Source organism: Dermacentor albipictus, chromosome 7 (genome assembly GCF_038994185.2).
Source record: "Dermacentor albipictus isolate Rhodes 1998 colony chromosome 7, USDA_Dalb.pri_finalv2, whole genome shotgun sequence".
In the NCBI taxonomy this organism is placed as follows: domain Eukaryota; kingdom Metazoa; phylum Arthropoda; class Arachnida; order Ixodida; family Ixodidae; genus Dermacentor; species Dermacentor albipictus.
The window spans coordinates 79,177,069-79,239,666 of NC_091827.1; the positions used below are offsets into that span (position 1 = coordinate 79,177,069).

At 45.4% G+C, this 62,598-nt stretch overlaps 1 protein-coding gene across 2 annotated transcripts; it reads right to left on the bottom strand.

The window, feature by feature from the left end:
- Positions 1-372: 372 nt before the first annotated feature.
- On the bottom strand, positions 373-36,864 carry LOC135898996 (uncharacterized). Of its 2 annotated transcripts, XR_010563483.2 has the most exons (5): positions 36,344-36,864; positions 32,168-32,216; positions 28,794-28,936; positions 1,995-2,075; positions 373-637 (listed from the first exon to the last, which is right to left on the bottom strand). XR_010563483.2 is itself a non-coding variant. In XM_070521328.1 (4 exons), the coding sequence occupies exons 1-4, from the start codon at positions 36,383-36,385 to the stop codon at positions 492-494; spliced, it is 318 nt and encodes a 105-aa protein (XP_070377429.1). In that variant the 5' UTR covers positions 36,386-36,864; the 3' UTR covers positions 373-491. The 2 variants fall into 2 exon arrangements, 1 of the variants encoding a protein (XP_070377429.1); XM_070521328.1 differs by lacking the exon at positions 28,794-28,936.
- Between the last annotated feature and the right edge of the window lie 25,734 nt (positions 36,865-62,598).

Genomic DNA, 62,598 nt, shown 5'->3' on the forward strand with positions numbered 1-62,598 from the left:
AACCATGGGGATGTGACGTCAGGGAAGCCTGCTCGCCTAATACCCACGAAGCCTGGGTTCGAATGACTTCTCGGCCACAGTCAATCGAATTCCATTTTCAAATACATCGATTAACTTTGTTTATGAAAACCTTCCTGATAGATTTGAGCATTCTTAACGTCTCGTTACTCTTAAGGCCTTCGGCCTGTTTTGGTATCATCTATCGATATCGACGTCGCCAGACTTTGCCTAATCGGACATGTGACAATTTCTCAATAAAATGAAACCATTATAGGTAATGTTCGCATGGTAATACGTAGTTTTGGTTGGCGAAATTGTTTCTTTATTGCGTATATCATTGATGCAGAACAAAAATCTGATAAAGGTGGAAATATAGCAAGGTATATCTACATACTGCATTTCAGAAGCATCCGAGCGAGAGTTAGTCAGTGCGGTTTCTGCTAACCATACAGAAACTCTGTGACTTTTCTTTAGTTGCAAGAACTACTACTTTAATCCAAGAATATGTGTGGGCATAGCCCATTGTAATACATCGTGATGATTTCTCCCTGCGGTATGTAGTAAGCGTATCTTTGAAGACATTCTTTATAGGCGCTCACAGCAGAAGCGTTCCAGAGACGGAGTTCATGGAAGTGCGCTAAAAGGGAAAAGAAGATGAAACATTAATGCTATCTCGTTTAAGAGACATTTGCATATAGCACATAAGCTGCAAGCTTATTTCTTGAAACAGCGATACAAGGTCACCATTTGTTCTGCATGAAAATTCCAAACCGATACTGCAATCCAAATGAAATCGATATACGCAAGAGGCTGGTGAGTGAGGAAACCTGAAGAATCTAGAGTTCCACTGAGCTTCAAGGTTCATTCGGGGTTAAAATCAATTACGTCATAAACCCTCATAAGACATGTTTTTTTCGCGCAAAACGCGAAATAGCCAGCTTAAGAATTTTTGTATCTCCCGAGGCCAAATCACCTACTAGAAGGCAAAAATGTTGAGAATCGCAACTTTTACACTTCTGGGCGCATCGGCTTTGATATTTTATGGTGGATTAGATATTTTCTGCCAAATATTTATTCCGTTAGTATAAATATTCTATATATCTTGTCCCATAGCTACGTCACCGGGCCCCATACATTTGTAACCGTAATGCACTTCTGCCTACATGGGGTAAAATATTTACCTAAGCAGCGCAATGAGACTGCTCTCGAGGTGTGTACGTTTTAAGATGTTCTGAAACGATAACACCTTGACTTTTTTGTCAATGTAAACAGCACAGTTGTTAACAGTCTCTAGGAAAAGAAACGAATCATGGCTCTGTTTAGTGCGTAATGGCAGGGTATTACCTAAAATCTACCAGAAATAAACATGCAACGAATTCACTGGCACGTTTTGGGGTGACAACTGAAACATTCATTGTGAGAGTCTTCCAGAGAGCAATGTTCAAAACCATAAAAAATATTCCTTTTTATTTGACATCTATCAATGAGTTTTCAATTTCAGGAATTTTCTGAAATCTTTAGCATGCCAGGATGATAACATATATATCATCTTCCTCACAATATAATTAAGCCGCCTACTAATCTTTATGTACAGTCGTGAATCTCCGTAAGTTACGAAGGTGTAACAGCTTTCCTGCGAAATTAATCAGCAAACGGACGCTAAGAAATTGCTGCGAAATGAAACTGCTGTATTTGGCAATAAGACACTCATCGCTGAAGAAATTACCAAGGGTTGAAAACCACAGAGCTGAAATGCTTATGTTTGGTTTAGTAGTACCTCACGGTGACTAGTTGTTTGTTCAAAGGTCATTAAGTGCGATAGGAGGTGGCCTGCAGAACACAAACCCAATGTCATGCAGAATTATGGTACTCTTAAAAATGTCTGGATCTTACCGAATAAATTATCGATAACTCATTCGACCACGTTCTTCGTTTATTTCCCTTCCCCTATCGTACTTGCAAAAATACTAATTCGTTGTTATCGTCATACTTACTATATCCACTTTTCACATAGAACACACCACAGTTAGAATCAGGACTCTGGTACAGCAGGTACTCATAGAACGTAGTTTCGCCTTTAAGGAAAAGATAAAAAAACGCACTGAAAGAGTTTTGCTGCAGTGTATGAACTAGGGAGACTCGTTCCCGTTTGAAACGAGGCTGGGAAGGAATACATTTTATACGGAGCTCTAATTTACGCAATAAAATACATGATTTGTTAAAGCGCTCAAATTTGAAGGTAAGACCAAGCTATGGCATTATTAGACGTGCTGTCTGAAAAAGATTTTCTTACTAAATACTTGTACCACTTCCATTTTATAATACCTGAAATATTTCCAATATGAATGTCATTGATGTCTTGTGCTTACTGCAGGCACTGCACAATTGACGTGAATGGAATACAATAAATTATTAATGCTGTTCCTGATCAGCTGTCGATAAAATATTCTCAAAGTTTGTTACTGCACTCAGTCAAGTTTTTGCAGGGTTACAGAACATTCGCAAGAAAGTTGAACGTGTTTATACTCTCAGCAAAGCTACCCGCGTTGAATAGACATTGGCATAAACACTATCAATATACATTTAGCATATAAAGACGTGTTTGCGTAAGCACATGGAGTAGAACCTTGATACATTTTTAAACAAAAAGAAACAAGGAAGTAACATATGACCCGATGTTAATAGAAAATTTGACAGGCTCAGCTGTTCTCATCAGCTTTATGGATAGTGTTTCGCGAATCGTTGCAGCACGAAAGGAAGGCACACATTGAACTGGAGAGTTTCGTGTGGCCTTGGGCGTAAGGTGTAGTTGTTCGTGGCTTCGCCAAGCTAGGTTTGGGCTCTTCGACATCGGTCTAGATCATCGGCTTCTTCGCGTAAGACATTTTGGCTGGAAGTTGTGATGTGCTCGGTCAGCGAGTATTGTAGCACTAGACGCTGATGAGCGTCACGATGTCAGGGCCGGTGTGGTTCTAGAAAGGATTGGTTGTTTTCCTATTACTTAGTAATTTAGGACGAGAAATGGAAACAAACAAGATCGAGCTGCTGCGTGACGCCAGAATAGGACGCTGCCACAGTAGCCTCATATAGTAAGTAAGCGTCGTTTTTCGTGAGGGCGAATCAAAGCGCTTAGTTCGCGTTGCCTCCATAAGGGTATGGCGGTTCGTTTCGGTTATCACCAAATAAAACGCAATTTGCGCTCCCCATGGCACTGCGCCGCGTATTCTGTGAAACAGATAGCTGGATTCGCCAAATAACAAACTTTACTAAAGTGGGCATCCTTATCGCAATACTGTGGGTGATGACACCTGTGAACGGCACGTGCGACATCGTGCGCGGTGATTTGCATGTGCTGTGAGAGAAAATTGAGTGTGTGCCAGGATTTTCACATGACAACGGCGGATTATTATAGCAGAGAAGCTGCCCTGGCTGACTCCTGCTGCCTTTGATCACTCGTGTCTCGCGCCCTTTATTGCTCTAACTAGACCAAGCGGCCGGAAAACGCATCATACGATGGGAGTTTGGCGCTGTAATGAACATAAATACCACGAAAATAATGTTTTCTTAGGAAGAAATAGGTAAAAAGAAGCGCAACCCTCCTCGTTCAATTTCCTGTTCTGAATCGCTAACCTTAGGTCTGGGAAATCGCATGAAACAGGATCATACCAAAAAGTTTCAGTCACTTGGATCTTTTCTTTTTCGGCATGATAGTGCATATACCAAGCCATCAAAAACCATCACACTTTGCAGCGCGCAGGTCTGCCGATGATTACATGAACACGGCAGGTAGACAAGTAATATTGGCGGCATCACTAATAAAGGCTACTTTGCTCTCTTATCTGAGCATTGCTTCGATTTTTTCACACATTTTCACCTAATATTTCACGAAATCTTGGTCTCAGGAACAGCCAATCAGGACAATGAGCCGGATTTTTGCGCTAAAACAGAGCACTGGAGGCATGGTCGCAGGTGGTATTCGCTTGAGAAAGCGGCCTGGAAATAAAACTAATGATTGGAAGATGCCACTTTTAAACTTATCTTCATGAAAAGTAGTAGTACAAAAGAGACACAAAAACATTTATCACAAGTAAACAAGTAAGGGTTGAATACTGTAAAGCGCAGATATCAGTCATCGTGCAAACCTCAAAAAAGCAGATAAAATCTCGGAGATGTGAACAATTAGGGGCAAACATAGGTTGGTGAGATTGCACCGATAATGTTCACATGAAGGGTGCATGGATGATCTGAGGAGAGAACTTCAGAAACATTTGGCTTTGCGTGACCGTGCAGCTTTACTTATTGGTTGGCAGTGCATGAGTGCGACCAGCTGTGAACGTGTCAGGGTGGGTAGTGGCTGGTCATGGGCGGTGTAACCTGCGCATAGACTGGTGCACGGCACAATGGTGTGATTGATGACAATACGACGTGGTCATTCCGATGAAGCGTGCACCTACGAAGAGGTTACTGTTTAGCATGTTGGATATTGACAGTGGACTGAAGGTAGGGGCCGCAAGTTCCTCGAGCTGAGCGTTTCCACGAGTTGAATGATGAAAGAGTTGTTGTATTCTTGATTCTGCACTGATGTAAAATGAGGTTACAACTCTACCCGATTTCGATGCAAATCCGGTAGGCATAACCATATTTGCAATGTTGGAAGCAGAATGGAAGTCAATGACGGCGGAAAGGAGTAGCGAGTTCGAGAAATAGCTGCGCTTGACACTGTCAGTCGACAACACGTCTTGGCGTTCGTTGACGAATACCGAGAGAAAGAGGTTGATTGGCAGAGAACAGGAAGGAGTGCTGATGGTACCATAATTGTGGAGTTTGGGGCTTACGCCTCAGCATGGGTCAGCATTGTAGGTAATTAGCGGAAGGGACGGACAGATCACAGGGGTGACGAGTAAAGTAATTCTACGAGCTGGTAGCTGTTCTGCTGTGCGAGCTCTAAACGCGCTTTGCAATAACGTGAAAAGCAACAAATTCGGCTGTACCCGTGACATTGCAGGTGTGAATCGCGCTACCACACTTGACGGAGGCCATAACGCTGTTTTATTTTTTCTCGACTGCAGGACCATGAAGGGGCTGCCATCCAGGAGCATAACAGTTAGTCTGATGCTATCATGACTGATGAAGTCTTTGTTCCCTGTAGCAAGGTCTTAGCTCACAATAACATCACCCAATGAATGTACCTTTGTAGAAGCTGCACGCAGACGGGCAACATGAGGCGAGGTTGCTGGACACAGCTGGCAGTATGTACCTGACGAAACCAGTCTGAGCGAAAAATTTGCCCGGCCGCCATAGCACTGTGCCATGGACGAGCTCTAGAGTTGTACAGGCAAGGTTCTCCTTCAAGAAGCCGCACACGCCTAACCGTACAAGAGCAAGGTCGCAAGTACAAGATGAGTGAGCATGGCAGAATACCAGGGTGGCTTTCAGTTCCTGACGAATTCGTTCACTGATTCCATTAATGCAAGAGTGCGAAGATACTGTAAAGCCATGATGAACATGAAGCAGGGACGTCAGTTCGGGGAAAAGCTCACATTCGATGTGGTAGCAGCAAGCCTTTGTGGCCACGCTTGGGCATCCGAATGATAATGTCGACTCGCCTAAGAAAGCAAAAAGGCCCTGTAGATGCCGCTATGTTGATTAACAGCAGCGGCTTATGAACATAAGGGAGAGAACGGGGCGCATGCCGGCGATAGCGCCATTGTGTCATGCCTGCGTCTATTTCTATGTACGTTGCCTACGACGAATGCTGGAGTGTATCCGCGCGTGCATACGCACGTTTTTTGCCTGTGTGCGTACGCGCATTTTTGTATGGGAGACCACTCGAGAAACCGTAGCAATATGTTTCCATATACGTGTGCGTGCTTGTAAGCGCGTGCTTTTATCACATGAGCACTTGCGCGCAGTTGCTTTAGGGTTTCTTAGGTCACTCAGTACGCCGGTAGGAAAACTGCGCGATACTCAATGATTGCAAATAATTGTAACGCGAGGTAGAAGGGTAGAAATTGGTAAATTAGGATGAAAAACAAATATTACTTCTGCTTCTAGCTAATAGCGGTTTGCTGAGTTTGGTGCAAACACTCATCAATGGAATGCTGCGTGGCTATGCACACATTAGAGACAATAAGCACAATCCCTCGACACACTCACATCAGTGAGGTGGTAGAGTTCCATAAAAGTACTGTTTGTGTGAACTACGCCATACCACGTGTTCGAGCACCTCTTCGAACTTTGCCTGTCGATGCTTGTAGGAAGGATAAGGAATGGGTGACGATTGAAACTGGTGATCAGTCCTTCCTGTTCAACAAGCAAATCTCTTTTAAAAGGTTGAGAGGCCGCCACTATGTAATATGACACACTCTTTAGAAGGTGCCCTTTCTGTGTATCCTTTTTACGGCGAAAACTTTAACTCTTTAGCCCTTGCAATGACTTATACCGGAAGAAAGTGGTGCCTATCCTAGGGATGCAAAAAAATATTGTAACCAGCAATGGCTGATAATCCGTGAGCTAGCAAAGATGCAATGGCTGAATTTTAATAAAGAAACGAAGAATAAATAAGAAAGGCCGAAAGAAACTAAGAACAAATGAAAAGCAAAGAAAGAAACAACGAAAAACAAAGACGGAAAGAAAGAGAGAACGAAAGGAAAAACGGAATAACCTTTAGGTAGTGCATTAGGTGCTCGCGTGTGTCGTTTGGATGTAGACATACAGTACAATACGTTTACTTCACAATGCAGCCCATTATCTCTTAGGAGAAATTTGACCCTAGCGAGCGTACAACTTAATGCCTTACCACATGTGAAAAGGCTTTCGCTTTCACGTATTGCAGGAGTTTTACATCCTGCATATTCATTTTAATTTAGGTTATTTTGACTAATGTGGAGAAATAAACAATTGTGGGTGTGCATGGCCAGTCTCGATCTTTAAACTCAGAACGCGAGAAAACACTGAGTAGCACCCCTACAAGCCAACAAAACAAAGCTGCTACGTGTGTCTTCAGCCTTGGCCGAGCGTCGTCCACTGCTCGTGAGACGCGCAATGCGGTAGTTTACTTCGCTGAGGCGCTCCAGAATAACGTAAGGGCCGACGTAGTGGGCGAGAAACTTCTGGCACAAGCCACGCTTCCGCAACGGCGTCCAGAGCCACACAAGGTCACCAGGATCGAAGCAAACGTGGCGGTGACGCCCGTCATAGCGTATCTTGGATCGGTCCTGCGATGCTATGGTGCGTAGCCTAGCGAGGCGTCGCGCTTCTTCTGCTCGATATAGGAGCTCATCAATTGATTCGTGGTCATGAGCGAAGTAGGGAAATATTGTGTCGAGGGTGTAGCGCGGCGGACGAGCATACAGAAGGAAAAATGGTGAGTAACCAGTGGTCTCGTGTCCCGCGGTATTGAAGGCATAGGTAATGAAAGGCAAGATACTGTCCCAATTCTTGTGTGCTGAATCGACGTACATGGACAGCATGTTGGCAAGCGTTCTGTTTGTGTGCTCGACCAGACCATTAGTTTGTGGATGGTAGGGCGTAGAATGGCGGAAGCTACATGAACATAGACGAAGGGTTTCTTCAACCACGTCCGCGGTAAACTGTCGCCCACGATCGCTGATTACTATGCGAGGAGGTCCATGTCGGAGTATAATGTTAGCCAGCAAGAAGATAGAAACTTCTGTAGCTGTGGCCGATGGCAATGCGGCGGTCTCACAGTAGCGGGTAAGGTGGTCTACGCAAACGATAACCCAACGATTACCATTGGAGGATCGCGGGAAAGGGCCCAGAAGATCTATACCAACTTGCTCAAAGGGGACGCTAGAAGGGGGAACTGGTTGAAGCAGGCCATGTGGCGCTTGTGACGGACGCTTGTAGCGCTGGCATTGAGAGCAGCTGGCGACGTACCGTTCGATATCTTTCCGCATCTTAGGCCAGTAAAAACGTTCTTGAGCCCGGTAGAGGGTCCGTGTGAAACCAAGATGACCGGAAGTTGGGTCATCGTGCATGGCGTGTAATACTTGGTGGCGAAGGTTCTTGGGGACAACTAAAAGGTAGCGTGCACCGGTGGTCGAGTAGCTCTTCTTATACAGCGCGCCACCATCCCGTAGGCGAAAGCGACTGCCCGCAGGTGACTCCTGTGCTGCCGCGAAGAGCGGTTGTAAGCTCTCGTCCTTGTGCTGCTCGGATACGATGGTACCCATATCCGGAAATTCTGGGGACACAAAAGCGATGTACTCATCAAAATTGTCCGCATCACAATCAGTTGTTTCAAGTGGCATCCGAGAGAGACAATCAGCGTCAGCATGCCGCCGGCCACTTTTGTAGCAAATAACGAAATCGTATTCCTGTAGACGGAGGGCCCAGCGCGCTAGTCGTCCTGAGGGATCCCGCAGATTCACAAGCCAGCATAACGAATGATGATCTGTTATGACAGTGAAGGGGTGCCCATAGAGATACGAACGAAACCGTTGCACGGCGAAGATGACCGCCGGACACTCTTGTTCGGTGACTGTGTAGTTGCGCTCGGAGCGGCTCAAGGACCGGCTAGCGTAAGAGATCACGTGTTGTCTGTCGCCAACACGCTGAACTAGCACAGCACCGATGCCTACGCCGCTGGCATCGGTGTGAATCTCAGTTGGTGATGAAGGATAAAAGTGGCGAAGAATTGGTTGGGATGTCAACAGGATCTTGAGCTGCCGAAACGATGAGTCGCAATCTGCAGTCCACTCAAAGGGAACGCGTTTTCGGAGAAGGCGTGTAAGGGGATGAGCCATGTCAGCAAACCGGGGAATGAATCGGCGAAAATAGGAGCACAAGCCCAAGAAACTTCTTAACTGCTCGACAGAGTTGGGTACTCTAAATGCTTCTACGGCCGCAGTCTTTTGCGGATCTGGTCGGATGCCTCCTTTAGCGACCAGATGGCCTAGCACAAGAGTTTGCCGTTCCCCAAAACGGCATTTTCTTGAATTGAGCACAAGACCCGCTTTCTCCAAGCAGTTCAAGACCAAATCCAAACGTTTGTTGTGCTCACTAAACGTTCGTCCGAAGATCACAACATTGTCTAAGTAGCACATGCAAACTTCCATTTTAAGCCGCGTAATATCGTGTCCATGAACCTTTCGAACGTTGCGGGCGCGTTACACAACCCGAAAGGCATCACGTTAAACTCGAATAGTCCGTCGGGTGTTACAAATGCTGTCTTTTCTCTGTCGTCCTTGTGTATAGGAATTTGCCAGTAACCTGACCGTAAATCGATTGAGGAAAAGTAAGATGCCGCAAAGAGACAGTTGATGGCGTCGTCAATTCGTGGGAGCGGATATACATCTTTCTTAGTAACGGCGTTTAGGCGACGGTAATCAACACAGAACCGCCACGTACCGTCTTTCTTCTTCACCAATATTACGGGGGCTGCCCAAGGACTAGATTATTCTCGAATGACGCCTTTGCATAGCATTTCTTGGACCTTATCGCTGATGATCTTGCGTTCTGATGGGGATACACGATAGGGTTTTTGTCGGATTGGCTGGGCGGCTCCTGTGTTGATTCGGTGACGAGCTCTGGACGCAGGAATTGATGGCGGTCCATCGTCCTGCGCAAAGTCGAATACCGAGGTATGTTTCGTAAGCAGGGCCATCAAAACTTGACGTTCATTATCGCTGAGTGACTTATCAATCATGGAAAGTATCTTCGAGCTCCCGGAGCTCGAGACACTGGTTGCTCCTCCATCGGGGAGTTCTGCAAGCACTGCCACCGATACGGGATAGTCTTTCGGAAACGTGGCAATCTTTAGGCCTTGAGGTAGCACTGCCGCTTCAGTGGAACAGTTTAGCGCCCACAGCCCCGCGCATCCATTGGTCACTGAGACTACGCAGTGCGGAACTAATACGTTTTTCTTGAGGCAGTTCCGATGTACAGGTTCCACTGCAGCGTCGAACGAGATAGGAGTCGGAGATGAACAGGCGACGGCAACACGCTTCGCGGATAAGGCGGGCACAACTGTACCCTCAGACACGCACAACACACTCTCCGGGCAAGCTTCACCTTCAAAGAGCACAGGTGAAACACTGGTGTCGACACTGAGTTCTCCCGTCCGACAGTCAACATTCGCACCACACAACTCCAAAAAGTCAATCCCCAGAATCACGTCATGCGAGGAGCGAGGAAGAACAGTAAACTCTGCATTAAAAACTTTCCCACCCAAAGACACATCCACGTTACACACACCAACCGGGTATAATGCTTCACCACTGACTCCACGGAAACTTGTGCACTGGTCCCAACGAAACATAACCTTGCGTCCCAGATGGCCTTTAAACCCCACACTCATGACCGAGACAGTTGCTCCCGTGTCAACTAAAGCCATTGTGGAGACCCCATCAATCAGTACCTGAACCTTATTCTTTAAAATGAAAATAGTTGGAGGCAGTTGAGTCGGCAGCACACATTTTCCAGTGACCTCACCTCCATCGGCCGCGCTGGCTAGTTTCCCGGCGGGGGCGACACGAAATGGCGCCGAGGCGAAGGTGACGTGAATCGCGGCCGAGGGGATGGTGATCGGGAGGCTCGGAAGGCTGGTGGTGGCGTCAGAGTACGGTCGGAGGCAGGGGAGCGATAGCGGTTCCGGGTTCTTTCTGCTCCAAAGTAGGTCTCGTGGGCGGTGCATCGGTCCTCTCGAAAGTGGCTTCCTGAAGTGGAGTCTCCTGGCCACTGAGTGCGCAGTGAAAGACCGCTAGACCGCATAGTCGGCGCTGACGATCCGTAGTTTGAAGCTCGGCGTCGGCTACAGTACCTAGCTATATGGCCAGGCGTGCCGCAGCAGTAACACACTGGTGAAGGGCGAACTTCAGAATGCGGATTGAAGTAATCTGCCGAAGACATTGGTTGAGGGTAACGAGGCTCTTCCCCTTGAAAGTCGTAGGTAGTGGCGAGTCTTCGTGGACGAAAGTTGCGTGGGCGTGGATCAAAACGTTGAGGGGGCGAATCATTGCGTGGCGGTTCGGTCGTAATGTAATGCGGTTCGTCGGTAAGTAAGCCGGTAAGATCCGCGACGTTCACCGAGTGGTTCCAAGTAGCCGAAGGGGGTTCCCAAAGAGTGTCTCGGAAAACCGAGGAGCTGCAACGTGGCGCCGCATAACGTGCCTGTTCGTCATGTCGCTGGGGTTCCTCGCGGACTATCTGGCGGATGGCGGACGAAAGGTCTGGGAGCGGAGGACTCGTGTCAACACTTGCTACAGTCGTTACATTGGCCAGCCGTTCATACTTTGGTGTAATTCGGCGAGTCTTCAGCGCTTCGAACGTACGGCAGTGCCGTATCAGTTCTGATACAGTGTCCAAGTTCTCTTTACCAATGAGGAAGTTGTACACGGCTTCCGCTATTCCTTTTACCACGTACCGCACTTTATCTTCCTCTGTCATTTGAGGGTTGACGGTGCGGCACAGCTTCAAAATTTCTTCGATGTAGGTAGTGCAAGTCTCGCCGGGTACCTGAGCTCTCTGGGCTAATGTGAGTTCCGCACGTTTCCTCTTTGCGTCCGAGTCACCGAAACACTTTTTGATTTCCTCAACGAAGCGTGTCCAAGTAGTTAGCATGTCCGCGTGGTTGTCGTACCATACCAACGCCGTGCCGGCCAAGAAGAAAACAACGTTCCTAAGCTGACTGGCAGTGTTCCAGTTATTGTATTGGCTTACCCTTTCGTAATGGGTTAGCCACTCATCCACAGCTTCCTCTGCCTTCGCCGAGAACGTGCGTGGCTCTCGGTAGTGCTGGATAGGGACTGGGCTCGCCGAGGCACTGCTGGTGAGGGTATTTTGCTCTGTGGCCATGACTGAGTGCGACGGCGAAAGTCCGGCGAGGCGACGGCTTCGGCGTAGCTCTTGTGCTGGTGGCTCCGTTGTAGGTCGTGGGAGTTACCCCGCACAGCTGCACCAAATGTTACACACGAGGTGTTTTAATGCAGAACCAGATGAATCTGGTTGATAGGCGCGGTTGTTGAAGAGCGGTCTCGCGGCAGCTTAGCTCACGTCGTTCTCTTCCTTCTTTCATCTGGTTAGCGCGGCAGGCGTGGTTCATGACAGCTTGTGACAATATGCATTTGGAAGGGCGAATGAACCAATAAAGTCGAAGAGAACACACTAAGCCATGAAGACCTTGAAAGAAGAATACGCAAGGTCGAGTTCGGCTCGCGCAAGCGGGTGGATGACGAGAGTAGTAACCTACGCATCAAGGCGTACAGGCGCATAAACAATACGGGTAAAGTCAGGGATGCCGACAACTGCGATGGAGGTCGCGTGAAGGTCAGCAATGGCTAACACCAGACGCAGCGTGCCCGAACATCCTGAGATCTGACAGAGGCGTTGTCGCTCTTTCAACAAGAAAGCAAGTTCACTCCAGCACTTCATCCAAAGTCACCCTTACCCTCCCGACGTCATCTGCCTTCAAAAATTCGGAAACCAGCCGATCAAGCTGCGGGGTTACTATGTAATTAAATACGCGGGATCACCGAAGGTCGCGGTTTTAGTTCGCAAAACGGTGACAGCCGTGGGAAAACATTATCAACATCACGACATAATTCGCGTGCAAGTGGAAGTCCTCTCGCTGAAGGGGGGTAGACGTAGCACTATCATCCTGAATTTGTGTAGTCCGCCGAGCGCACAGAAGGACAACTTCCGCACACTCATTTACGACAGCTCGAGAGCGGCTGGCTGCAACCAACTGGTACTAGTGGGAGACATGAACGCTAGACACATTACTTTGGGCTGCCATCAACACACGCAAAAGGGGAGGTCGTTCCACGATGCGGTTGACCAAACGGGCCTCTAATTGATAACCAACCTCCTCCAACTAACCCGAGTAGGCAACAGTATAAGTCGAGACACGTTTTCGGACCTGTCATTTGTCGAAAACGTAAGGGAATACTCATGTAGGCACCTGGGCGAAACGCTGGGCAGTGATCACTATATCTTCAGCATATCGGTATCCGCCGGGAAATTTAAGAGAACAATTGGTTAAGTTAGGTTCACAGACTGGGATGTGTACAGGCAGTATCCCCCGCCCGAAAAAGGCATAACCGACATAACGGAATGGATGGAGCACCTCCGGGACGCCCACATCCAAAGCACCAAAGCTATCCAGTGCACCGTCAAGATGCCCGAAACCGACCGCCGGCTCTTACACCTGTGGGAAGTTCCTGAGGGTCTCCTCAAACGGTGGAAGTGAGAGAAGTTAAACCGGAACTTACATCTACGAATCGAGCATATAACAGAAGTCAAAAATTACGCGAATGAGCTGACGCAGCGAAATTGGGTACACATTTGCTCCTCACTCAAGGGTACCCTGAGTAAGGCGCAGACGTAGTTCGTCCTACGTTGCCTGATCGAGCCCGACAAGGCGAATTCGACAACCAGTCGGACGCTTCTAGAAATCACTCTCAAGTTCCCTGGGAACGACCAGGATCTGATTGACACCCTAAAAACTAGATACCTGGGTAGCGACCCCATATGGCCCTGCCTCCTAAAATACGAAGGATAACCAAGACCAGAACTGGACGCTCTGATCACGGAGGAAGAGGGTTATGCCGCGGCACAAGAATCACAGCGCAACACTGCTCCCGGGTTTGAGAAAATCACCAATGCCTTGATTAGAAACCTGAGCCCGATACACATCCAGGACTTGACCGAATACCTACACTAGGAACTCTGTAGCAAGGGCCACTTTCTGAACGAGTGAAAACACACGGAAATCGTGGCCATTCCCAAACCCGGCAAGAAGCCCGCGACCAACGGCCAGCGTCCCATCTCGCTGACTTTCTGCCTCGGCAAGCTGTGCTAGAGGGTCAAACCCGCCTCCACAAGTACATAGAGGACCGCGACCTCTCTGCGCACACCATGCGTGGCGTCAGGCCGGGACTTTCTCTGCAAGAAGCTTTCCTAATCCTAAGGAAAAGGGTTCTCAAGGGCATTCCCAAGAGAGGAGAAGATCTCCTGCTCACACTCGACCTGATAAGGGCCTTCGATAACATATCTCACGAGGCCATTCTCATGGGACTGAACGACATCAGCTATGGGAAGTGCATCTTTAATTACGTCAACTCGTTACCGACGGGCCACGCCGCAACCATCGCAATAGGCCAGACTCAATCCAATATGATCGACGTGCCGAACAAAGGAATGCCGCAAGGGGCGATAGTTTCCCCGATTCACTTCAACTTCATGATGCTAGCGTTCACCAAAGAGCTGCGGAATATCCCGCACTTAGTTTACGCCTAGTACGCAGACGACATCACGCTCTGAGCCACCAAGGGATCCCTCGCGCGAAAAGAGGCGACCCTTCAGGAGGCCGCGACGGTCGTGGAGAGATTTGCGGCAGCGAGCGGGATTTGTTGCGTGCCCGAGAAGTCCGAGGTGATCCGGGTGGATAGAGGAGGAATCTACAAGTCCACCGGCCTTATCGAACTCTGTCTAGAGGGCCAGAAGATCACGAAAAGCAATAAGACTAGGATTCTATTTTTTTTTTACTCCGAGCAACCTGAACGCCTCCCACACCATGCAAACCCTAAGGTCTGCCACCATCCAGATCTCGCAGATTATCAAACGAGAAGCAAGAAGCCGCAATGGCATGGGCGAAGAAGACACGCTTCGCCTCGTCCAGGCTCTGATGATCAGCAGAGCAACTTATAGCATGCCACATCACTACCACACGCTGAACAATTGGGACCAAGAACAAGTAGATACCACCATCAAAGGAGCGTACAAAACGGCCCTGGGTCACCCTATCACCACCTCAATCGAGAATTTAGCGGCCCTCGGGATCCACAACACCTTCGCTGAGCTGTCGGAAGGGGTTATGGTTTCGCAAAAAGCGATACTGCAGAACACGGCGACGGGCAGAGCCATCATCCACCGGACCGCAACGGAAACGGAGCTCCATGCCCTCGATGGGCAAAGATCACTCCCGCCTGAGGTCAGAGGCAAGATGAAGGCGAACCCCATACCGAAGCACTTTACTCATAAACTCCATGAAGGACGATGCAAGGCTGGCGTTGACAGACAGTGCCGACAATTCCAGGGTGACCCGCACGTAACGTACGTGGACCTGGCGGCGTACCCGGTAGGGGGCTTCCTCGCGTTAGCCGACGTGAACGCAAGAGACAACTCCTTGACCCTCGCGGCCTCCATCAGTGCAGAGACTGCAGCTGCGGCTGAGACCATAACCACGGCGCTAGTAATAAAGCAACAAGACAGGGTAGGCAGGGAATTTCATGTCATTACTTACTCTCAACAGGCCTGTCGTAACTTTACGAGCGAACGAACACCGCCGCTGGGGGCTCAGGTTCTAGGCCCGAGGCTGCAAGAATCCCATCAAATCATGTGGACGCCGGGCCATGCGAGACTGCAGGGGAGCGAATAGACGAATGCCTAAGCTCGAACGCTGATCAACCGAGCGGGGTAAAACCAATCGTCTCATCAATATCCGCCCTTTACCTTCGTGCCACTGCCATCCAATTACTGCGACCGACTGGAGATCCAGCGACCCAACCGCTGGATTTATTCACCCCCTCACAGAAAGCTCAGCCCTGAAGAGGCAGTAGCTCTCACGCTCATTCAGGCCAACACATTGCCAAGCCTACACAGATTCAGCAAAATCTGGCCACATATATGTCGCGGCATTTGCCCCTGGTGCGGTGAGACATGCCCTGCACTCTTTCACATCTCATGGTGGTGCGGGGGCAAACCTCAACACTTAAACACTACTAGAACGTCAATTGAGCGATGGGAGTTAAGCGGACCTGCGATACCCTGACGCTCTCGTACAGCAAGTATGCCGTGCAGCCATGGCCAGTGGAGTCCTGGAATGAAAACACCACCCAGTCGACCTGAAGAACAACGACCTCGATGGTGTAAATGTTTTCTCCCGGTCTCTCTCAAGGCATGTGTTCGTATGGGAAGATATACAAGAGGGAGATAAGGTTCGTAGGAACGAACAATAAAGAAATCTGAGATACATGTTTAATTCTGTACTGAAATATTAAAAAAATTATCCTCAGCTCTGGCTCCGCTTAACATTGTAACATTATGAAGTCCACGGCACACTTTATTAGTAGGTGTGCAGCGCGGTGATTCCCTGTGCGTCTACTCACAGAATACAGATAACTCGGAGTTCTGTAGATAATTATGCTGCAAGTTAGATACATTACATTATGACGTAATGCTGGATATTTTATTTACCAATACTTGCCATTATTATTCTCCTGTTTCTTCTTCCCAATGGTATGCCTTTCAAAGCTTTGCCTTTCATAGGGTGCCATAAACTTTACTGATGATGATATACGTTTCAAACAGGTACGCAAGCAGTGAATTTTTAAATATTCCGGTAAGAAAAATAGGAATTGAAATGCTACCCTAGAAAAAAAAACTCTTTACACCCCTTAGGGTACTGTTCTCCCAGAACACTCCATACTTTCTTATCAGGAATGCTATGTCGTGCTGATAACCCATGTGCCATTTGTGACCAGGAAGTATCGGGCGCGTAGCCTATTATTATTTCAAAATGTCTTTATTGGTAAAAATTCAGAAAATCACATATGTGTAGTATACATAAGGAAGTCAAAAGCAAGTTCCATAAGCAAGTAAAAGTGTGTATCGGGACCTCTTTTACAATAGAAAGGCTCCCAAAGATACCAGACCATTATGTTTTGGGATAAAGATACGCTGCAAGCGTTGTGAACACTTGTTAAAGCACAAGAACAAAGATATGACCTGTTCTCGCGACCATGGAAGTGCAAATACGGGCTTTCTATTTTGCTCAGTTCCCGCTTCAGTTAATCTTTACTTAAAAAGTTGTCTACCCGACAACATAAGGGAAACTATAAAAGGGAGTCTTGCTACGCTCATTTACCAATAAACTATTTTCGAGTGCTTTATTATGTGTGACATATATCTGGTAATAAAACATAATAACGGTGTGCTAAATCTCAATTAGCGTACTATAGAAGTTGTTACCCGTAACGTAGGCTTCGTCATCCCTACTTGATCAGTGTCCTGAAGCTGCCCAAAGAAAAGAATATTTATGGTAGTAAAATCATAAAAAATCTCGTCAGAAATGAAATATTTATTTTAGTTAGAAAAACATAAACCACTCGGATTAAATGAATTAACATATAGTGGAGTCAGAACACTTGTAGATGTCTTAAAAAACATATTCATTTTAGCTTTAACAGCCAAAAGACTCTTGTAGGAAATGAAGTATAATGCAATTCAATCTAAAATCCCTAAAGGCTCTTGTGTGAAACGGGAATGACAAAGTTCAGTTTAGATGGAATATAGCATACTATCATTCAGGAATGTGCTAGGCGAGGAGGAGTTTGCTCCTATCAGGGCCTATTTGTTTAGTGCCGAGGTAGATTGCAAACTTGTAGTTTTGTAATTGCCTACATTGATAACGCAGCGTTGGGCGTCTGCGTCGGCGTCCCTCGGCGTAAGCGAGCGTATGAGCACAGCGAAGTGTGAAAGACAACTCGGAGAGCAACGATGGATGAAAGACGGCGATAGCCAGCATATCTCAAACAGAAAAGCAGAAGAGGAGGATGCACTGGGAGCATCAGAAGGAAAGCGGCAGAGTAAAGTATGACAAAACAGTGAGGAGGGGGTGAGGAGGCATGCGACGACCATGTTTAGCCATACCATATATGGAAACAAAGTGATGGAGGGAGCCTTGTTAACTTTTTAAGCGGCAAGATAGGAAACGCTTGGCCAGGAACTTATTTATTCATTTATTTCATCATTATCTGTCCCAAATACAAGCAGGATGAAATATTTAGGAGTTTGTCTAAAAACTAAGCGAGATACGGTAAGACAAAAATATTGTTGACTAGCTGGTTGAAGGCCCATATATGGACAAAAAGTGGTTTTTGACATATGCTTTCGCAGGGTCAATGGGTCTTCTTCAGATGCACCTCTACAGGGATAAAAAAATTACATAGTGCTTAAACAAAATAATAAAGTCGCATTGGTGACAATATGACTACAATGTACGCTAGTATTTGCGCAAGTGCGCAAATGCCATGTGCGCAAGTCCTCCGGTATTTTCATCAAAACATCTGGCGCTGCTCACGATTGAAACTCTTGTGAATTCCACTGTTGAGCAGGAGCATAAGCAGATGTAAATCGAGAGACACATACTAATATTTAGATTTGTGTCGATTTGACAGATCTTCTTGTTAGGACAACAATATTGTTGAGCTACCAGTTAAACTGTTAATGCTTTCTTTCTGGACATTGCGCGACCCAACTGATATAAATGTTTGGGCTGCCACTGCTGCTAAACTAGCTGCTCGGGCAGAGGCTCAGCGCCGCCGCTGAGAGGACCCTGTTGTACAGAATAAAATTATTTGCCACAATACTTGCTTAATTCAGCACACTTAAACAACTGCGCTTAAAATTCGCATTAGGTTGTGTCGTAATTGTCGGCGAATTTTTACCATCGCAACAAGAAGACTCCAGGAAGCGTTCTCAAATTTTGCGTTGTGCGCGCTGACGATAAAATAAAGATACAGAAAACAGAACCATGAAATAATATCAAGATGGAAGAATGATCTAGCCACCAGAAAGAAAGTGGACATCACTAGAGATCGGAGTCCAGAAATTCGTAATGATGCGAACGGGAACAGAAGTTCTACGACTCCTGTTGGTAGACACCGCATCGAAACCGATATTTCCGCTATAATACGACGACGCCCCTACCGTGTATCGCCGTCCGAACGAAAGGTCACTGAACAGATTGCTGACATGCTTGCGCGGAAGATAATACGATCGTCCTGGTAAAAAAAAATTGGCTCCGTTCGCTTTTGCATCGGTTATCGAGCGCTCAATAAGATGACACGCAAGCACGTTTATCCAATACCTCGAATTGACGACGCTTTGGACACACTACAAGGTGCGGAGTATTTCTCCAGCCTTGATCTTCGATCAGGATATTGGCAAATTCCGATGAACGAGACTGACAAAGAAAAGAGCGCATTTGCTACGCCAGACAGAGTTTATGAATTTACCGTGATGCCTTTTGGCCTTTGTAGCGCTCCTGCCACATTTGAGCGCATGATAGACAACGCACTTCGTGGCATAAAATGGAAGACCTGCCTCTGTCATCTGGACGATATTGTCACCTTTTCGTCTGACTTCAGCCAACATCTTCATCGATTAGACGAAGTTCTCAATTGCCTTGCAAATGCTGGTCTCGAGATTAATACAAAAAATGCAAATTTACAAGCAAGACAATTAAAGTACTGGCCACGTCGTCTTAAAAGATGGCATCCAGCCAGACCCCGAACGGATTAGTGCTGTTCTTCAATTTCCTCGCCCCCAGCAATAGAAAGATCTGCGTAGTTTCCTCGGCTTGGCATCATATTTTCGTCGATTTATACGCAACTTGGCTGCAATAGTAGCTCCTCTACACATGCTACTGGTTACCTGCGCCTTTTTCACATGGACTAGGGACTGCAAGTCGGCTTTTCAAGCTCTTAACCGACATCTTACTTCCGTACCAGTGCGTCGCCATTTCGATAATCGAGCCCCCACCATATTCCATACTGACGCAAGCGCACAAGGTATTGGCGCAGTACTTCTGCAACGTAATGCAGCCTCTAAATAGCAAGTCATAGCATATGCCAGGCAAACACTATCTCCAGCTGAGCGGACTACACCATTACAGAGCAAGAGTACCTGGCTATTGTTTGGTCGATTCATAGGCTTCGCCCATAGCTTTACGGCCACCACTTCACCATAGTCCCCGAACATCATGCTCTGTGTTGGCTGTCATCAATGAAAAACATGTCAGGACGCATAGGACGCTGGATACTCCGCTTGCAGTAATATGGCATTACTATAAAGTACAAGTCTGGAAAAAGCTTTCATGATGCACACGCATTGTCTCGCTGCTTACTCTCGTTCTCTCCCGTTAACAAGCTGTCGTCTTCCCCACCACGTCGTTCCGATGCTACGCCTGCCTCACACCAGCTCCCGATAACGCCCCTGGGCCAAGTTATGCTTTCAACCCGCCCTGCATTCGTTTCGCTTCAGCAGCCAGCCCCTACTGTCGAGCTCTCATAGATCGCCTTAGTGGTTTCGCCGAACCACCCAACAGCCGCTTGCGGCGCCAACTTCGACAATTCCGCCTTGAAGGTGGCCTGCAACACCGCTACGTTTACCACCCAACAGAACACTGGTGGGTCCCAGTTCTACATCGCTGCCTTCGCGTGCGAGTATTAGAGGCACTTCAAGACGACGTATCGGCTGGCCCCTTAGGCTTCCACAAGATTTACGACCGCGTAACAACCCGCTGCTTCTGGTCTGACCTATCCACAACGGTGGCCAAATACATTGCCTCTTGTGCGTCATGTCAGCACCGCAAACGCTCGACATTCCCTCCTGCCTGTTTACTAAAACCTCTCCCTTGCCCAAACGCACCTTTTGAATTTGTTGGTATTGATTTATATGGTCCCTTGCCGTTGACATCTTCTGGTCACCGTTGGATTGTCACTTCGGTCGACCATTTAACAAGATATGCCGAGTCTGCCCCTCTGCGATCCGGTACCGATTCCGAGGTCACCGACTTTTTCTTGTGCTCCATTGTCTTGCGCCACGGGGCTCCTCGCGTTCTTCTCAGTGACTGTGGCATGGCGTTTATTTCACAAGTTCTCGAGGAAGTTCTTCGGGCCGCTGATACCGTCCACAAATCTACTACCTATCTTCCGCAAACCAATGTCCTTACGGAGCAATTCTTCCGTACGCTGCCTGACATGATTTCCATGTACATCGGTCTTGGCCACATTGACTGCGGTAAAATTCTTCCTTTTGTGACATTCGCATATAATACTGCTATTCAACGGACTACCGGCTACAGCCCTTTCTCCCTTGTGTATGGACGATCCATTTCCACCATATTCGACACAGAATTCATTTTAGCACCTTCTTCGCCTAACGCATCACTTCCAGAAGATTTTGCTGCCCGAGTTGCACATTGCTGTCAAATCGCCCGGCAAAGCACAGAAGCTACCCAAGCTGAGCGCAAACGTCACAGCGACAACAAACGTCGTGACCTACGTTTACGCCCTGGAGACCAAGTCCTGCTTTGGAATCCAGTACGCACTGCAGGCCTCTGTGGCAAGTGCCTTCAACGCTGCGTTGGCCCATACACCGTTGTGCAGCAAACATCTGCAGTGAACTATCTAGTCCGCCTAGTACACTCTGTCACGGACCGGCGCCGCTGGAATGCTGAAATTGTTCACGTCTCACGGATGAAGCCCTTCACTCCCCGTTAAGATAATCTGTAATCTGCGGCCAGGCTGGCCACTTTCATGACGGGGGGAAGGTAATGTAAGCACTCTTAACGTACTTCGCTGTTTTCATTTGTACATAGCTGTCATCATCTTCCCTGTTCTTGTACTTCTTCGCGCATGAGCTGAGGCAATTGCCTTTTTTTGGTATAAACAGCGCTGGACGACTTGGTCGGTCTCGGTATTATAAGATGTATGTTTATCTTTACACTTCAATTACTTTTTCCTATGCGCGGCACAATCCCTGGCATTATTGCTTGCGCATAAAACACGGTGGCATAAGCTATTAGCTCTGCCGGTAACCAGATCCGCTGGGTAATTATTGACCTAGAATATGGTCCTTCCGAAAAATATAAATACTCAAAATGATTTTTCTGTAGGCGTGACGCCTGATCTTCATTTGGTAGCACATACGTGAAAACACGCAGTGCATGGGCTCGAGCAAATTTGAATCATAATTTCCCGTTACTTTTTCATAAGATCAATAGAACAATTTTGGTAGAACATTCTTCCTCCTTCACTCGCACAGCCAGCGCCATTCAATGTATTGCTTCGTGTCAAGATCAAAGTGGTCATGCTGCCACTGAGGAAATCTTGCTGCAGGAGACCCATTACGCCCATGTGCTTAAACAGGTACCATAGACAACGGCTCCCTGACTGGGCAGGCATATTTGAGTGTGTGCATCCTCGCGCTAGGCATAAAGGCTTCCCGTCCTATCTAGTCCGTTTTGTGTTTGCGCTGGAAGAAGCCGAGAGCGTTTCCTCCCTCTTCAAGACACAGTTTACCCGCGTGGCCTATGTCCCATCTTCAGGAACTATAATCCCAAATCCTTGAAAGTGTGTTTATGTTCATGTTCATGCTCGAAATGTTCATGTAAACGGAATCCAAGTTCGTAAACGTGGATTACTACATGGCCCTGAGCAGCGGGAATGTTTTCCCTCGTTTCTAAGCATAAGGGTTGCCAGTCGCAGCATTACGTGGAGCGACTACTGTCGCGGTAGAAGTGGCTCTAGAAATTGGCGTTCTGCGTTGCCTTAATGGACTACGTCAATAAACTTCATGTGAAGCTTCATGGAGAGTCAGGCCTCATTTTGACCTGTACGGGAAAATTAAATGTGTCACGGTAATAATGCGGTATTTCGAAGCGCAGGTAGAAAGGGTAAGGGGGAGGCTGCCGCTGCTGTCCAGCGATGAGGGATCAGAATATTGTGGCCTTTTCTTCTATGTTTTGCAATAACAATCCTTGGCAATCTGCGCAGACAAACTTGAGAGTGCCACTCTGACCTTGATGCTAGTAAGGAGGAAATGCATGTTCTAAATTCATTGAGCTACAATGTTAATGTACTTCAGAGTACATTGTCGTTGAAAATGATTCAACTACGTCAAATGACATATTGAAATAAAAATAGAAGGAAAAAAACCTGATCAATTTCTAAGAATACCTACGCCCCGAGCACTTCCAAAGAATACAGCAATTTACCTGTAGGTACGTACCAATTTCGGGTATGAGAAATTTTTGTCAGCGACTTTTCTTGCTAACAAATACCTAACATCTACCTAACAAATACCGAAGTTCGCTTATTATTTGATCATCAGACTTTTCATTAGAGTTCACTGACATAGTACAGTCAGTGCATTAGGCACGCTACTCACAGTAGACCTCTCGATCAGCCTTGGCAAGGGAACGCGATTTAAATGCATTGAAATAGAGTGAGTTCTGCCTAGTTATCCATGAGGCCGTCACAATTTTCCCTGTCTGTAGATATGCTAATATTGCACATATGTGAATAAGCAAATGCACTGCTTTTCAGGTAAGTGCTGTAGGTGTTTCTTTCCTTGGTGTGTTTCATTCCTCTCCCGATGTACTGTACGAGTTTAACGTTATGACGTTGGAGTTCTGCAATGCGTGCGCTACTTTCTACCGCATTATTGATACTATTCTTCGCAGCCACAAGTGGAAGGCTTCTATAGGTTACCCGGATGACATGGTTGTTTTTTCATAACATTTTCTGACACATCTTGAGCGTGTGCGCGCCCCCTCAACACTTCTCACTTCAGCTGGCCTACAGCTTAACCTGAAAAAGTGGCATTTCGTGGCCAGAAATTTTGCTATCTTGGGTCACGTTGTCCCGAAAGGTGGCATCCTAGCCGATCATGAGAAACATTGCGCACTCTCCCACTTTTTAATGTCGGCATCTGTCAAAATCGTGTGAACTTACATAAGCCTGTGCAGTTATTTTCGTCGCTTCATGCGGAATTTTGGATATATCATCGCACCATTGGCGAAGTTGCTTTCCACAAGCAAAGGCATGTCGGCCTGGACATCCCGTAGCAATAAAGTCATTGAAAAATGCGCGGGAGTCTCACTTCACCACTTATTCTCACCATTATGACCCAATTGCACCGACAGGGGGTCACAGCGACGCCAATGATGTCGGTGTTAGTGCGGTCTTGGCACAACGTAATACTACGAAAGAAGAATACGTCGTGGCTTATGCGGGCCGTGCCCCTAAGAAAGCTTAGTTGAATTCAACAGTCAAGAAGTGTTTAGCCATAATTTGTGCTTTGGTCAAGTTTCGTCTTTACGTCTACGGTTGTCCTTTCAGCATCTCCTTGAAAGAGCCGTCGGGCCGCTTCAGCCAGTGAACGCTTCGCTTGTAAGAATATGACATTCGCGCCGTATACCACTCCGGTCAAAAGCATTCCGAGGGTCACGCGCTCTCCCGCCCGCCGATAAGAGCTAATGTGCTTTCCTTTCGGTTCCCTTTATTGCTCCAGACCCGTCACTACTGGCCGCCATTGACATGCCTTCTGAGCAATGCAACGAGCCATTGCTTGCCCTGCTGCTTGACTACCTTACCGCAACATTGGGTATCCTGCAGCACGGACGCAATGCTGTAATGAAGTGATTTGGGCTTGTTGATACGCCATCGTGAGGCTTATAGCGCGTGAAAAGACAAGGACAAAAGGAAGACGTGACACACACAGGCGCTAAATTGCAAGAACCTTTCTTTCTACCAAGGGACCCACACATATGTAAAACTTTTCGCATACATCATCATAAATGCGCTGTTCCGAAAAAATACCTTACACACCATTACGCAGGTAAGCTTACTTTTTGCGGGAAGGGCAATTGATGGATATTAAAACACACTCATCTCCTAGCCTATCAATCGTTTCTTCTTGGAAAATTTCGCGATTTAGCCTTCCTCCGGCTGTTCCCACAAGGGAGCAGTCTCTGTATGCTGGAGTCACACGCGGAGTAATCACGAGCGTGCGTCCTGGCAACAGCGCGTTTGTAAAGCCTACAATGAGCGTCAAGGAGCTCACCCCGTTTTTCTGCTACATTATGCCGGTGTTCAAGACTAGGCCTTTCTAGCCAGACCAGGCCTGTCTGACAAGCGCATGTGCAAAAAGAAACACCAGGAACCGTTTGTTGAATGTGCGTGAGCAGTTTACGATCTTTCTTTAAAGTGGGGAAAAAACTACATGGGGCAAACCTGGAAGGTGCCTGAACTAGCGTTTAAAGGAACACCATTAGATGTAGCAGAAGGGCGTGTGTGGCTTGAAGCTCACTGCAGGCATCCCAAGTGCGCTGTTGCCTCGGCGGGTGATGGTGACCAGTAGATGTGTGCTCCAGCATACAGAAACTGTTTCATCGTCGGAAGAGCCCGAGGAAGATTAACTCGCGAAATTAGCGAAGAAGAAATGATTCATAGGCTAGAGGAAAACTGTGTTTCAAAACCATCAATTGCCCTTTCCCGCAAAGAGTTAGCTTACCTGAAAAAAAGGTGTGTAATGTATTTTTTTTTCCACGCAGCGCATGTATGGTGATGCATGCGAAAAAGTATAAATTTGTGGATCATTTGCTCGATATAAATACTGCTGCAAGTGAGCGCCTGTATGTGTCAGTCTTCCTTTCGCCCTTGTGTTTTTACGCGCTACGAGCCTCACGGACGCTGTGCCGTCAAGCAGCCCATTTTACCGTGTGCGACCATACCATCTACCACCAACACTATATCCCCGACTGTCGGAAATAGCGTCTGGCTGTGTCTCGTGACATGCGCTCCAATATCTGCGCGTACTCCCATGCTGACCCTCAAGCTGTCCACGCTGGCGTCCTAAAATCCCTCACGAGGCTGAGTAAATGAGTTTACTACCGTGGAATGCCCCGCTTTGTCCATCACTACGTTCGATCATGCACCATTTGGCAACAAACCAAGATCGCTTCACTACCGCTCCAAGCGCACTGCAGCCGCTGCCGCGTCCTGCTCAACCGTTTCGGCCGCTTCGGCTTCGGCCACTATGTCGCGTTTTCATGCAGTGCATGTGCAAAAGCTGGAACACTGTCAACCTCGATAAACTGACGCCCTACGCCGTGACCACAGCTCTTCCCATTGCGACCGCGCGCGACGTTGGGATCTTCATTCTTCGTAACTTTGTCCTTCGCTACGGTGCTCCCCGAGAATTACTCAGCGATAGGGGTCGTGTCCTCTTGCGAGAGGTAACACAATCCCTCTTTCGCGAGTGCAAGATCACTCACCGGAAATCAACCATATATCACCCCGAAAACAAGCGGTCTCACGGAGCGGTTCAACCGAACACTCGGTGACATGTTGAGGGTATAGTCTCACCACACTAAATGAGACACCGTACTCCCGTTCGTTAAGTTCTCATACAACTGCGCCACAAACGACAACAAGTTCTTAAACTTCCTATTCTTTTTTTTACCGACGTGAGCCTTTCTGTCCGCTGGATACTATCCTTGCCTACCGAGCTAACGCCTCCGAGTGCACTACAATTTCATAAGTCACCCCACACCCTGAAAATTGCCGCCAGTTGGCTCGTTCGCTAAGCAGCGAGGATCAGGGGCGTATGGAAACACGACGTGGCAGTCATCAGGAAACGCACATTATCACTGCCGGTTCCATTATTTGGCTATGGACACTGCCGCACACACCAGACATTGTTTCTAAACTACTAGCGTGCTAAAATGGTCTGTAGCATATAAGCGAAGGTACTTCACCTGTGAATTATATCGCTGAGAAAGTCAGACCCTCCTCGGGCATTCGTTGTCGGGTCGGGAGACAGTGCATGTTGGCCACCTAAAGCCATATATTACCACTCCTTATCAAGTCTGCCACCTGAGTCGCCAGGATCGCTCATTTCCCACCCGAGGCCAATCTAATGAAGCAGAATTGCCTCGCGCCTCATACGACAACCGGTGCTTTGAGTGCAAGATAGCTCGTGATGTTCGTAGAAGCTAGGGGAAGCTAGACCGATTATCCCCCTTTTAATAAATCGGATTGCACTTTTACTGTTTGCTTTTCGTGGACTTTCGTGCTTTTTCACGTTGGACAACGTAGTTTGTCATCGCTTGGAGATATACGAGTTATTTTTTTTTGCATTGCACAAAATAATAAAGTTCTCCAGTATTATTTTGATGAAAGTAGTAAAAAAGAGAATTGTACAGCAACATAACACTACACTTCAAAGCTATATTTAGCTCGATACGTGCAACAAATGAATGCTTTTTCGAACATGTACGGAGCACGCGAGAACACGTAAAGTGCCTCAAGCAGCCAGTGGGGCGGTAGATTTAGCATTCACCACTGGAATGGGTAGGAGAACGTCGGCGCTGACGAGTTATGACAAACGTCACTGCCGGCTATTCCGGGCGGAGAGAGGATGTCTTTGGTTATGTTGAGGAGGCCGGATTCCGGTGTAAAACGCTCGTAAGCCGATATCAACTCAAGACGGCACAACACGAAGAAGAACTGTGCCCACATGTCACTGAATTTATGGAAGCTGGTGTAATTTGGAGTCGTTGGAGATGGCTGAGACTTTGATTCATACGTTCTAGGTGAGGGGAGTTACTTGATGAGATACCTATAGGTCAGGAAGACGAAGACAATGAAGGCTTTACTCATGCGTTTCATGTTTTCGGGCGCCGCTGGAGTACCAAAATGTTTGTTGACGACTTCCATGGCTCTGCATTAGCTGGGCACAGCTGCCAGTGAAACATATTACAAGATATGAGTGACAGCTTCTTGGCCAAAGATGAGGCAAGGTGTACTTAAATACCTTAGAAGTTATCATGTGTGTGAGGAAGGGAAACCCTCGGCTTTGTTCCCACCATTACAGCGGGGCGAAAGTTACACTCCTTGGTAAATGCTAGCGTGTCACGTATTGGGCCCACAACCCTGAAGGCCGCGAGCAAATTACCTGCCTGTTGATCACACATCACTTTACGAACTGCGTCGATGTATTTCCGATGCGTAGGGTGTTTAAACCCCACATCTGGAACTGCTTGTTGGAGTTACTTGCAACATTCGCATTTGCATCACAATTGAAGACAATGCTATACATATTGAGAAAAATCTGGTTTAGGAAATATGTCTAGCCTTTGGTGTGAAGCATAGGTGTAGATCAAATTAGCATGAGAATGCAAACAAACGGAACGGAACAATTGCAGTCCGAAAGCAATGCTGTTTGCACATACACAGGGGAATAGAAACAAGGATGCCAAGATGACCGAGATTGCATTTTTCACGAAAACGGCTGGTAATCATTCCACTAGCTAATTCCAGAAATGGCTAATTTTGGACATGGCTTGCCTTATCCCGGTATAACGTACTTTTTACGAAAGTATGGTTCTTCTACAGCAGACCTAGCTTCGAACATGCGTGGTCTTCCTTTGAGTGATGCCTGAGGCATTGCACTCGAACACTAAGATGTCGCACGTATGACAACAGGCTGAACAGTACCATCAGCGTCACTGGGTCTAGGAATTCCAGCTTAGTGATTTGCATCCGCATGAGTGAGGCTTTGTAAGCGTTCAGTGGTTTACTAGCTCTTACGTAGAACGTGCATTGCGCGGTAACCGAGAAAGTGCATGTGCTGTCTTAAAGTCACATCAATGTGAGAGGATTATTGAAGCGAGCCCAGCACGTATAGCGGAATTGGAAGCTCATGCCCATGTGCCTCACGTGTGCCTATCATGAGCCTCACGCATTGCACAAAATTTACTCCACACATCTTTAAGCTGCCCAGGTATATATGGAAGACTGGAATGAGCCGCTCAGTTTCCCCCGCGGATATCTACGAGCCTGGACTAGGCATCATCGACTGATTTGGAGGGGTAGAATTATGGGGTCCCCCTCAACGTCCTTTGAGAGAACAACTGGCCGTGGTTCATTGCCTGCTCTCGTCTCTCGTGGGCGCGTTCGGAACGCCCAGCAGTCAGAGCTGGCTTCGCTTGGTTTAACAATAAGAACACTGAACATTGCATGTGGAGGTCTCCCTTTTTTAAGGGACATGGCTGAGGCACAGAGACAACGTTCCTGCAAGTTTCATATTAAGTCATGCTGAAAGTTATCAGGCAACCTATAAACTGAAGGTCAGAGCACTGAAAGGTGCTAAATATTTAAATATTTGATGTTGCATAATAATATGTATATAATGGTTACCGTTTCAATGTCCAAGTAGGGCGGTGGTCTTGTAGGCCTTGAGGCACACATGGTGTTCGTGAGAACGGAAACGCAAACAAGAGCAACGAAAATTCTTTTCTCCCGCATACTGCAGATTCTGTCTGAGGTTTAGGTACAGGAATCTGAAGTTTGAAAGAATGGCGTTAAACGCAATGATAGTTGTAATACTCTTATTGCCAAAGGCAAATTCGCCTTTAGTTTTGTCTCAAATCTGCACAATTGTGGTCGTATACGTGGTAAAATAAGTGTCAAATTTATGACTCAATGCTGCCCTTGTAATAGCAACAAATACCAAGGATATCCAACAACAGTGCACGCTGTACGGAAAGCCCATTGTTAAAATAAAAAAAAGCGCGGCGATAATTAAAACAGTAAACGAAGCTCAATGGGCCAAATACTGCGGTCACAAGCGCCACAGAGAATTGTTCGATGTCGTCTACAGCTGACAGGCCGAATTCATCCACATCATAGGGAAGGCTCTTTGACAATTTTGACGTACCTGTTACCGCGAAAGTGCCCACATATAATTTTACCTTGCGTTATGATGTCTTTTTTCTTCAATTCTCAAAAACGAAATCGCAAACATGTGACCACTGACAGACGTGCGAGCTCTACGCTGGGATCTCAATAAAGACAACGGCCTCGAACCGACAAGATCATTATGCCTTAGTTTTTATCGCAATTCAAGGCCTGCTGGTAGAATTTGCACCGTTTGAAAAAAGTGCTGTTAAGTGCCTTATAGAAATACTGCCCTTAATGACCGCGTAAGAGCAAAATAACCAGATGATTTCGGATTTGTCGTACACGGTTGTCGCACTTAGTCATACGAGATGGTTTTATTCATACTGGGATGCTGTATATATAGAGGCTCTGACATTTTTGGAGCCGTACTCCTCACTTTCTTCAATAGTGGCTACAGCCTGACATGTTTACAGCATTAGAAAAGGCAATCGTGCTATTTAGGCTGCTTATATATACAACATACGCACATATATATATATATATATATATATATATATATATATATATATATATATATATATATATATATATATATATATATATATTCCACAAGAGCGAAAGCGCGAGCACTGAAAGAATGACAAGGAGAATGTAACAAAAAATTACCCACTCAAAACTGTTAAGTGGGGCCATTTCTAGACGCCCTAATATAGTTTCGGTCTTATTCATTCAAATCTGTTTTGATCAAGCACTCCCGTAATTATAATAACATATGTTCAGAAACTCCTCCATCTTGTTTCCTGTTCACCACAGCCAAGCACGATCTCACTATTGTTTGTTTATTCAAAGAACCTTCATGTTAATTGCATAATGGTAGTACCACAAACTAGTTACTACCACGCCATTATTTTATCACGAAAGTCGTTTTTTTGGAAATAAAATACCCTGGGAATCACTTTCACTGCATTAGCAGTAAGGTGCTTGACACTGAGTTTGCTTTCTTTTGCTTCCTGTTTGTTCATCCCGTCGGTTACGCGAATGACGATGGTTGCTTTCGTTGGTGACATACTATGCTTTATTTTCGTTGTCAGCCTCCCTGGTGAGCAGCAACTATGCCACAGCGTGAATAAAAATAAAGCTTCTCACTCAACTGTGATTTGATGCCATGCCAGCGAAGTAGTTCGTAATTGGAAAACAAGTGTGTTATGCATTGAGCTATCGCAGGCAGCATAGAAACTGTCACTAGCCTACGAAGACACCTCATGAGTAAACGTTTCACCAACGAATGCGAGCTTTTGTGCGGAAATGCTGGCTGATGGCACTAAGGTGAAAAGAGAAGTCATGGGCCACGCTAGCTGCTTAACTAACGAGGACGCTCATGTGTTGGGTTGCAAATAGGAGGATGTACAATCCGCTTCCAGAAACTAAAGCACCATCCAACAAATTGAGCATCACATAGCAAATGTGAAGGCTGCTGCGTTAGGAGACGGCGAAAGTAGATGTGACCACAAGCACCTTCGAGCCTGGCTTCTTTCCCGAAGCATCTACCTATGCCGGCACGGATATTAAAACCCAATACCAGATCTGCAACCATGCAGGCCGAAGATGTGCTCGCAATATGTCAAACCAACAAATCGAAATGAGCGCACCCGTCCAATACACAGGCGACAGAAGAGGAACAAACTTCCTTAAAATGTTCCAGGGTAGCTGCAGCACATGAACTGCTGAGGTAAGCCCAACCGTTAAGCCTTTTCTCTAGGTCTCTTCCTGCCTCTAGAGCAAAGGTCTCGAACACAAACATCCCCAAATCATCTCACCAAATAATTGGTCAGATACGACGGGAAATTCCAATAAGACTATTATCTACTTTAGAAGAGTTAACTGCTGGGCTAGTTGGTGTTCTTGCATACTGGAAAGATTTTGCGCCAAAAAACACAACACACACAAGAAAGCGCCCGTGGTGTTGTCGTCTTTCTTGTGTGTGTTGTGTTTTTTGGCGCAAAATCTTTCCAGTATTATCTACTTCCTCGTGCTACGCTGACTTCGACTGTCACTGGTGATGTAAATGGTGCGCTGGTGAACCCTTTACTTCGGCGTGTTCTGTTCCTTTCCCGTTAGTATAGTGACTCTTGGTGGCTCCTGGGCTTTTCATGTATGTCTAGCTTTACGTCAAGCATCCCTTGCGTTACAATATTTTTCTTTTCAATATTGCAATGTCGACTAATAAAGATATCCTTGTCCACGTGTTTTCCAAGCAGTCTTGTTTCTTTAAATGTGTGTACCTAAATTATTCGGTTAGCTAATTATCTCAGTGATGCCCAACTCGCGGATCATGCACTGAGCAGGGCCCATTTCCAACGCAATGTAAAGGACCGTAACCCTCCTCGAAGGCTTCGCGTAGAGTGACGGTGATTCTATGCTAACTTTCGAGACATCGCGTAGAGTGACGGCGAGGTCTTCCTATTTTTCTTCCTCTTCAATGAATCGCCAAAAATCTGTACAGGTCGATATGGTGGATAGCGAAGAAATCAGACACACAGAGGAGCCATAGAATACCGTCCACTTGAAGGATACTTGCTTTCGTGGAAAACGCGTATGTGTGTACTGGGCATCAACAACGGGCTTCATAAAAAGGCGAAAGCGAAGCTAAAGTCGCAAGATTCTGCGGAGCCCATTGATTAAGCGTGGGATCTTCTAGCTCGCTCAAAAACAACAATAACTGTGAGCTCTTTGAGGTCTCCGTTATTTTGATGTATTAGACAAAATAGCATAGCACAGCGTAAAACCTTACTCGCAGATCACGAAAAAGAGGGCAGGCACGCGCACTTGTTGGATGTAACATAGTTATGCACGGCACATGTCATCCAAAGCGTGGAAGACACAACACTTACTTCTTTGACGACATTCGACGATTTGTGGCACTACATGTGTCCGAAGCAGCTGCAAGAAAAAAAAACCAATTAACACCTTTTGGTAGTGAGGACCAGATGTTAACGTAGCTGTATGACAAATAACGTACGATATTATGGTGGTTCAATCAAATGAACGTGTGCTTCTCACATGGATGCACAGAAAATGGCTAGCAACAATTTCTACCTAACTTTGCTGCACAAATGTAGTGTGCATTTCCACAAATATTTGCATTCTTGCTTTAAAATTGTTCTTTTTCTGATGGCTCATAACCGTTCATTAAATATTGTAGCGTTCCTATTTAAAGGACACAGTAGACGTAAAGCATTGCTGTGGAACTGGCGTCCATCTTGTCTACATTTTTATTCCCACTTCCTTCTTCTCTTCTCCTGTCTCCCGGTTCTCGCGCTTCTTCATCTTCTATTCGAAGGCTCATACCGCTTCACCCTTCCAGGTTTCTTTTGCTAACCCCTCCTGGGGTAATACTTGAAAACGTTTCCAATCGAAGCACATTCAACTGCGCCCCGTTCACCAATGTTCCACACAGTCTTCAATATTCCTTTCTGAGTGGCTGTCTTTGTCACAGAGTAAGGACCATAAAATTTGGCACTGGATTCTCTTACGCCTTTCCTAACTAGAATGAGGTCGGTGACTTGAATGTCTGGGATATCTAAGCAATGTCTCTTGTCAAAATTTTGTTTCATTCGTTTACGGTACCTCTCCTCGACGATCTTGAAATTTTCTAACAGCCCCAATTCACTGTCCGCCTGAAGAATAGGGGTCTCTCCTGAAGAAGCGAACTGCGGGCTACATCCCAAGCCACTGGTGTAGGAGCGATTGTGATGTCGTACAGCTGCTTCTAAAGAGCATTTCCAACCACCAGGGAAACTATCGTACATCCTGATGTATTGTTTTACATCTCGTATAGCACGCTCTGCAAGCCCATTCGCTGCGGGATGGTATGGCGCACAGAATTTGATTGATATATTATGGTCTCGAGCCCATCTTGCTAGCTTTTCACTTTTGAACGCTGGACCGTTGTCACATACAATCGTCCTGGTTGTCCTAAACATTTCCCGTTCGAGAAGGGCGATGACACTATTCGCATCTTCTTTTCCTGCCCGTGCCGCGACCATCCTGGTGCATTCATCTATGGCCAGAAGAAAAGCTTGCGTTTTTCGGACTCCTTCTCGTTTCTTATTCAGCTCGGCAAAATCAAGGTGTATAACTTCAAAAGGCACGTTCGAGTGGCAAGGTATTATCATGGCGTCCGTAGGTTGCTTATATTTCACTTTGTTGACTTGACAAAGGTGGCATGAACGAACGTATTGCTTGACGTCTTCTTTCATGTGAGGCCACGTAAATCTCTTGACTAGCTTGTTGTAGGTGCGCCAAAATCCGTCGTGTCCTCCAGATTCTGGGCTATCGTGGTACAAATAAAGAACCTTTGAAATCAGCGTTGGCGGGACTTGATAGCGACCTTCCATAAACATCAATTGTTCAGTGCCTTCCCACAATTTTACTTCATTGATTTCTTCAGATTGTTCGGCCTGTATCATCAGTCTAGACAATGCATCTGCATCAGTCAAAAGGGGTCCAGGTCTGTGGGAGATGGTGAAATCAAATTGCTGCAAATAGTTCACCCATCTGGCGATACGTCCCTTAGGTTGGGTCATATTCAAGAGATCAGTGAGGGCCTGGTGATCGGTGAACAAAGTAAACTTCGCACCTTCTAGGTACGTACGGAAGTACTGAATTGCTTTAAGGACTGCAAGCGCTTCCTTTTCAGTAGTGGTGTAGTTGACTTCAGGTGGCTTGAGGGTGTAGCTGTAGTAGCCTACTACGCGTCGCTTTTCTCGGCCGGATGCTTCTGGACATTTCTGGTACAAGACTGCACCTGTTCCATAATGTGAGGCGTCGGTATTCAGTTCAAAGGGTAAAGTGAAATCTGGTATGCGTAGAATAGGGTCAGCAGAGATTCTGTGCACCACATCACGGTAGACTCCCTCACATTCCTTATCCCACACAAATGGAACTGCTTTCTGCGTTAGGCGCGTGAGGCATCTTGTTTTTATGGCAAAGTCTTTTATGAAAGGCCTGAAATGTCCTGCTAATCCCAAAAACACACGCAATGAGTGGACGTCATATGGTTTTACCAGTTGGGATATCCTCTCAACGGACTCTTGTTTCGTGCTTTTGGTAGTCCCATCAAAGACTCTTCCAAGAAACACAACTTTTCTTTGAAAGAACGCACTTTTCTTAAAATTAACCTTGAGGTGTGCCAAGCTCAAGGCATTTAATACCTGGGACAGGTGTTCCTGATGCTCTGCCTCTGTTTTGGAGAAGACGATAATATCGTCGATGTACACGTTACAAAAGACACCTAGGAAAGGCTTCAGGACTTCGTTCATTATCTTCTGGAACCATGCTGGTGAGTTTTTCCAGCCGAAAGGAAGCCGGTTATACTCGTACAGGTCGAAGGGCGTGATAAAAGCAGTGTACATTTTTGTTTCTTCGGTTAGCGGGATCTGCCAGAAACCTTTGCACAAGTCAATACGTGAAAAACATCGGCAACCACCTGTCTCATCTATAATCGTGTCTATCTTCGGCATGGGAAATGGTATAAGCTCTGTCTGGCGGTTGAGAACCCTGTAATCTGTGCACAGTCTGAAAGTTCCATCTTCTTTCGGCGCAATAGTTATGGGAGAGGCGAAGGGTGACACCGAAGGCCGGATTATATTCGCGTCTAGCATCTCCTGCAATTCCTTCTTCAACCATATCTTGCGCTCTCTTGACATGTTATAAGGCGATTTTCGGATGACAGTCTTGTCGGTTAGTTCGAAAGGCACCTTGTGTGACGTCATCGCTGGTGGGTAGCTTCCTATGCATACCAGTTCAGGATAGGTCGTTGCAATATCCCTCGCGCACTTGACAACTCGCAGGTTATCTTTTCTATCAGGCTGTGTCTCTTGCCTTGATAGTCCTTCCACTAAAACAGCATCGTCCCAGTAAACGTTGATTTTTAGTTTCTTTATATCTGGTCTGGATAGCAGAAAGTCATACGTCACCCCCTCAATCACCAGTACTTCACTCTCTATTTGATCACCTTGGAACTCGATGTTTACTGAGGCCCATTGATTATGCATTGTCACTTTTCCGTCGTAGCCTTGCACCCGTAGTACTCTTCCACTATGCAGGTGACTTGCATCTGCCAGCTTGGCATTAATTATAGACACAGAGGCACCGCTGTCAACCAAAGCCATCATATGTCTGTTTCCCACTTTGACAGGGATGTGAAGTAGGCTAGAGCAAGTTAAATAAACAGTCTCAGTTGCGGTCATCGGGTCGGACTGATCACCCTTGTTTATCAGTTTTGTTGTCGTCGGAGCCTCTTCAGCGTCCGAAAGGGGGGGAACGGGGTCGCTGTCGACGTTATGCACCCGACCTCTGGGAGCGCGCCAACCCAAGTTCTCTGTGCCGCCTGCAAGGCGGCGCGGTTCTCGCTGATTACGGCTTGACCAATCCGCGCCGGACCGTGTGAAGCGACCGCTTGAGCTAGCGTTTATATTTTCTTCTGAAGTAAATGATATGTCGTGAAGGCACTCCAGGAGCCCGTCCATAGTTTTAGGTGACCGTATTTGCACTTGCTTCAGGACTTGCGCATGCAGTCCGTGCATTATTAGTGCTACTACGGCAGACGGAGGAAGCAGAGGCTCGGCCAGCTTTAAAAGGCGGCATTTGTCAAAGAAATACTCGACGAGGGAGCCTTGCTTGAATTTGAAATTAAGCGTGGCGTCCCACCTTTGCACTGGGTTGCTTCGGAATGTCGTCAAGAATTTTTCTTTCCACTGATTCCAAGAGTTGCCAGCCTCTTCAATAATGTGCAAATCATACCACTTCCGTGCAACACCGCTTAAGTAACTACGCATGTTAGTAATCTTGTCCTCATTAGAGTGCCAGTTGTTCTTCCCAGCAGCATAGTCATAGAATTCAAGCCAACCTTCTGGACTTGATGACATGCCGTCGAATGCATCGGGTTCTACAAATTTAGTCACTGACTTCTCAGCGTTTAAAGAGCTTATAAGCGATGTCACCAGCTGGTTTTGTTGCGAAATCTGTTCTTGTTGTAGCCGAAGTGCTTTCAAAACGAGGCTCACCTCTTCCGTCGACGACTGTGATCCAGAGTCCTGTCGACGCATCGGTTGAAGAACTAATTCGTCGAAGATCACCAGAGCTAGGCAAGTTCACGTTCACAGCACCCTTCCGACGTAGTTCATCAGGGTCCATGGAAGCCTTCTCTAAAACCAGGTTCATGAGTTCTGCCGAGTTGAGTTCGCGAGGTAGTTCCACCGCTGGTTCATCTTCAGCTTGGAGCTCGAAAAGATGATCTTGTCCGCGGAGGTCTCCTCAAGGAAAAATCTCACCCACATATTGGAGTTCGCTGTCGACTGCGCCAAAATAATGTAGCGTTCCTATTTAAAGGACACAGTAGACGTAAAGCATTGCTGTGGAACTGGCGTCCATCTTGTCTACATTTTTTTTCCCACTTCCTTCTTCTCTTCTCCTGTCTCCCGGTTCTCGCGCTTCTTCATCTTCTATTCGAAGGCTCATACCGCTTCAAATATATTCAGTAGGAAGAACTGTGAAAACGCTTACTCAGTGAGCAAGGTAGCAATAACACAGAAAGTCTACACTGTGGTGTTGAACGATTTAGCGATGCGCAGAAATAAATTCTATGGCAGTAGCTGCTATATTTAAGAAGGTTAAGAGGCTACTTGCTTCTCATTGGCATGTAGTTATTCCTACATGGAAGCATTGTGGCACAAACAAAGGAATCAAGAAACAAAAAGTTCATAGAACGAAACTGTAAAAAAAAAGACTGAGTTGCATTAACTTGGAAATACACGGCGCTTATTGTCATGTCTAAACGCGCCTGAGCCCACCATCCCGCTTTTCAAGCATACAGAAAAGCAAAATGTGTCTGGCCTATAAGACCTCTTGCAATTCTTTGAATTTTCAGCGAAGAAGTGGTTTTAAAATTATATCCGGTTGTTTCATAAGAATAGCATCAACGCCGCAAGAGAGCGGGCAGAGAACTGGAAAGAGAAATGAAAGAAACATTACATCTTTCTGCTCGCCGTCCAACGTAACGCTGTATTCAATATGATTAGTAGCTGATCAGTAAAGCACAAAGAGGTGCTCTAAAATTTTTATGGTTTTAAATTATTATTCGCCCCTTTTGTCCCATTATTCTGCCTCTTGTGAGTAAAATTCTATCCAATAAATTTTTCTCCTGAGCTAAGTAACAAGAGCCTAACGTCTTTTGATACCTGAATTAAAATCACCTGCACTGCATTTCTACACCTGATTATTTCCTAAATATTTCATCGACACTTCTCTTCTCTATGATACGAATGAACTGATATGCTTGTGGCCCATTTTTTCTACCATGCTCAGCTAACGTGAGTCAAGCCACTTTTTAACAGATACTTGCGCATCGCTTCAATTTTTTGGACTGTACCTTGTTAGAACAAAGTATTATTAAGAAGGTATAGCAAAAATTAATGTTCCTTCCTTTCCTTGAGGTAGAAGTCCATGTGTGCTAGATGTGAATTGTAATATGGATAGGTCGAATGTTGTGGGGCTTTGTGTAACGGTACATAAAATAAATTATTTTGTCGGGAAGCACGACAAGGAATCAGGTGTAGAAATGCAGTACAGGTGATTTTAATGCAGGTATTAATAGACGTTAGGCTCTTGTTACTCAGGCACAGTAGAAAAAGTGATTGGAGAGAATTTTACTTACAAGAGGCATAACAATGGGATAAAAGGGGCGAATAATAATTTACAATAATAAAAAATTTAGAGCACCCCTTTGTGCTCTACTGATAAGCTACTGTTCATTATGAATACAGCGTTACGTTGGACGGCAAGCAGAAAGATGTAATAATTGCTCATTTCTTGTTCCAGTTCGCTGCCAGCTCTTGCGCTGCATTGACGCTATTTTTATTAAAGAAACCGAAATTATTCGAGAACCGCTTCTTGGCTGAAAATTCAAACAATTCCGCAAGGTCGTGCGGGCCAGACACATTTTGCTTTTCTGTGTGCTTGAAAAGCGGGGTGGTGGGCTCAGGAGCATTTAGACATCACAATAAGCGCCGTGTATTTCCAAGGTAATCCAATGCACACTTTTTTTTACAGTTTCATTCTATCAACTTTTTGTTTCTTGATTGCTTCGCTTGTGAACCATCATAAAAAGAACATTTCTAAAGCAACAATGCAAATATTTGTCGAAATGCGCACTACATTTGCGCAGCAAAGCTAGGTGGAAATTCTAGGTGGAAATTGGAAATATATGTGACTAGCACACGTTAATTTGATTGAACTATCATAACATCCTGCGTATTTTGTCATACAGGTACGTTAGCATCTAGTCCTCACTGCTAAAAGGAGTAAATTTCTTTTTTTTCTGACAGCTGCTTCGGACACGTTTAGTGCTACAAAGTGTCGAATGTCGTGAAGGAAGTAACAGTTGTGTCTTCCACGCTTTGGATGACATGTGCCGTGCATAACTATGTTACATCCAACAAGTGCGCGTGCCTGCCCTCTTTTTCGTGATCTGCGAGTAAGGTTTTACGCTGTGCTATGCTATTTTGTCTAATACATCAAAATAACGGAGACCTCAAAGAGCTCCCAGTTATTGTTGTTTTTGAGCGAGCTAGAAGATCCCACGCTTAATCAATGGGCTCCGCAGAATCTTGCGACTTTAGCTTCGCTTTCGCCTTTTTATGAAGCCCGTTGTTGATGCCCAGTACACACATACGCGTTTTCCACGAAAGCAAGTATCCTTCAAGTGGACGGTATTCTATGGCTCCTCTGTGTGTCTGATTTCTTCGCTATCCACCATATCGACCTGTACAGATTTTTGGCGATTCATTGAGGAGGAAGAAAAATAGGAAGACCTCGCCGTCACTCTACGCGATGTCTCGAAAGTTAGCATAGAATCACCGTCACTCTACGCGAAGCCTTCGAGGAGGGTTACGGTCCTTTACATTGCGTTGGAAATGGGCCCTGCTCAGTGCATGATCCGCGAGTTGGGCATCACTGAGATAATTAGCTAACTGAATAATTTAAGTACACACATTTAAAGAAACAAGGCTGCTTAGAAAACACGTGGACAAGGATATCTTTATCAGTCGCCATTGCAATATTGAAAAGAAAAATATTGTAACGCAAGGGATGCTTGACAGAAAGCAAGACATACATGAAAAGCCCAGGAGCCACCAAAAGTCACAATACTAATTGGAAAGGAACGGAACACGCCGAAGTAAAGGGTTCCCCAGAGCACCATTTACATAACCAATGACAGTCGAAGTCAGCATAGCACGAGGAAGTAGATAAGAGTCTTACTGGCATTCCCTTCGTAGCTATATAGGACCATTTATTTGGCTAGATGATTTAGGGATGTATGTGTTCGGGACCTTTGCTCTAGAGGCAGGTAGAGTCCTAGAGAAAAGACTTAGCGGTTGGGCTGACCCCAGCAGTTCATGTGCTGCAGCTACCCTGGAGCATTTTAAGGAAGCTTCTTCCTCTTCTGTGGCCTGTGTATTGTACGGGTGCACTCGTTTCAATTTGTTGGTTTGACATCATGCGAGCACATCTTCGGCTTGTATGGTTGCAGAGCTGGTATTGGGTTTTAATAATGGTGCCTGCATAGCTAGGTGTTTCGGGAAATAAGCTGGGCTCGGAAGTACTTGTGGTCACAACTACTTCGGCCAGATCCTAACGCAGCAGCCTTCACTTTTGCTATGTGATGCTCAATTTCGGGGATGGTGCCATAGTTGCTCGAAGCGGAATGTTCATCCTCCTGTTTGTAACCCAACACATGAGCGTCCTCGTTAATTAAGCAGCTAGTGTGACCCATGACAACGTCTACTTTCACCTTAGTGCACTCAGGCAGCATTTCCGCACAGAAGCTTTTGATTCGTTGGGGAAACGTGTACTTATGAGGTTTCTTCGTAGGCCAAGTGACAGTTTCTATGCTGCCTGCGATAGCTCAATGCATAACACACTCGATTTTCAATTACGAACTACTTCGCTGGCATGGCATCAAATCCCAGTTGAGTGAGAAGCTTTATTTTTTAGATGGTGATCATCGAAATCTGAGTGCGGGTCAAGCGCGTCGACTTTTGTGCATGAGTCATGGAAGGTTCCAGAGTAATCGCTGGGGCCTGTGTGTTTTCCAGAAAGTGCTAGACCATTTGCGTCGCACATGTGCAATCAGATTGCACAAGGTTTCGTAACAAGAGGCAACGAATAGCACAATCAATAACATACGTGAAATTTCAGATACACGCAAACATCCTGCGCTGAGCGATAACGTTTAAACTTCTTTAGTCGGTCAAAAGTGGTCACGTGAGAGCATCATCCGGATAGTACAAACAATACGCGGGTGATCAGCGAAAGCAGCGTCTGTAACGAAAATGCAACAAAGAGATATGATCTAGAACTTGTCTAGCGCTGCTACAACCACATAGGACACGAAATTTGGAAATTTTCAAGTCTTGAGCGGCTGTGCTATGATTTGTCGAATAATTAAGTGCCGCCTATCTCTCCACTTCTAGTTGTCGATGCACTGGCGGGCGAACTGCCAGGCTTTTTCGGCGCGCTCGACATTGGCCGCAACATCGTGGTTGCCTTGCATTTTGTAATGTCACATAGGACGCACAAGGCCTTTTCACTACGTCCGGCTACTGCCTCGGAATTTTCATCGCCAAGGCTAGCACGACAGTAGCAGTAACGTCACAACCTCTGTTGGCTACTGTGTAGCATTCCCTTTAGATTCAATGGCAGTCGGGCTATTAGCCTAACTTCAAGGATCGGAGTGAAAAACCTTGAGCTATCTAGGTTGTGTTGCTCTATGGCGTGTCATTCTAATAGAGTTTATGGACCAGCGAACGTACTTGGCCAGAGGTGGCGCCTCGTCAAGTATAAGTGCTGCTCGGAAAAAGGCGCTATGGCATGAGCTAGCTGCTGCGTTAAACGCGCTATGAACGGCCGTTTACATAGCTTGGTGGTAGCACTTCTATTGCGAGTGTCTTTACTGCGATTTAAAAAGATTGTATTGCATGTGAGGGCCGAGTAGAGCTGAGGGCACTGCTAGAAACATACTTCGGAACGTAAGCACACGGTGTTAATGTATTTGCACAAAAACGGGAGGCGGCAAGCTGGGCGGGCAGGGGAGTCGGGTCCTGCCAGTTCTAGGAAGGAGCAGCCCACCTTGCCGGTGACATTTTTTTGAGGATGATGCCGAGGTGTGTTGAATTTTTTGATTGCTATGTTTACTGGTTTTCGGCAGCTGGACTGGTTAGTGCTGGTGAATGTTTCACTTGTGTTTGTGTTTTATTTTCTTGCATTAAGCACACATATCAGCTCATGATATGTGTGCATAAGAGCAGAAATGAAAATCAGGCCCTACAAGCACTGATAACATTGGTTTCATAGAAAACCAATGCTCTTCACAAATACCTTGTGTTTGATTGCACCACTCGTTATTCCGTAAAACGGGTACTGAGAATAGTATGTCGCATGGTGCAGTAAGGAGTGTTCTATAGAGGTCGAATAAATAAAAGTGAAATAGACTTGGCAAACAGTTGACAGAACTCAGGTGACAATTGCAGTATTTAAATCTTATTCACTGTGCGGAACGCTTCAATAGGCTGTCTACTATGCTTAGTTGCTACATCCGGACAGCTACACTCATGAGCAGCCTGCTGGTCAAGTGCCCCTTCGCGCCAGCCCGATCGCACGTGTCTGTGCGCAACGGCGCAGGCACTAACGGCACTTCACATAAGGCACTTTAGCAGCTGCTGCATTACGAATCCTTTCACGGAACAAGTCAATGTCTGTTCGGACCTCTTGAACAGCAATAAAATACTTCGCTTATGTGTGTACAAAGAAAAGTGTCTACCTAAATGTAACTGTGCGACATCAAACTATATTCTGTTCGAGTATTAATACGATTAGTAAAGCAGCTTCTTTAGCATAGAAGCCCCCATGTAGAAATCGCTATCAGTGTAATAATTCTTTATGATGTGGTGTCTTTGTCTTAAGTTAGTCTAAGTTACGGCCTGTGTTGTAAACGGCTTTTGCCAGAAATATTTTTCTGGCCTTCCACCTGTGATGATTCAATAAAATTTCTGCACAGGAGAGCCAATCAATATTTCACCCTGCTTACTGATTTTATTTTTAAGGACCATCAACTCGATAGTAGCGTCGGCAGGTTACCTCGACGACTTACTCGAGGTTACTGCCTGGAAGGCCACGCACGAATATGCACGACAGGGGCAGCTGGCCGAGGCGGCAGAAGCGCGTGCCGTCATGTTCCGGAAGATGCTGCTTGAGCAAAATATGCAGGCACATGCCACTCACTCACGTTGACATTTTCCAAACGGGGATTAGTGTCTATGTTATTGTAAGGCACAACCTGATTGTTCATGAGCGCCATCTGGATACATTGATGTCAAGTGCTCACCGGCTCGTATGCGTTGACATATCCCTTCTGAGATGTTCTTTACGCTGCTTTCGCAGGCGGTCAGATCGCAATTCACAAAACATTTGCATGGTTAGATTTACAACCACAACCTGACCATGTAGTGTGCATCAATTTAAGTGATTACCAAAGTAGACTTCTTAGCGGCAAAGGCGGCTTGGTAACATTTGCTACCTTTTAATAAACGTGTAACGCGACAGATCGTATACAGCAAAACGTTTTGTTGGGCTAGTTGGTGCATTACTGAAGTACTATAGCGCCAAACAGACGACACAGGAAGAAGAGACACGGACGAGCGCTCGTCCATGTCTCTTCTTCCTGTGTCGTCTGTTTGGCGCTATAGTACTTCAGATCGTATACAACTTGCACTATCATTTCTGGCGCCACCTGCATATGTTCCCATTGCCCTCAAGACTAGCATTGCTGAAACTATAACCTTTGCAAACAATGATAACAAATATTCACACTACATATCCTGCTGTGGCAGTATGTGAAGTTGCTTCGCAGTATGTGAAGTTGCTTCGCAGCAGCTGTGGAGGATATGAGGGCCTCCTGCGTGGCGTAACAGCGGCTGGCAGAAAAGATGCATGGCTGGCGGTACTTGACTAAGCTCATCGCAAGAACCATGCGAAAGCTCCTGGCTGCCCTTGCTCATGCCCACTACGAGCCGCCTCAGCAGTGATAAACTTGAGTGTTTTTTTTCACATTGTATTTTAGTGCGACCACACTAAAATTCTAACATGTATTTCGGTTCAAATTGACGCTGCGGCATATGATATGGCTACTCACAAGCTGCTGTGGCAAGCTCAAGTGAGTCTTGTGAAATCATATATAGGTCGTGCATGACCATGGCAGTGAAAACGTAGAGTGCCGTGATGTCACTTGAGGCACGAATGCCCATGACAAAGAAATATGACCGTTTTCTGCGCAGCAGGCATGCATTGGCTACAGGACATGTTTACAGGGCCTGCAGCAAAGCAAAAAATGCTTAAAAAGGCTTTGCTTTTCCGGTTTACGTGATGTTTCGGTATGTACTGCATTTCACAGAACATATACAATACACTATGTGATCATTTTTATTTTAACCAATACAGGGTTTCTCACACATCCGTCGTAGATGCATTCAACCCGCGTGCTGTGATAACTGGTACTGAAATACCTTGTTAGAAATTTCATGCTATACGCATGTTTCGCTTTCAAGTTAAAATCAATTTGGCCTATGGAATAGACAAGTGGCCATATTTGATTTTAACCGTAGTTGTCTGTTAATTTTTATAGTTACTCTGGCATTTAGGGTTTCCCTAATGCTGATGTCAGCAGAATATGGTGCCCATTGTGGTGGATCATGGTTTGAAATTCACTGCCACATTCACTGCCAGGCTGCTCTTGAAGCCAATTTTGTCACATAAAAGGCCATCGAAATACTACGTATTTTCTCAGTGGTTGGTTTTTAAGAGTATGTGGCTGCTGTTATTTACTTGTGGTTTTATTACGGCGATAGTAATGGAAAATACACACATTCAAATATGTGCTATAATTATGTTCAATGCATAACAGGCAAGATTCACGAGGCCTTTGTGCTGTAAAGCTCATTGGTGAAGCTGAATGGTTGTGCATGATCTTAAAGAACATCACTAATTTTATGCCAGATATTTCTGTGACTTATTATGTCCCGACTTCCCATATACAGCGTACTCGATGCCATTTAGTGGATACAATACTGTGCATTCTTCAGAAGAAAATCTTGCCCTGTTAACTTATTGCTACGCATCGCATTTACTGCCCTATACTTTGATTATGTAAAACGCTGAAGATGTGTTGCATTGTTTTGCATATGCTGGGGAGATGAAGAAATGATTTAAGCAATGATACTGACACTTTAAATGAATATTTACCAGTAAATGTACAATTTAACAACTATTTACGAATCAACGGTCTTCCAAGGGAGGACTTGTGCTTGGCATGCCAAGTGATCGTATTTAGGTTGACTTGGCCAGGACTGTGTTGTGGCTGTGTGCGAAAACTACGCAGGGCCTACAGGCTGCGTTTGTGGAGTACGTATTGGGAAGCCAAAGGAAGCAAAACAGGAAGCGAAGAGATGAATACCAATATCCTGCCATGTACAGTGCAGAGGGCGGTCATAGTGTCAGTGATGCGAGTAGCCGAAAGGGCGGGGGGAGGAAGGGTATCTACATGACAATAGTAACAGACGCAAGAGCAAATCAAATGGCAAACTCCTGTTGACCAGAAAAATGGCTACGACATTCTGTCGATAAGCATAAGGTGTTCAACCCGCAGCAACTAAATGCTAGATTCGAAATTAGTGTCACTGTGGAAGGATACAATAGCTTGCAGGTACTGACACCTCACTGGTACTGGTTACGTAATACACTGGTGCTAACTTAGGAGATGCCGTAAAAAACGGCACGATATTTACTATTGGGCGACATTATTTCACAGTGGTAACACACACACACACACACACACACATATATATATATAAATATATATATATATATGGGCCGGCCTGCCGCAGGCATATAATACTACTTCCTGCAGTGTTCACGGGCGGACGGCCTGGGATCGGCCTCAGGAGCCACAATTTGAATCAGTTGCCGCTGTCGCTGGCATAGCCCTAGAAATCGTATGTAACCTGCTGGTATTTATCTGCATAAGGTTGAGTGAGTGAAGCATGGTTTATGTTATATACACCTACCGCAATTAGGATGTATTGAATGAAAACACAGGCTGAACAACTGATTCTGCTACGATCAGAGCAGATAATAATACCTGGCTCACAGTATAACCCTTATTTGTAGCTTGCACGGTGGCTGTTTTGGCGAATTGGGCAGTCTGCATTCTTGAATGTATACTAGTATAAAAAGATGTAAAAAGCATGTTCAATTCTATCCATAATATACTTCCTTATGTCACCTGTCTTACGCTTGTTGATTAACTTGGAAAGTTCTGCTAGTTCTATTCTAGCTGTAGGGTTAGAAGCTCTCATACATTGGCGTTTCTCGATGAGATCTTTTGTCTCCTGTGATAGCTTACTGGTATACTGTCTAATGGAGTTACCACCGACTTCTATTGCGCACTCCTTAATGACGCCCGTAAGATTGTCGTTCATTGATTCAACACTAAGGTCATCTTCATGAGATAAAGCCGAATACCTGGTTCTGTAGCTTTATCCGGAACTCTTCTATTTTCCCTCTTACCGCTAACTCAATGATCGGCTTCTTATGTACCAGTTTCTTCCGTTCTCTCCTCAAGTCAGGCTGATTCGAGTTCTTACCATCTTATGGTCACTGCAGCACACCTTGCCGAGCCCGTCCACATCTTGTATGATGCCAAGGTTAGCGTCGAGTATAAAGTCTTTTTCACTTCTAGTCTCGTCATTCGGGCTCCTCCACGTCCACTTTAGGCTATCCCGTTTGCGGAACAAGGTATTCATTATCCGCATTTTATTCTGTTCTGCAAAGTCTACTAATAGCTCTCCCCTGCTATTCGTAGTGCCTATGCCATATTCCCCCACTGACTTGTCTCCACCCTGCTTCTTGCCTACCTTGGCATTGAAGTCGCCATTCAGTATAGTGCATTTTGTTTTGACTTTACCCATCGCCGATTCCACGTCTTCATAGAAGCTTTCGGCTTCCTGGTCATCATGACTGGATATCAATATGGCTGCTTTGATAAATGCCAGTAAATGGAAAGTATTTATTTCTGGGATTTTCTACATGTCGGCGCCGCTGTGCAGTCCTTGGGGGCCCTTTTTACCGCGAGCACTATGTTTCAGCTAATAATAAAAGCAACTGTACTCTCTCCTTTACTTTTCTTTTTGAAGGGGGTGCTTTCTTTAGCGTCTAATTACTGTTCCAAAGTTATAGGTTAGCTCAAGACGCACCTGCACGTGTTTCTAATATCCAGTATTTTGTCACGGATTCAATAGCGAAAGAGCCTGGCCTTATCAGATTGCGCGCGTGAAGTGAATACTGGCGCACATTCTCCACCACATTTGAGGACCAGAGATTGCGCTGCAATGTAAGGGCATTCCAATCTGATGACCCGATGTCTTGATCCGTAGATCAGATCCAGAGGAAGCACTACAGTGCGCGCAGCCATCGTTGTGCTTTGAGTGTTTTCCAGCGCAAGCTCACCTTTTATGTTATATTCGTGACTCACTCTTCTGGAAGTGTTTTGTTCTTCGCATTACTATACAAGAGGTGAGAGTGTGGACGTTCTCCATTCTAATTATTTGAAAACTGGGAAACAGACTAGGACTCTTCTTGGCGTCTGCGTTTACACATTTACCACCACAATTTCTTATTTGCTGTGCTATGTTCTCTCTGTCTCTGCCTTCCGTATCTTTCATCCCGCCCATCCCGCTCCCGTGTGTAGGGTAACGAAACGATTAAGCTAAGCTGGTTAACCTCATTGCCTTTCCTCCTCCACTTTTTCCTTCCTTCCTTCGTTCCTTCTCAGACGGAGATATGTAAATAATTAAACGTGTCGATTGAAACGCATCGGCGAACTAAGAAATTGTTGTCTATCCATTGAGCGAAGTGACCGCTTTCAATGATCTAGTGGGTGCCATTTACAGAACCGCGATATACGTTCCTGAGGCAGAGCTAATAATTTATAAATTTTGTGCTTCTATTATTTTCAAACTTCCAGATTTTTAATTTTTTTTTTACCATAATTGAGGCCCCAAATCGAAATGGCGCTTGCGACAATCCCTATAATTTAACTCCCCTCAGGCCCTCCGCATTCTCCAAAGCGCCAAAAGTATCTCTTCGCATTCTCTCACTTTGTTTCCCGCCCACTTGGGGTCGACTGAGAGCTCTCCTAACCCTAACGATGGCGCGCACGAGGTCGCGCGAGGATTCACTGACCGCGCCGCCTCAACAATCCCCCTGCCCCGCGGGAAACCCTTAATTAGGTTACCAAACACCACTATCTGTCAAGGCGGGTATTCCCCTTCCCGCACCCCGACTTATGCAGGGCGCGGGTGGTTACCCTTCGACTTCTACAAGCCCGTGCCTATCCTAACGTTGTGTCTCTTCATGCTATATACCCTGAAAGGTATCCCAGTGCGGGCTGCCCTGCCTGTGGACTAAGGGCAACATTGAATCATGTGCTGTGGGAAATCGAAGCCATCGGCCCCTCCTTCAGCGAGCATAGGTGGGCTGCGCTCTTGGGCAGCCCTGAACTCAACGACCAAACCCTGGCCGTCCAGAGGGCTTGCGATCGGGCCGTCAAGCTCGGCTTGGCGGTCTCTACGTGGGACTAGCCTCGTCGTACGGGGTCGCCCCTGCGTTTTCTCTGGACCGAAATAAAGTTCTTTCATTCGCTCACTCATTCACTCAGTACCCAGTGCCTCCCAGTATTCCGCGTCTGCCGAAGTGCCCCAGACCCCCATCAAGCGCGCCACACTGGGCCCATAACTCGGTTTTACATTGTACACTGTATACTGGGATTCGCAATAGGGATTGCAACAAATATCAACGTAACGGTTATTAATGCCTCTACCGTATAATTTGTGCATATTTACTCTGAATAAAAGAAAGGCTGGAGTAAACAATAATTACCTAACCAGAAATACAAGAAATACAGAGAACAAGTTGACGTTGTGTATGTCCCTTCTAGTGAGCCGATCGCTTTCGCGCGTTTTAAAAGGGCCTCGACAGCGGTACACACACAATAAGTTCTGCAGCGAAGCTCATGCATCTCAAGTTGATTTTTCTTCCGTGAGATAATGAGTAACTAATTGTCCAATCCCTGTACCTCAATAATTGATGCTCTACACAGTAATTGTTTCTGCACACAAAAAAGCGTAATAAGGGTGTATTTGCATTTTTGCACCCTTCTTTACATCCTTTCATACCTTTTTGGTATAATATTGCAGTACTACACCCTCTCGGTAGGATGCTTACTTCGGTAGCACCCTCATATTAAACTCTGAGACGAATGTACACCCTATTGGTCGTATCTTATGACACAACAATAATAATCATCTGTCTTGCTTGCGTTTACTTTCTTAAAACGCTGTGCTCGCTATTTTCTTGTCGAGAATGCTCTGCTGCCATGCTGATAATGCGCATGCCGTTCGGGACATTGAAGTACCAGGCTCGAAGAGTTAAAGAATGGAAATGTGGACAAGACAGACGACGGTTCTCGTTGTGTGGCAAGACACGACGCAAAGGTTGCAAAATTGTTTAAGAGTTAGAACCAAGGGTGTTTCTTTATGCTTATTAAGGGTGTACGCGATATACAAAGATATCTTGGTAAGCACTTTCAGGTTATATGGAACTTTTTTTAATGGACTGTAGCAAATTACGTAATCTTTTTCCTCGAACTGGATTATTCTGAGAGGCAGGCATTACTAACACCAGGAATCAAAATGCATATTCAACTAATAATGGAAAATGTGATAGGTATTTTCGAATAATTATATTACAGTACATAATTAAATTTACGAATTCTAATCGGCGAGTTTGCAAGACGTATCCACTTGTAATGAATTTCGAGAATGACGCTAGTGTGGGTATATACGTCATCAAACTTGCCGTAAAAGGCACCGTTCCACTTACTTCTATAACGAGACGGTCTTTTCTGCATTGAACTACAAAATAACTTCTGAAATACCCATGTATTTCGTTCCATACTATGAGAAAAATTATGTCAAATTTCCTGATATTCTGGCAGTTAATTTCAAGTGCAAACGTCTTGCGAGCTCACTGGCTACAATTTGTAGATTGCAATATGTACCGTAGGGTAACTAATTGATGAAAACAAGCATTGAATCTTTGCTAATTATTTGAATATTTGTTTCAATTTGCCGTTATAGTAGTGTGCACCTCTTGAAATAACGAAGCATAAACAATAAAACTTGATATTTTAGGGGCTGCCAATTAATTTTGGGGCTGGGCTAACTGAAATTTGGGGAAGGGTCAACTTCACATTTGAGGGTTGGCCAGCTTGAAGTTTAGAGGGCAGGCATCTTCCAATTTAGAGGTGACCCAAATGAAATTTGGGGCTAACTTGAAACTTAGTGAAACTCACCTTTGAGGGTATCCTTACATATACTTAAACAGCTGCAGTGGAGTTTACATGGACCCAATCGCATCACGAAAGAAGAATGGAGCTCTGCCAGAGAGAGCTCAGAAATTTGACGTCAAACTTGGGCTGTCCAGAAAGCCCACGATGCGGCGGTTAGGCTCGGCCTACCAGTTCCCACGTGGGAGCGGCCCGCAGCTCTGCTCTAGGGCAAAGCTTCTCACGACCTTCCAATTAAAGTTCTTTGTCTGTCTGTCTGCAGTGGAATTTCAGGATACTTTTTTTCTCAAAATCGCACAAAAATAATTTTGGTCCTTCTGATCCTCTGCTATTTATGAAATTCTGCAAAAAGATGACATTTTATATTCTCGATCACTTAATATAAACATTTGTACAGTTAACTTGTTTCAAAAAAGAAAGCCATGAAGTTGTCCTATTTAAGGGGAAAGCAAACCCCGTAGCGAAACGATGCTAGGATATACTTGTTTCGCGCTCTGTCGGCCACTTCGAAAAAGAGTCGTTCTTTTAGTGTTAATGTTAGCTTTTGCAGCTGACACTTGACGGCCAAACAAGCTGATGGCAGCTCTGGTGTGGCAGCAGCATTACTCGAAATTTCCTTGTTTAAAAGCTAGGCAAGTAACAGTTCCAACTTTTATAATGGGCAATCCAGAACATCAGACTTCATATTGGCGCAATATTTCGATAAGTGGATAGCGCCGTTAGCAGCATAATTATTTTTTTCTATGATTGCAAGAGAAAAGCGCATGTACCTGTTTGAACAAGTGACCATCAGCTAACAGTACACGCCGCGAAAGAGAACATGAGAACGAGCGAGTTTGCTTCCTGCAACAATGGCAGCATAGAGCGACTTTTATATTAGAACAGCAAGCGTAGCATCACCCGTGTTGCTCGCGGCTGCCGACCACTGGACACGCCCCCCCCCTTTCCCCCCTCCCACCACCGAGCCCCGCAGTGCCCACACTGTTGACACGCTAAATTCTTTTCTTCTGATAAGAGATGGTTAACGAGTCTCCCTAAATATGCAGTTTGAAGCAGTGCTCGCACTTGTTACTCTCCTCTACGGGGTTCCAGAGGCCACGACAGAAATGCACTTCACGACTGGAGTGACCAAAACGTGGTTTGTGGTTGTCGTCTTCTGCTCATGCTGGGTGCACACTGAGAAATCAGTGATGGCGACCATTGGTTGCGCGATCGCTCTGTTCATTTCAATCCCATTTTGTTTGTGTGCAGGATGCGCAAAAATGTTGTGATAACGAAGTGGAACATTCGTGGAATGAATGTCCCACGTTCGTTTGGCTCAGCGACCGTGCCGCTTTGTTCAACTTCGTATGCTGCCTTTGTCGCCGGACTGCCGCCTCTGTAAGTGACGTAATGTCTTGATTGCGTTGTTTAGTACCCGTACCCGTTCTGCAGGTTTAAACGGTCGTACACTATACAAGCCAGTCCACTAGACACAACGAACTCGGCTATTTCTACATGCCCCGTGATCGTGGACAAGGCTAACCCATCGATCTTCAAATTCAAGGCAAGTCCCTGCTCACGTTGTCTTTCTGCTTAGACTATGTGTCACATGTCGCAACAAAGCGTGATCTATAAATGTGGAAGTCATCGCAGGTTCTCCGCTTATGTCGCTTGGAATGAAGCTTTAGGTCGGGGGCTGCTGTCTAGTTAGATAGAAAGGGAGACATTGGTTTTCGTGCCCTATTAGGTAAATTAGGATAATAATAGGATGAGGGATTAGCGTCCACTCAGTGGTAGCGCGACGAGAAACTGCACTACATGAAATGTAAAATGGTTTGATGATTTTGAATGAAAAAAAATTAAAGACACTGACTGTTGGCAGCAAGTTTTCGATGAATGGCATCAGTATTTTAAGCGAAATTATTGAAAGTTGCAAGTTTTCTTGAAACGAAACTATCATGTTTACAGCCCTGGAATTCAGGAATAAAACGGGATATCACAGTTCTGCAAACTGCATCTAATAGTACATCTGAAGTGGACAACATTTATGCACGGTACACCGCTCTAAAGTGTGCCATTATTATGTGGGTAAGACTTATGCAAATCCGTTGTAACATTTGCAACAAATTCACGCAAGACATAAATTATTTTACATTTCCCTGCTCTGGATGACATACCGAATGCAGGGTACAGAAACAAATATCTTTTCTATGTACATAGCGAGAAATTTACAACCTTCATGCTTCTATTTTTTCTAGTTTACCAGTTTTGAAAAGTAATTGCAACAGTAGCCATAATTTAAATTTTTTTCTCAAGTGCAACAAATTTCATTACCATAATCCCAGTGGGGCTCACATAAGAGCGTTTCTGCGTTTTACATGTAATCGAATAGGTGGCATCGGAGTTGGGCCAGAGCTAAGGCTCGAAGATATCTGCGCTTATTTCTGCCAATGTTACATGATTCGCGGCATGTTCAGTAATAAACAATTGAAGCACCACATCGGGACAGCACGGCGGTCGGTGTACTTGCGCCGTCAGAAAGTGTTGAGTGACTGCTTAGGCCTCATATTCAGCGTCAATTTGTCACAAAGGTTCTCTTTATTGCCAAATCATTAAATGTCCCATAAGTAAAAGAAAGCCGTTTTTTTCTGCAGTGAGTGGCAGGAAGAATCACAATCAGCGTCTTGTAAATTTGCATGTCGAGAGTAAAGTTAGACAGAATTACAGTATTGTGACTTCATGTGCAAAAGTGGATTAAACTGGATCAAGCTAGAATGAAGTAGATTAAGGTGCTGTAACTGTAATTAATATAGCATACGATGGATTAGGGTTGTCTAAAGTGGAACAGGGTGGAATGAAGGGAATGAACATAGATTAGGCTGAATTGCGCCATAATATAATATAATAATGTGGATTAGGGTAAACCAAAGTGTATTACGGCAGATTAAGGTCAGTTTCGCATTCTCATCATTCAAGGACACTTTGGTCACTGTCATATTTTATCGAATGCCGCAGTGCACCAGCTCAGTGTTTACTCAGTGGTAGCGAGACGACCGCCGGCAGCCATACGCTCTGTGTATCGCATTTAAATCGCTACACTGCGCACAGTGTGACAATATATTACATTTCACCAGGTTCCTAAAATCAAGACTGTTTTCTTTTGCCGCGGTAAGGTGCAGCTTTTGGCGAAGATCTGCGCTAAGACAGCAGCAGGCAACTTGCTAGTACCTTATGACCTCATTATGTAATTTCATGTAACATTTTCGTTCTCTGTTTTGATAGCGTCATTTGAATTGAATTTTGAACATTTATTCCTAAGAAATTAGTATTGATATATCACTATATTTTCATCCTCTGAATATATTCTCATTGTTTGATGAACAGGAACAGTGAAAAGATCTTTGTTAAGTGAAAATATCTTTCATATTGAACAGTATGCAACAACAATTTACTGCAGACAAAATCCGCAATGTTAAGGCCTTGCACTCTGTAGGTCAGCACATCAATCAGCAGTTGTAATTCGCTGGCTAGTGCTATTAGCCCCGAGAACGAACTACAAGGGCGCTGCGAGCGCCGCGCGCTTGACGTCAGGGCAAGGACTCGCGCCTGTCGTCTGCTACAGTTCGGGCGGTGTCCGGGCGCATTCTGCGGTGTTTTCGTTTGCTCGCCCTCGTTCTCTCTGCTTGTGTACTTATGGCGGTCGTCTCAAATATATTTTTTCGACGTCTTCATTCTCGGAAGTTTATTCAAAGAGCTTATTCCTTAGACGACAATGCAGCTCTCGAAGGCAACGCTACAGTGCCAGCCGAAGGAGCGCAGACCAGCTCATTGCGGGTTTTTCAATCGACAACCGCAAACATATAGAAAATAAGAATCCAGTTGTGATACCATACCTGCCGCGGTGCAACGAGTATGTCACAGACGCTGGCTATATATGACTTCTACAACAGTTACAATCCGCTAAAACTGGTTTGTTCACGACGAATAGTTCATGGTGTAATATCGAATTTTTGCCTTTCTTCAGAGAAACGCTCGGCAGTAACACGAGGACTTAATAGTGCAGTTAGGTTCTACAAGCACAACTTGCTTCTTTGACTGCTTCTTAAAATTAGGCGCTTCTTCACGTGTTTATATTAGGCGGCGGTAATTTGAAGTAAGGATAATGAAGGCTTACGTCTATTTACAGAATACAAAATGGAATGTACCAATATATATTCCCTTTTCTGTGCTACACGTTCAACTCACTTAAGAAATTTACTGGTGCTTGTTCTTTGTGGAATATACATGACGAATTTGTTTGGCGAACTGACACAGACTGCTCGGCCCAAATTTTTTAGAGAAATTTGCCTTTTGGGCCATATGGCTGCAGCCAGAAAGAAGTCGAAGCGTCAATCATTAGTAGTATGGGACATATTCAAGCTAGAGTTCCCCTGTGAAGGGTCAAAAATCAAGTGAATATATACGTAAGTCTTGTGGTGTTTTCTTTATGAATGTTTGCGATTGGATTGGAGCAAACTTTATTTTGCCTGCAGTTGGGCGAGGTCCTCGTTTATGTACCGACCAAGCGAATAATTCTCCGATTGCATAATTAAACAACGCTGGATCGAGACATCGTGAGACAGAAAGTGCTTGAATTTTTCCTTTTCTAGGCAATCTAAGCTGCGCTGTAGTAGCTCGAGAATATTTTAGCCATTCCAATTCGATCTGTAAAAAAATGCTTTATGGTTCAAATTGGAATTGTGGTGAACTCATCGGTTTCACGAACAAAGCGTGCCTTGCCATACTGACAGTCACTTGCTACCGTTTCGTGCGGCCGTTGGGTTATGGGTGTGCCATATTGTCGACAAAGGCTACTGAGCGCCACTATGAAACAATTCATCGCTTGCAATTGATTGGCTCTCGATCTTAGCAATGAAACTTTTCTCTCAGGTGATTGCTACTATGCTATTTGTGAATTAACTATGTAAATACTCTACGTGACACGCCGTCGTGTTAGAAGCCATGAGCGTTTCGTTTTTTGAAGGCCTGTTTCAGGGAGGGGTGAAACTAGCAGCAAACGTTTTCATTAACAATGGGCGCCTAACTCTCTTTTACGCATTAATAAATGGCCATATTTGGCTAGCACAACTCACCAGAGTAATAAGAATCATGATGACAGCTTCGCAGGACAATGTCTTTCTAACACGGATAACATCCTGACGTCAATTACCAAGAAGTTTCTTTCATGTAAAATTCAATGTCTCTCATAGCTAAATACTAACGGAATGTTAAGTGTTTAGCCAAGCATCGTACACAACTTCGCCTATTGAATTTCCAGACATTCTTTTCAAGCAAAATTTATGGACAGAGACGGCGCATATATGCATTGTAAAGCCAGTAGCCCCGTTCAACGCTACATAGCTTGCGATATCCAAGCCCGAAATTTTATTGACTCACGTTCTTCAGGAGAAGGAACTGTGGTTCAGGCATGGCAGCAGAAAGAAGCCGACATACCCTTCAATAACTGCGGCTCGAGCCACCCATATCCCAAGCATACACGAAGGAAATGAGCGCGCGCGGCCGCCGAGCGAGACGGAGCGAGCGGCGTCCTGGCCGTGACGTCACACACGAGAGGGTGCCACTCCTAATTCTCGCCGCTAATAAATGTGTCGGTCACTAACTACTCTTTGCTTTTATAGGTAAGCATAGCTATAATTCGAATGATCGGAGAAAGGTAGCTGGGCATAAAGACAAAGCTGTAGAAATGAAACTGTTACTCGACATAATTGGGTGCACCATTTGCACTGCCTTCACCTCCTCTTTCGTGAATACATTGAACTCGCACATGATGGCGACATTTCAGATTAAGTCAGAGTAACAGTGCTGTCCTCAGACAGCCAACCACTGGAAGTTTAGTCATGGTTGGAAAGGCTGGTTTGGCTGTTCCAGGAAAAGGCAGCTTTGGCTGTTCGTAAGAACTTTAAAGCGAACAGTAATGTAGCCAAAGTGACGGAAAAGGCAGTGTCACTTCTTCATGCTTTAAGCCTAGAAAGCCTTTATAAACGTGTTAAGAAAGCAAAAGAGGGGTAGTTAGACTTCTCTATGAAGACCGACAAACTGGAGCTACAGTTCCGGGTCATTGTGGCTGAAAGGAAACTTGGCACAGTGAAGTTTGCACGTTTTCACACAGCTGCTTTGCCTCGCTTAAACTGGTATATCCCTTGGTCATTCCGAATTCTGATAGCGTTGTTGAATATTTCTCGTCGAATAATCCAGGAAGGTTTGCAGCTTTATTGCAGACGTAGGGCATCTTTTTTTTTTCATCTTGTGCCTCACAAGAAACTGTGCAGCGTCCAGGCATGTATTACGGAGCAGAATGATGAAAGGCTGTTTGTAGAAAAAGATGTGGTGTTACTGTTGAAAATGTCCTTGAACTTTTTCTTGTTACCTCAGGTGAACACTGATTGGATGGAATGCCGTGTTGTTTTAAACAGAAAGGGATATCTGTATCGGATGCAGAGTGGCTCCGGTCCTGAGCAGATTTTTTTGGCGCAGGTGGATGTTGTATTAGACCAGCGTCTTTGTGGGATAGGCATGAAGACGTTAAGAAATGTTGATTTTTTGTTCTAATTGACAGAGACGTCTCCACCAAGAAGATGGAAGAAATAATGCATCATTTCAGCTAGCTTGGTCTGGGTCTGAGTTCGTCCAGGAGCAAGCCAAAGAGTATGAACGACAATACCTTTACCTTAGACTACGTTATTAGATGTCCATATGTGTATGGAATTGTTCCATCGTTCTGCCAAGCCCGTGTTCAACTTTACCTCAGCTCATTCCAAAGCACTCACGAATGCTTTTGCATCTCCTGGATTCGGGCCGCCCTGATAAAAACATCTCAGGAACGGAGGAAGCCTAAAAGCAGTGAAGAAGAAACTAGGAAATGGCAAGAATCAGATGTATGCCTTAAGAGACAAAGCCGGCAATATTATTACTAATATGGATGAGATATTTCAAGTCGCTGAGGCGTTTTATAGAGATTTATACAGTACCAGTGGCACCCACGACGTTAATGGAAGAAAGAATAGTCTAGAGGAATTCGAAATGTCACAGGTAACGCCAGAAGAAGTAAAGAAAGCCTTGAGAGCTATGCAAAGGGGGAAAGCAGCTGGGGAGGATAAGGTAACAGTAGATTTGTTGAAGGATGGTGGGCAGATTGTTCTAGAGAAACTGGCCACCCTGTATACGCAATGCCTCATGACTTCGAGTGTACCGGAATCTTGGAAAAACGCTAACATATTCCTAATTCATAAGAAAGGAGACGCCAAAAACTTGAAAAACAATAGAGCGATCAGTTTACTGTCCGCTGCCTACAAAGTATTTACTAATGTAATTGCGAATAGAATCAGGAACACCCTAGACTTCCGTCAACCAAAGAACCTGGCAGGATTCCGCAAAGGCTACTCAACAATACACCATATTCACACTATCAGTCAGGTAATAGAAAAATGTGCGGAATATAACCGACCTTTATATATAACTTTCATTGATTACGAGAAAGCATTTGATTCAGTCGAAACCTCAACAGTCATGGAGGCACTGCGGAATCAGGGTGTACACGAGCCGTATGTAAAAATTCTGAAATATATCTATTGCGGTTCCACAGCCACTGTAGTCCTCCATAAAGAAAGCAACAAAATCCCAATAAAGAAAGACGTCAGGCAGGGAGATACGATCTCTCCAATGCTATTCACGGCGTGTTTACAGGAGGTATTCAGACACCTGGATTGGGAAGAATCGGGGATAAGAGTTAATGGAGAATACCTTAGTAACTTGCGATTCGCTGATGATATTGCCTTGCTTAGTAACTCAGGGGACCAACTGAAATGCATGCTCACTGACCTGGAGAGGCAAAGCCGAAGGGTGGTTCTCAAAATTAATCTGCAGAAAACTAATGTAATGTTTGACAATCTCGGAAGAGAACAGCAGTTTACAATAGGTAGTGAGGCACTGGAAGTGGTAAGGGAATACATCTACTTAGGAAAGGTACTGACTGCGGATCCAGATCATGAGACTGAAATATTCAGAAGAATAAGAACGGGCTGTGGCGCGTTTGGCAGGCATTCTCAGATTATGAACAGCAGGTTGCCATTATGCCTCAAGAGAAAAGTGTATAACAGCTGTGTCTTACCAGTACTCACGTACGGGGCAGAAAGCTGGAGGCTTACGAAAAGGGTTCTACTTAAATTGAGGACGACGCAACGAGCTATGGAAAGAAGAATGATAGGTGTAACGTTAAGGGATAAGAAGAGAGCAGATTGGGTCAGGGAACAAACGCGAGCTAATGATATCTTAGCTGAAATCAAGAAAAAGAAATGGGCATGGGCAGGACAGGTAATGAGGAGGGAAGATAACCGATGGTCATTAAGAGTTTCGGAATGGATTCCAAGGGAAGTGAAGCGTAGCAGAGGGCGGCAGAAAGTTAGGTGGGCGGGTGAGATTAAGAAGTTTGCAGGGACAACATGGCCATAATTAGTACAAGACCGGGGTAGTTGGAAAAGCATGGGAGAGGCCTTTGCCCTGCAGTGGGCATAACCCAGCTGATGATGATGATGATGATGATGATAAAAACATGTTTGCCTGTATTGTAGATACTTTGCCCGTCATGTAACAAGGCTGGAAGAAGCTATGTAGCCGGGTATCTTAATCGGGAGCAGCTGTGAGAAATTGAATAAATGGGTGAAAACTCGAGGGAGCAGGTGGCCGAAGGAGAAAGAAGGTATAAGGATGTGGTATTTGTGCCCTATTCACACCGCTTGTCCCATAGCCTCATCATTGATGCCGGTCATAATGGGGTGCAGGTTGTCTTAACGGCTCCTGGAAAATTGAGCGCTATTTGTCCGGCGGTCGAAAGAAGAGCAAGTGGAGCAGAACGTAAGTCTAATGGGTGGTGCTAAAGGTGCCATGTGAATAAATATATAGACCGCACTACCAATGTGGTGCACTCTTTCCCACTCAAGTGTGGGCGAGTGTACATAGGGCGAACGGGTCGGTGCATCAATGCAAAACAAAGGGATCATGAATTGTCAGTGGACATCAACGCTTGTGCGCATGTGTCTTCCCATTGCCGACCACGCAAGTGTAAGCTTCTACTCAAGGGGACTAGACTTTCGTTCAACCATACAGATATATCCACTAGATTAGTCGCGGAGGTAGCCCACATAGAGCGGAAGGGCATGTGGAGCGTTTGCCAGCTTGCAAGCGTATTTTCTCAGCAGAAATACGATACTTAGATAGATCGGTATGGTAATAGATGTCACATATCCAAGTGTGTTGGTTGTGCTTTTCTCGTTTTGCCATGGGATCGCCTGTGTTGCTCATATTCCTTGGTATGTAACGGTAAACTTAGTCATGAGTCAGCGCTCATCATGTGATCTTTCACCTAGTCAGTCGCTTGGTTCGTACTGTTACCATTATGAATGCATAAGAACTCGCTGGAATTTCCGCTTTAACATTGCTACTACTAGACATGACACCTGATGCTGACAAACTATAAAACATTAGGTTCAAGGTAAGTAAGGTACGTTTCGGCCATTTCTGAAACATGAACATCATGCAAATTTATCAGCTTGACTATTGACGCAGAGTGTGCAGTTAAAAAGCAGCTGTAAAGCACCGTAGCACCCACACCACAAAACGGAAGCCTTCACACGTCAAATCCACACTTGAATTCCCGTCGTGGTAGCTTTGCGGCTATGACATCACTCAAGATCGCGGGTTTGATCCCGATCACGGAAGCCGCATTTCGACAGGGTAGAAATACAGTAACGATAACGTACTTAACTTTAGCGTCATGTTAAACACCCCCACGAGGTGAAAATTAACCTGGATTCCACCACTTACCGTGTCTCAAAATCCTATTGTTGTTCTGAAATGTACACTCATAATTAAATGAAAGTTTAATACTTCCGAAGCAATGCTATGCGTCGTTTGAGTCAATGAGAATGATAACCTCAGGGCTTACAAGGAAAGCAGCGCATGAAGCAGACGCATCTCGTACAGAATTCTATGTACTACGCAGGCAAACAGCAGGGGCGCACGCAGGGTAACGTTTTACATTATCTCACCAATTTGGCATTGCACAAAACGCTGAATAAAACATTCGCCGTCGTGATCACCGCTAGTTATCGTCAATCGAAACAAACCGTACAGAAAGCTTCGCTTACACCGATCCCCACAGTGTGCCATTCCGCGTAATTTGAGTTTCCTAACATCAGCTAGACTATCGGATATGCCCGGTTGCTATCTGCTAACATTTGCTTGCGATTAAACACGCATATAGGTAGGTTACTATGCTTGTATCTTTCTCGTGTGAGCTGACGTCCTCAATAAGAAGCACAGACTTACGCACATATCTGAAAAAGTGTGTTTAGAAACGGGCACACATGCAGATACACTCAACCATTCGTCGTACGCACGCACATCAATATGACCGCACGTATCACACACCAAAGCGCTCACCAACGCACGTACGACCGCATGCACGCTCCTCCTGTTACGTCCGTGAGCCATTCGCACTCACAGCATAAGGGCGTCCATCATGCATCGGTGTGCTTCAGCGGCTTGATCTCGGCATTCGGACTCCTCAGCGCGTTTACAACTGATCGTCATGTCCACTCTTCGGCTAATGGATTGGTCAAACGGCTTCATCGTCAGCTAAAAGCCACCCTCTTTTCCCGCCACGTTCGTTCATCTTGGACCAGGGATCTTTCTGTTGCCCTAGTAGGCCTGTGCTGCTCCTTCAAGGGGCATCTCGGCTGCAGAGCTTTCGATCTCGTATGTTGTCTATGTCACAACCAGGAGTTTGCACGTCGAATTTATCGCGCCAATTACTTTCACCTGGCTAGCTCCTGACAGCTATATGGAGCAGCTTCCCTATCTTTTTGCACGCCTACATGCCACTATTAGGAGGCGTCATTGATAATGTGACGTTTCTGTTTTCTTTTCTTTATTTTTGCCAAAATTCGTAACAATGTGCCAGTCTTCAACCGCGGTGGTGTTATACCATCCTCCTCATGCCACGGTATGAAGAAAATACAGTTACAGTATCCTTCAAGTAGGGCCTAATGTATTCGAGATAGCGTTATTTGCACACTGACGGTAGCGGCGTAGCGTGACTTCTCGAGTTTCTACTGAGGGTGTTTGAATTCGCGCTGTTACCCGCTCCTTGGGCTCTCTTTCTTCGTTTCTTTCGTGATTCTCTGTTTGGCCAAGCAAGTTGTTGTCGAAAGGGGACTTCATTACTTTGCTTTTAGCTAGCAGCGAATAATTTCTTATGGCTTTAGAGCAGTCACGCTTTGTCCACTGATTGTGAATGCGGTTAGGTAGAGTGGCCTTTGAACAATGTGGACTGGCCGTGTCAACTCGTACATAGGCACGTCAGCATATACGCGTATATCACAAACCACGCAGAGTTTCGCGTCTTCTGCTTGCTTGTGCAGATGTGCAGATCTTCTGCCGCGTCTTCTGCTTGCTTGTGCAGATGAAATGTTTCACATCTAAATGGCTGTATAAACGGTGTTTGCTTGTCCTACGGCTAACACCCTCACGTTTAAGGGGCAAGATGGAAACGCCTCTGTCGGCTAATGAGCCCATTTTGTTTGCTGAAATCTCTGGATCGTAAGAATGATGATAGAAGTTTATTGAAAATGGAAGTTTATTGAATAAACTTTCAAATATGTCACTGCAATATTATCTTGCCACATATTTTCTTGCGCCCATGGCTGTCCAAATTATTAGACAGTATTCAGCGGCGACTTCTCTTATCGCCCGTCTAGTTACAGCTCCGTTGTCATGTGCTATAAAACTTTTTAATATTCTAACACTCATGGTACAAGCCAACACCCTTACGAGTGTAAAAATTGTTGTAGTGTATATAATCTTTTGCATGGCTTCCGAACGAGCGGTCTGGTACATCTGCCACTTCTTCGATTTCTCTTCCTATCACACGCTCTTCGTTATTTCAATTATATGCCAACTTCCGCTGCAGTTAACTTCTAAATTAGACTGCTTGGACACACTCCTGCAATATTTAATAGCCTGTCAAGAGAAGAAAATTTTGCGATTTGCAGGGAGCCTGCTGTTTGTGTAAATATGCATGTGAATTTCATGAGCACAGAAATCGCACTCAATCCGCCCTGCTTTCAGTGCCTGCTCTTGGACGGCGTTTCATTCAACAAGCTTTGTCAGTAACCTGCTTGTAATACAAATAACAAAGAGAACGCCAACTGACTCCTCCACTACTCTGAGAGGGTAGTTCTTTAGGCGTGTGAAAACAACCTAGACACGTGTGTTCAATGCTTCTGCACACTGGTAGCAAAATCACACAAACAAAACAATTCAAACACACATGTTCTTGTTGCTTGAAGCACTAAGGTATACTTCTGGACGGGGCATTGTTGCTCCTTCTTTTCTGATGACAAGGTTTTCTTTGGCGAGATCAGACGGATCTGAGGTTTGTAGGCATCAGGGTACCCAACCCTTTTTGTAGTGCAAATTAGATAATTCTAGGCCTTTACAACATATTCATGTACCCTGAAGAACCGAGAGCATTACATAAGGAAGGTTGTATGCACAGCATCACGTAGTACAACGAAAGAAGCGCTGAAATGAAACTTTGGAGCATAAAGCGCTCCACGAGTGCGTAAAGCTGTGTCCGGAGACTTAATAAAACACCATTATCCAAAAAAGATCGAAATTAAACCCAGATGTGCTTGTTCGAAGTGGCGTAATAATGCGCAATTATAGTAAACAGACAGAAGTTAAACCCATATGAGGTCTTTCAAA

Excerpts from the sequence above, each read along its gene's own strand:
- LOC135898996 (XM_070521328.1), bottom strand. The coding sequence starts at position 36,385 with ATGCGTCGACAGGACTCTGGATCACAGTCGTCGACGGAAGAG. Across the intron at positions 2,076-32,167 it reads CGTCGAATGTCGTCAAAGAA|GCGAAACTACGTTCTATGAG; the intron begins GTAAGTGTTGTG and ends TTTTCCTTAAAG. Across the intron at positions 638-1,994 it reads CTATGTGAAAAGTGGATATA|CGCACTTCCATGAACTCCGT; the intron begins GTAAGTATGACG and ends TTTCCCTTTTAG.